Source organism: Tachysurus fulvidraco, chromosome 14, assembly GCF_022655615.1.
Source record: "Tachysurus fulvidraco isolate hzauxx_2018 chromosome 14, HZAU_PFXX_2.0, whole genome shotgun sequence".
Classification (NCBI taxonomy): Eukaryota; Metazoa; Chordata; class Actinopteri; order Siluriformes; family Bagridae; genus Tachysurus; species Tachysurus fulvidraco.
In genome coordinates, this window is record NC_062531.1 from 17,650,432 (window position 1) to 17,722,520 (window position 72,089).

At 37.0% G+C, this 72,089-nt stretch overlaps 4 protein-coding genes across 6 annotated transcripts; 1 reads left to right on the plus strand and 3 right to left on the minus strand.

The window, feature by feature from the left end:
* Nucleotides 1-703: 703 nt before the first annotated feature.
* Nucleotides 704-24,852, minus strand: kif5aa (kinesin family member 5A, a). Its single transcript, XM_027171093.2, has 29 exons — nucleotides 24,333-24,852; nucleotides 23,409-23,496; nucleotides 22,112-22,185; nucleotides 20,940-21,044; nucleotides 20,568-20,616; nucleotides 20,412-20,467; nucleotides 20,241-20,328; nucleotides 16,300-16,424; nucleotides 15,795-15,899; nucleotides 15,507-15,655; nucleotides 15,124-15,272; nucleotides 14,612-14,829; nucleotides 14,360-14,428; nucleotides 14,046-14,252; nucleotides 13,098-13,244; nucleotides 12,821-13,009; nucleotides 12,601-12,718; nucleotides 9,881-9,930; nucleotides 8,227-8,333; nucleotides 7,825-7,926; nucleotides 7,447-7,507; nucleotides 6,369-6,440; nucleotides 6,127-6,231; nucleotides 5,663-5,879; nucleotides 5,211-5,352; nucleotides 5,056-5,120; nucleotides 4,916-4,943; nucleotides 2,795-2,883; nucleotides 704-2,151 (listed from the first exon to the last, which is right to left on the minus strand). Exons 1-28 carry the CDS (start codon nucleotides 24,459-24,461, stop codon nucleotides 2,808-2,810), a joined length of 3,090 nt encoding a protein of 1,029 aa, XP_027026894.1. The 5' UTR covers nucleotides 24,462-24,852; the 3' UTR covers nucleotides 704-2,151; nucleotides 2,795-2,807.
* Nucleotides 24,853-29,321: 4,469 nt separating this feature from the next.
* On the plus strand, nucleotides 29,322-37,008 carry stac3 (SH3 and cysteine rich domain 3). 2 transcript variants are annotated; one of them, XM_047822941.1, is made up of 13 exons: nucleotides 29,322-29,512; nucleotides 30,001-30,069; nucleotides 30,550-30,628; nucleotides 31,193-31,349; nucleotides 32,749-32,846; nucleotides 32,968-33,028; nucleotides 33,783-33,880; nucleotides 34,254-34,320; nucleotides 34,886-34,932; nucleotides 35,024-35,115; nucleotides 35,336-35,387; nucleotides 35,495-35,632; nucleotides 36,657-37,008. In XM_047822941.1, exons 2-13 carry the CDS (start codon nucleotides 30,053-30,055, stop codon nucleotides 36,753-36,755), a joined length of 1,005 nt encoding a protein of 334 aa, XP_047678897.1. In that variant the 5' UTR covers nucleotides 29,322-29,512; nucleotides 30,001-30,052; the 3' UTR covers nucleotides 36,756-37,008. The 2 variants fall into 2 exon arrangements, with proteins under 2 accessions (XP_047678897.1, XP_027026886.1); XM_027171085.2 differs by having other exon boundaries at nucleotides 29,322-29,542; nucleotides 36,657-37,006.
* A 23,563-nt stretch (nucleotides 37,009-60,571) lies between these two features.
* Nucleotides 60,572-62,139, minus strand: ndufa4l2a (NDUFA4 mitochondrial complex associated like 2a). Its single transcript, XM_027171074.2, has 4 exons — nucleotides 61,925-62,139; nucleotides 61,570-61,655; nucleotides 61,235-61,295; nucleotides 60,572-60,903 (listed from the first exon to the last, which is right to left on the minus strand). Exons 1-4 carry the CDS (start codon nucleotides 61,964-61,966, stop codon nucleotides 60,847-60,849), a joined length of 246 nt encoding a protein of 81 aa, XP_027026875.1. The 5' UTR covers nucleotides 61,967-62,139; the 3' UTR covers nucleotides 60,572-60,846.
* Nucleotides 62,140-64,895: 2,756 nt separating this feature from the next.
* Nucleotides 64,896-71,095, minus strand: actr5 (actin related protein 5). 2 transcript variants are annotated; one of them, XM_047800372.1, is made up of 9 exons: nucleotides 70,879-71,095; nucleotides 69,653-69,885; nucleotides 69,012-69,181; nucleotides 68,646-68,863; nucleotides 68,397-68,534; nucleotides 67,582-67,683; nucleotides 67,246-67,385; nucleotides 66,599-66,731; nucleotides 64,896-65,777 (listed from the first exon to the last, which is right to left on the minus strand). In XM_047800372.1, exons 1-9 carry the CDS (start codon nucleotides 71,065-71,067, stop codon nucleotides 65,463-65,465), a joined length of 1,638 nt encoding a protein of 545 aa, XP_047656328.1. In that variant the 5' UTR covers nucleotides 71,068-71,095; the 3' UTR covers nucleotides 64,896-65,462. The 2 variants fall into 2 exon arrangements, with proteins under 2 accessions (XP_047656328.1, XP_027026807.1); XM_027171006.2 differs by lacking the exon at nucleotides 70,879-71,095 and adding an exon at nucleotides 70,060-70,503.
* Nucleotides 71,096-72,089: the final 994 nt, after the last annotated feature.

Consider the following 72,089-nt stretch of genomic DNA (forward strand, 5'->3'; position numbering starts at 1 on the left):
GGCGGCATGGTCCAATTTCTCAAATGGTGGACGTGATCGTGCCTTGTAGCTATCCCCTGTAAATGTCTTCTCGCATCGAGTGACAGAACACTCATTACTCATTATAAACTGGGCCAGCCAGGAAATGGACACATGAACATTACCCCACTGTACAACAGGGAGGAGAGTGAAGGAGAAAAAATAAGAGCCCAAAGATCTGCAGGACTGCACCATACAGAATTATTGAGGTTGTCAGGTTTCATATTCAAGTATTAAAGATGCCACCTGAATAATAACCTGCTGTTTGGAAGAGTTAAAAAGAAAAAGAGGAACATACAGAATGTTCAGCCTGAACTCCATAAAATGTCACTAGAACTACAACTGTGTGTTTATGTGAGACCAAAATGAACATTTTAGCCAATAATACAAACAGCTACTTAAAAAAATTATGTTTAAAAAAATGAAATTTTATGGAAGTAAAACTATTCTGTGTCCTCATAAACTCAGTGTTATTTTATAGAATCATTTTGCTTTTCATTAGCAGTGTCTTTCTGGAGGTGGGTGGATGTTAAAATCAATCTAAATGAAACTACACAAGTGTTCTTTGATAATTAGATTAGTTAAACAGATTAATTCCTTGTTTGTGCCTATGAATAATATGCAATATAATATTATAATATGCATAATTTATCCAAGACACAAAACAAACACAGATGAACACACGTTATGTTTTATTGTCTATAATGAACATTTATTTCTTGCAAGTGGTAACCAACAAACTACATAAACTGCATTACTGTACACTCTTTGAGCTGAACATAGGACATGAGTAATGTATAGATCTCAAGTTCAGTCGTTCACTAATAAGGAGTAGATCTGTAGTGTATGGTTACAGTAAGAATTTGGGTAAGAACAATTCCTGGATTAGTACTTAGGAAAAGATTGTGATTCATATTACTAATACTAATCTTTTTTATATTGTAAAATTTTGCTTCGCTATTTCCAATATCATTGAAGAACAGCAAGATGAACACTTCTCATTTACAAATATTCTTCTGGTAAATTATATGTATAAGTGAGATGCATTCTAAACTATGCACAGATCTAACTAATGTAGAGGATTAAGGGGAAATGGTGCAAAAGAGACGGAAAAGAGGGAGATGGTAATGGGCCAGAAAATGATAGGGATTAAAGATGGATATGAATCAGAACCTCAAGTTTCATTGAAGCAATTGTGAATTAGTGCACTCACACTCACACCTACACACACTGGGTTAGCACAAGCTTTATAAACACACAACGTTAAGCCCTTATGTATGATGTCCAAAAACTAGCTAAATACAGTTCATGCTTTCTCTTATCCTGACTGGCTGATCAGGTTGTCCAAAGAGAAAGAGAACCCCTCATAACTAGTTGGAGTACCAGGTGACTTCCCACAACACTGGAAGAACCAGTGGCTACCAAACTCAACCCAATCAATCTAGAAAAGCTGATAAAGTCTGTGGCTGATTCTATGCTTCATAGAAATATTTAAAGATTTTCCCATTAACCTCCTGACTTTGATATGATTAAACCCAACTGGTTTACAGCATTTACATGATGTTAGAATATCTGGAGGTAGTCAGTACATAGACATAGCATGTGTGTTAAAATGTACACACCAATACAATCACACCTGCATCGTTCTATCAATAATATAGAGATTTGCACTTGAGCACACATATGATTGGCCTGAAAAGTATGAGGTGTGGTAAGCTGTCTAGTTTAAGGCTCAACAAAAGTCTAGTAGATTCTCCAGAGGCTGCAATGTATATTTGTGACTATGGTCCAGATTTACCAAAGGCTTTCATATACTTTCTCTAAAAAGGCTTTAGGAAGGTAAAACATGTATCACATTTTCTTATTCTTTTGCATGTATTAATGCTTCAAGAAATTATTTGTGTGTCTCAAGATATAAATTATGCTCTGTTTTTAAACTATACAGGACAAACATGCAGCATTGCTATGAAATATACAAGGTAGGATTATACGAGTGCAGGATGGAAATAATGACTAACATAGTGAGGAACCACTCAATGATATACAGTAAAGACAGGACAGAACAAGAAAGTCTGAGAATTCTGCAAGTTCAGAATAGACAAAGAAAGCTGACAGCATGCAGGAAACTGGAATCTGAAAGAGAGAAGAAAAGACAAAGAGGGAAAAAAATTATGGAATAGTAAGTAGAAATAGAAAATAGGTAAAGAAAGTTGAATTACTGATAACATCATTGCATGTGCAATTTCTATTTAATGTTACCACAATGTTCGGCCAAATGTTGGATGTTCGGCCGAATGATTCAATCAATACTTGACCATTATTATTATGAACTAAGCTACACATTTTGCATTCAGGGGCTAGATTCTAAGTTAGTATAGATTGACAAAAATACTCTTTGCATTCCAACATGGATTTAATGCACAATAAACAAAAAGTTCCTAATACATCTAACAGTGTGTCAAAATTTAGGTTTCTGAGACTTGTAAACCACTATGGAAATGAAAAATAAAAAATTTCTGCTTCTCTAAAATTATGCTAAATTCTATTTATTGTGTTTGTGTCCTGATCACAAGACTGAGTCTTTGATTGGTCTTTTAAAATTATTTTAGAGAAAATTGTTTTTTAAATATACTTTGCTTACAAAGTATATGTTAATATTTTTGTAATTTAAACTATTCAATACATATGACTTATATGTGTAATTTATTTTCACATGGATGTTAGAGTAAGCTTGTAAGTATACACTATGTGTGTGTAAGTGTGTGTATGGTCTTACCTGTATAAGGTGATTAACTGGCTGCAGCCTCTGGCTGCATGATATAATGTCTGGATGGTTCCACGTTACTGCCACAGTGTGCATCACTCCTACAACACAGTGGGTATTCTGCATTAGCTAACCATAACACACATATGCGCCTATTTAAATGATCACAGTGCAAAATAAAAATAAATAAATAAATAAAAGAACACAATGATTACAACATTACAATCTATATTTTCTGTATTCTTATGACCTGAGGTAACAAGTGAAGTGCAGCACAACAGCAAAAAGGATTGGATAATTAATGGATAATACTTTTATTGTTACACACAAATCAGTTCAGCTCCAAGCAATTCCTTCAAAAAACATGTGTTTATTGGCAGATTAATGACAATTGAATTATAAGATTTGTAAATCATGAAATATTTTTGTATTTGTTTTTTCTTAATAAACCCACTTTTTACGTTTTCCCTGCATGTGGGTCTGATTCCGCACCGTGTAGTCACCCATTTACCTGACACTAAAGATATTTACAAATAGATTGAATGTCAATTCTTGCAAAACCGATGCACATGCATTTAAACTAATGATTCAGATGACACCGATGTATCAAACCATGTATCCCATCCATATATATCTATTCACACCTCTATTTTTGCATAATGTGCAAACAGAAAATTTAGTGAATAACATTAAAATTGTTTGTCTGCACTCTGTAAACAAAATTCAGTTGCCTATGGCAGCGCAGAATCCTCGCTGTTATTCGTCGTCCTTTGTCATGTTTAGTTTCGTCTGTGTTCCTGTTTTGTGTATTTAAGTTATTAAAACCTGTTTATTTGAGCTATCCTGCATTTGGGTCTCTCTTCATCCCTACATTGTGACACATTTCTGCCTTTTGGATTTAGAATTGAATGACATGAATTTTTCCATTCCATATTCTATTGACTGAAACCTTTTCATAGGGGAGCTAAATCAAACAGTGTTTGGGAAAACAAACAACATTTAAATCCCACTTAAATGTCTCAGACTTTTACATGAGAACAATGATGTAGTTATCTACAGAAATTAATTGCGGTTTTGCTTTCTAAATATTGAAAATGATTGGAATAGGAATATGACACGAGATGGATTTATCAAAAAACAAAAACAAAAAAAAAACAGCATACTTAAAGTTTTTTAACCCACAGCTCATCTTACATGAGAAAATGGAAAAAAGCAAAAAAGAAAAAAATTTAGAGAGTATATCTCTGAATTCATTTAAATGGAGCCTAAAATCTCAAGAAATCTATTTTATAACATCTCACCATTTACTGTTTCAAGATTGATTTATCTATTGTGTACCAGAGATATTATAGAGAGGTTTTTGTAGAGGAATGTTAGGCGGAATCTCCTGTGTGCCATGCTGGCACACCACTGTACTCTCTGAGGTTTTTGAAGGTGTATTTGAATAATTCTGGTACTAAAATAAAGCTAACACGTGAGATTGCTTCAGAAATGTTAAAATAAGTATATATGTTACCGGGTCAGAGTAAAAGAAAATGGAACATTTCCACTTTAAAAGATGTTACAACTTTAGAGAGTATACAGTATATCTTTAAATTCATGAAGTGAAAGCCTAAAAACGTAATATATCTGTTTTACAACATCTCACAATTAAGTAATTGGTACTCCATTTAAGTACTCCAAACTGGTCATCCATACACTTATTTTAACACTTCTGTGGTAATCTCATGTGTTACCTTCATTTTGGTACCAGAATTATTCAAATCCACCTAGTTTTTGAGATATATTAAATTGAGATTTTAAATTGAGGCTCAAAAATAGCCCAATGGCGGAAACATACTGTTTTTATTTGCTAATTCCTCATCTCTATCCTGGAAATAAATGTGGTCCCTTAGATATGTTGCTGAAACTATTCAGTTTATGATAATCAGTAAATAGTAGTGTGTCACATTTCATGCTGAGCTGCACTTGTTTCTTATAAATTACCTTTAAAATATAAGTAGAAAATGCAAGTTTAAGAATTTCTTTACTGTTAAGACCACACCACCAGAGTGTTTCTGTGTGTGTGTGTGTGTGTGTGTGTGTGTGTGTGTGTGTGTGTGTGTGTGCATATAATGGACTATAATAACCAACCTGTTGTCATTAATGTCTGGGCTGTTACCTGAAATAATAATAACAGATGTTAGCAGCTATAGACAAACAATGAAATAACAGCAGAAATATCTATGCACATTTACATGCATTCACTATGTTTTAGATAGATTCATACTAACCATTTTCCACATCTAGTGGGTAGGAGCTGAGTATGTCTATAGATCTCACAGTGCTGTAGCCAACTCTGCAAGATACAACAACATGTACAGTGCATGAAGTGAAATGAAGTGAAGAGAAAATGAGAAAGCAAGAGAAGCAGAAAAAGAGGACTCACACATTGGTTTTCTGGGGAACAGGCTTTTCCTCTCTCTGAAACAGGACATTACTGAATGATGTTGCAGGCTCACTGGCTCGCATGGAGAGAGAGGTGGTAGGTGACGTGACGGTGCCATAGTTCCCAGGCCTCACTGGCTTTGCTAAGAGAAAACAGTGCGAATATAGCTTATTAAAGCAAAACAAACTATTGAAAATCTAATATCCAGATAATTTTCAACCAATTACCTACAGTAGCTACAAAAGATGTTATCAATATACTTTTTTTTACTGACATTAATTAAAAGTGTTCTTTTACAGTAAATAAGGCCTAACCTCAATCAATTAATTCTAAAGTGTGGCAAACTATGATTTAAAATGTAGATTAATATACACATTGTGTAAAAACCTGTCCTTTATACTTATGCTAAGTGAAAATGGGAGAAACAACTAGTCACACTCAGGCTGTAGTACCAATCTGAGCAGTGTGTGGGCGGCGTAGAGCACTGCGCATTCGCATGGCATCCCTAATACGTTCCACCTCCTGTTGGTAGCGGCGCCGATCATTCATGGCACCCTGTTTGGCGTCCTTTAGTGCCGTCTCAAGTGCCCGAACGCGCTCAGCCGTAGAGCGAAGACGCTTCTCCAGTTTCGGAAGCTCACAGCGCAGGTCTGCATTATCACGTACCAGCTCGAAAAGACAGGGAAATGTGAAGGGGAATGTCAAGCATAGTTTGATTTTTAGAAATTTATAAGTATAAATAAAAGTAAGAATGAATTCTTTTATTGCATATTATTACACACAAACATTTTAGACTGTAATTGTGATTATATCCAAATCTAATAAAATGATTACATTATTCAATGTTTAATTCAGACTTTCAGTGTACTTTCTATTCAAAACCAAACATGGGTTCCATGGTTCATGCTTCTGTTACCTGTTTGTGAACCTTTGTAAGCTGGTCCAGGTTGTTTTCAAGAAAGGAAATCTTCTGCTTCTGGGTGTTAGACCCCCCACTATCATCAGGTCCAATTTCTGAACTCTGGCCAGAAATGAGATAAAGATAATAAAGCGAGGAGCAAAATGTTCATCTAGTCATAATATATTGTTTGTGTCTATAAAGTATCAGTTCAAAATGTTGACTGTCATGCATTTTTTGCAGCCTGATTTGGTGCTCACTTTTTTAACTCGAGTCGTGAGGTCTTGAACGAACAGCTTGCGCAGATTATGGAGGGTCTGGAGTTCACGGGCCTGTCATATAGAAGGACAAACAGAACAAGTGTGGTAGGGTGGGGTGATGAAAAAAACTAATATATTACTCACAGAAACTCCATAAGACATACAGAACAAACCTCATGACTATAAAGCAGAACAAATCAGTTTCTGAATTCAAGTCTCAATGAGAGTATAAGACAGCAGCAGTACCTTGACTCATTTTCTTCTTCATTAGTGTAGAGCATTAATAGTGTGTGATTCTCAATATTTATTAGTATTTTAAATATAGTAAAATCAGTATCTGCAATCGACTGGATCTCAGGAAGGACTATTTCTGAGAAAGAAACCACCCTGACACATTTTTTCATGTTATTGGGCATGGATGGCAATAAAATTAACCAATTCTAATGACATATCAAAAGTATTCAGGCCCATTCTGTTTTTGCACATTTTATAGTGTTATATGTGTTATCATTTATAGACATTTACACATAATAATCTACAACAAGAAAACACTTTATTAAAACTTTATTTACAATATCTGGGTAGTCTAAAATGTTTTATCCATTTAATGGGACTATATAGCACAATAAAATGTGCAAGAGGTCTGAACCTTTCAGAACCCATTTTGTTGTTCTTTTTCCATTTGTGTAACAAAGACCTTGTTTTTGCATGACTGAAAATAACTGCTGAAGAGCATTGCAAGATGGCTGCTAGTGTAGAAACTAGAATTACTTTAGTAAAACTGCAGACACGTGCAACAACTGTACATATTGTAGAATACACTAAATCTGTTTTGTTCTCTACGTTTATTTCTACACTGCCACTGTAATCTCTGAAACATATAGTTTTGGAGCTTTTCATTGAAGTTCATCAGAGATCAACTGCCATGTTGGGATTCAGAAAATAATACAAGACATATTTTCAATGTATAGTGTATGCTTTACATTCAGTAATGATATGTACAAAACAATAAACCTGCCATAAGTGTGAGAAAGACAAGAATGAATGTATGAATTAAAAAACAAACAAAATGACTTACAACGGTCTCCTCCAGGCCCTTGAGATCTTGTTTTGACTGCTCGTGCCTCTCTTGCTGAAATCTGAGGGAGAAACAGGATTTACTTTTATATACACTATGCAGGAAATATATACGTCAAAACATATGAAGCTATATACATAATATCAAAGACATTACATATGTTCTATATCACACACTGCATCTCTCATATACTCTCTCTGCACCACCTGATTTCCTGAAAGCTTTGCAAAATTTACAAAGAATTCATCACTAAACATTTCAATGGTTTATATATATATATAGGTATAAGATGAACTTCAAAGGAATATATATATCATCAAGATATATCATCTTATACCTATATAAGGTATACTGTTTCTGATTTCTGCTGAAACTTACGATAGCTGTTCCAAACGAGCATTTTTTGTGTCCTCCTGAATCTTTAGGTTACTGAAGTCAGACCTCACATGGGCCAGCTCTAACTCCAGAGCTTGGTTCTTACTACAGAGAGAAGTTATAAAAACTTATGTTAGTTGGCTACTGTTTTCAAAGGTGAGGAAAGACTTTGATATATTGGCAATTATATCAGCAATTTTGCTATGTAATGGCTGTATTTTCAACTTAATAAGATTTATGTCTTATTATAGCTATGTAGATTTAGATGATCTACAGTATAAAGATCTATATGATTAGATCCCCCTGAAGTGCTACCACATCTAAATGTTTTAACTGACTTAAAGAAGACAAGATGTAATTGATCATTAGTTGAACAAATTGATTATGTTTAAATGATTCACTGACTCAGTGAGCTCATCAATAAGGCGCTGTTTTTCGTTGATCTCATCCCGCAGTTGGCTGAGTTGAGAGTGGCGAGGTTCACGATGGCCTGAAGCTCTGTGAACTGCCTTCTGGAATGATACAAATAGAGGGGAATTAAGCTATTGATATACGGAAATATATACTGTCATGTTAACAATGACAATTCTATTGTTTTTGGTATACACCAGGGGTATTCAATTAACATTCAAAGAGGTCCAGTTACTAAAATTTCCTCCCAGCAAAGGTCAGAATCATATATTGTCACTTAAAATAGTGTACCCTCATGTTAATAAAATCAATAACGCACATACATTTCTATGTAATTTATTGTTAAATTTCAAGTGTTTTTAAATGTATGACACTTGAATGGAAAACAATACTGTAGTTGTCTTTACTACATGTCAAATAAAAGACAACAGACACTGAATTTCTTCTGAATAAAATAAATAAAAAGTGCAAACACAGCTTTGAGCAGCCTGAACTTAGGGCCTATATTTCAAGTAATGTAAAACATTCAGAATCTTCTGAATAAAATAAAAGTGCTTTTAATCTTTAAGAAAAAAATTCAACAAAAGATTTTTGAGCTGCCCCTTTTACATTAACTACATTAATAACACAGGAAACTTAGGCAAAAGAACATTTCAAGTAAAATAGAACAGGGCAGAATTGACAGAATAAAAGAAAAGTGCAGTGCTTTGAGCAGCTCCCTTTTTCCTCTCTCCTTTCCACCTCTCCTTACTCCCTTTCCATCTTCTGTTGCTAGTGAGAGAAATGGGCATGTAACTGTCCTGCCAGCAGTTTGAATCCTAATTGTCCTGCCAGCGTAATTAGGTGCATTACTGCCACCTTCTGCTCTGGAGTATGGAACAGAAACAATCTGTTTTTGGCTTGGCTTTTGATGACACTCCTGCTACTACATTAACTGCACATGAACGAAAGATTTATCTTTTTATTAATATCAAAGAGCTTATATAATCTTATAATATTAGATTATAATAAGGAGATGCTTAATATGATAATATTAGAATTTTAACGGGTCCAGGTATACCCGTCACTCGGTCCGTTAGCATCTAAATGAGTTAAAAGATAGAACATTTATGCTGTGCCATAGTATATATGTACATACATAAGTATAGGTACATACCTACAAATCAAGTAAATTAAAGTAAATAACTGCACCACGCAACCCACTAACATAACCAAACTATTGCATTCATCTGTTGTGATGCTTTTACTGGGCTTGTTTCACAGCTTCTTTGAATTGCTTTTTTTGTTAACACATACAAATGTGAATGAAAGGAAATAAAAACTGAAATTCTGATCTATCATATCATAACAATATTTTTCTGTCAAACCCATTACACTTTACTGGATTACTCTTTGTACTAGTGTGTTTGGAAAAAGAACTGTGTTTGGAAAATGTACATTTATTTCACCTTGATTGTTGATCACTGGTTGCGTTTACTCCCCTGGTTTATTTCAATGGTGTGATTTTACTCAAAATGCATTATAAAGTTTTTTTTCTGGCTATGAGGCATTAACAGTTTATTACTTTTGGTTGTAATTAACTGGGGAGGGTGGTTATGTTGATGCATTTTACAGGACAAATAAATACATCTAAATATAGATCACTTACCTTTTCATCCGATTCCCCTGTCTCTGGCCTTTCTGCTCCATCTTGAGATTCTGCAATGTAATTTAAAGCAGGTTAACTTGTGAGCCTTCATGTTTCCTTTGTCTGTCGTATTGCAGTTTTCTACCACCACTTCCAGCTATTTCAGGTGTAAACTACATATTTTAATAGAACTGTATATTGTACAATTAGCTGAATATGATGTTTCTTATTATGTTGGCTTTGTAGAAGCCAACATTCTGATTTCCGTTATAAGCTTATTATTATTATTATTATTATTCTTAGACAAAAATTTATTAAAAAAATGCAGCCCAGGGCGTTCGGGCCACATGCACCAAATTCGGATATGTCGTAGACCCTGGTCTGAAGTTTGTTGCTTCCATCTTTCTAAGCGATCGGAATTCCGGCATTCCCGGTACGGAAGCTCAAAGTGGCCTTTTTTCCCATAGACTTCCATTATAAACTTTTGAGGTTTGTAACTCGGCAAGTTTTCGAGCAATTTACACTGTACTCAGACAGGTTCTTTAGGACCTTACTCCGGACGAAGTTTTTATTTCAGAGTTCCGACGGAATTTTCGTTTTTCCCGTAGTCGACGATCGAACATCCCATAGACTTGAATAGGGAATTCCGAAAAGTCCTCTAAGCTCTCACACACACAATACATCCAACATTAAGAATTGCATGTACTGTTCTATGCAGTATAGTAAGTAGAATCCCATAATGACTGCAGTAGTGACATGAAATGTCCAAACCCTCAGTAGCCACTTTTTGCCAAAAGTAATGGCACCCCACCGGGTATTCTGGTGACGTCACTCGACACCACGTGACGTCACGTGTAGCCCCGCCCCCAAAACAAGCGAAATCAAAAATTTACACAACATGGACATGTGACATATCAAAACACTCAGCCCAATGAGGGGAACTGCCCCATGGGTATTCTGGTCACGTCACGTGACGTCATGTGTAGCCCCGCCCCCAAAACCAGCGAAATCAAAAATTTGCACAACATGGACATGTGACATATCAAAACACTCAGCACATTGAGGGGAACTGCCCCACGGGTATTCTGGTCACGTCACGTGACGTCAGGTGTAGCCCCGCCCCCAAAACAAGCGAAATCAAAAATTTGAACAATATGGACATGTGACATATCAAAACACTCAGCACATTGAGGGGAACTGCCCCACGGGTATTCTGGTCACGTCACGTGACCTCACGTGACGTCACATGTAGCCCCGCCCCAAAAACAAGCAAAATTAAAAATTTGCACAAAATGGACATGTGACATATCAAAACACTCAGCACAGTGAGGGTAACTGCACCATGGGTATTATGGTCACGTCACGTGACGTCACGTGATGTCACATGTAGCCCCGCCCCAAAAACAAGTAAAACTAAAAATTTGCACAAAATGTACATGTGATATATCAGAACACTCAGCACAATGAGGGGAACTGCCCCACCGTTATTATGGTCACATCACATGATGTCACGCGTAGCCCCGCCCCAAAACAAGCAAAATCAAACATTTGCATAACATGGACATGCGACATATCAAAACGCTCAGCACATTGAGGGGAACTGCCCCACAGGTATTTTGTACATGTCACATGCTCATGTCCACTCACCTCCAAAAGTATTGGCACCCTAGCAGTCCAGTAGCTTTCACAATCTTTCTGTCCACTCGCCTCCAAAATGCACCGGCCTTTGCGAATACTTGCACCGTCAAAGCCAACATCAAAGTTTGTCGCGACGAACTTTACAAATCTAGTTATTATTATTATTAGCCAAAAATGTATTTAAAAAAAAGCGGCCTAGGGCTTTCGAACCACATGCACCAAATTAGGCTGTCCAAATGTCCAAACCCTCAGTAGCCACTTTTTTGCCAAAAGTATTGGCACCCCACCGGATATTCTGGTGACGTCACTCGACACCATGTGATGTCACATGTAGCCCCACCCCCAAAACAAGCAAAATTAAAAAATTGAACAACATGGACATGTGACATATCAAAACACTCAGCACAATCTGGGGAACTGCCCCACAGGTATTCTGGTCACGTCACGTGACGTCACGTGAAAATTAAAAATTTGCACAACATGGACATGTGACATATCAAAACACTCAGCACAATGAGGGGAACTGCTCCACAGGTATTCTGGTCACGTCACGTAATGTCACGAGACGTCAAGTGAAAATTAAAAATTTGCACAACATGGACATATGACATATCAAAACAGTCAGCAGAATGAGGGGAACTGCCCCACGAGTATTCTGGTCACGTCATGTGGGGCAGTTCATGTGGGGTCACGTCATGTGAGGCAGTCACGTGACGTCACATGAAAATTAGAAATTTGCACAACATGGACATGTCATATATCACAACACTCAGCACAATGAACTCAGCACTGCCTCACGGGTATTCGGATCAGGTCACGTGCTCATGTCTGCTTGCCTCCAAAAGTATTGGCACCCTAGCGGTCCAGTAGCTTTCACAATCTTTCTGTCCACTCGCCTCCAAAAATCACCGGCCTTTGCGAATACTTGCACCGTCAAAGCCAACATCAAAGTTTGTCGCGACGAACTTTACAAATCTAGTTATTCCATATTGTACATGTGTTACTTTAAGAATAATGATCATTAATTATGATTTGTAAAAATGCCCTAATTAACCATGTTTTACAGATCGATAATATGCTTGCTGGTTATGTATGTGCTTTACCTGGATTCTGTAAGAGGGACAGTTCTTCACTTAGAGCATCATAGCTATCCTCTAGCTGTCTCTTCTTCTGCTCCACATTCTGCATGTACTCAGTGAGAGACCGGATCTTTGCCTCATGCTACACACATAGACAGACAAGGGGGTTATTTAAATTTCTCTACATTCAATTAACTATACCTGATCTTAACATAAAGACAATTATCTCTCTCAGAATTTAGACCTGTGAGATGAGGAGCTGACAGGAGGAAAGTTCACGGCCAGTCTCCTCCATTTTGCGGTGACACTCCAGTTGCATGCTCTCCAGTTGTCTGCAACGCTTCACCATCGATTTCACCTCTGATTTAATCTTGCTGATGTACAGCCTGGCCACGGTGAATTCCTCCTCTATAGCCCCGCTGATTTCTACTGGCTGAAAGTAGAAAGTGGAAAGTTTATGGAAAATAGTAAAGAGTTCAAGTAGCATTTGCTATGAATAAATACTTTATATACATATTTACCAGCTTGATTTCTCCATTTCCCACAATGGTGCTGAATTCACTAAGGTCACGCATTAAGCCATTCAACACATCAGCAATGCGCTTCCTCTGCTGTGAGCTCACCTCCTGCATCTGAGCCAGTTCTGTTTCCAGTTCCATTAGACTGGCCTAAAAGCAGTAATAATAAAGATAGATGATAATAATGATGATGAGCAGAGCAGGACATGATCCATTGACTCATGATCCATTATTTGTCATAAATATATTTACCTGTAATTACTAAATATGTACATTTATTGAATTTGGCAGATTTGGTATTATCTAATTTCTACAACAAAGGTGGCAGAAGTGGCAGCTTGGCAATGCAGGGAACCCACAACCTTCTACCAGCTAGCAAATATGGATGATGCAACAGTTTTTTATTGTATATTAACACTAATTCAGTGGAAGTAGAATTCACTGGATTCAGATCTCTTATAGATTTGGTTGTTAAGCAAGGATTAGTGCTTTCTGACCATGAGGAATTTTGAGTTATCACCTTGAACATCATTAAGCAGATGGCTTTTAAATGGTTTTTGCTTTGTTTTGTTTGAAAATGTGTTTGTTGTTTGTATTGTGTTGAGTGTTCCTGTTGAGATTTGAAACTGGGTTTGGACTACTTTAGAACCATGCTGAGATTTCCCTATATCTCATATTCTTTTAGCTCATCTTTGTTTTGTTACAATTTATATGGAAGTTCAACACCAATAAATTGGACACATTTGGTAGAGCCTTGACATGCAGATTGCTTACCTCCCACTAACACTTCACTTTCTTGCCCCAAAAGTTGTTTTGTTACTTACTGTATTTAATTCATTCTTTAGAATCAGTGTGTATGAATGTTCACAAATGTTCAAGTGTGTCTTACTTTGTGTATGTGTGTTTGGCTCTATACTGTATGTGTGTGTATGTATGTGTGTGCTGCTCTACCATTTTTTGGCTGAGCTGCTCAGCCAACTGTTTGTTGTGAAGGCTCTTCTCCTCCACCTCCTGGCTCTTCTGGTCATAATTAACAGCAAGCTCCTCAAGTGCTTGCAGCACTTCCCTCACTTCAGCCTTTGCACTCTCACTCTCCGAATGCAGCCGGCCAAGCTCAGTCTGCACTTTATCACTGTCCCCGCGTGTTGATGCCAGGAGCTATAAACAATGAAAGAAACACAAAGAATCAAACAAAGAAACAAACAATTGTTTTAAAAAACATACACATTTCCCAATTAAAATGTATGATAACTTTAGATAACCACCTCATCTTGAGCCAGCATTTGCTGTTTAAGCTTCTCAACCAACTGACATTGCAGATTGATCTCATCATCCTACACACATACAGAGAGAAAGAGAGAGAACCCAGTTTAAAAAGTGTCAAAATATTTTTTAAATGTTTTTTATTTTATTTTTCCCTAAAAAAAATTTAAAAATGTATACAGTAGCATGAAACTGAAAGCCTATACAAAGTGATATTAAAGTTTTAGTGTGCATGTTTGTATGTTAAAAAAAACCTTGTCATCCATTTGGCGGTAAAGCTTCCGGATCTCCTCCTCGTACTTCTGCCTCTCCTCCTCTGAGATACGCACCACAATGGAGGAAGTATCCAAGTTCCTCTCTTTCTCTTTCTCCTTTTGTCTTTCTACCTCATTCTCATTATCGAGACACTCATCTGTGTTCTCCAATTTTGTCATGTCTGCAGAAGTCTGTTCCGTCTCTGGCACTTCCTCTCCTATTAACGAATAAACAAGTAGAAAGCAATTACACAATATCATGCATAGGGTTTTTAATTGGAATTTTCAAAACAGAGACAAGTAAATAAGTCTCAATTCTCAATTTTTGTAACTCTGTGAATGCTGCACTCCTCTGCTGAACACGCTACTTGTGGGGATAAAATTACAGCAAGGCTACAAGCAATAATTAAGCGCTTTTAAAATAAAATGCAGTGATCATATCTCCCAGCTCCAGATTTTCTACTAATGTACAGTACATGCTGTGTAGTACTGTATGTGCAATTTTGTCTCACCATTGCGCCAGCGTTTCAGCTCAGCTTCCAGCCTCTGAATAGTGTCTCTCAGAGTCTTATTCTTCTCCTTTTCCTTCTCATACTTTCTCTTCCATTGCTCTGCTGTCAGCTCCAGATTTATCGAGGCTGCATTCTTGATTGTCTTAGCACTGACAGGGGTGACAAGTGAAAGATAAAATAAAAACAGAAAATTCAATTTACTGATGCACATCAGAAATATAAAAAGAAGTTAGGAAGGATGAAAATATGGAATATTCTAGATTCCTTATGGGATCTGACAATAATAAAACATTGCTAACTTATAAATCAGTGGCCTAACATTTTATTATGTTATATAGCATATCTGCTTTCTCTTTCTACTGTGTGTTGTGTAACTTTGATACCGTTGTCCAAACATGAGAGTTGATTTGGTCTCAGCTTCATTGAAACCTGAGGGAGAGCAGCAAATAAACATGGTGGTCCTACAGTTACCCCCCAGAGAGTCCTGAAGGATCCTTGTCATCTTGCTGTCACGGTATGGCACGTGAGTCTTCTGTTCAGACAAACATACACACACGTAATTAAGTAAATTTGTATCTGCACATTTGAGTTTGTATTCGGATGTACTGTATTTATGTGTGTGTGTGTGTGTGTGTGTGTGTGTGTGTGTGTGTGTGTGTGTGTGAACTTACTGTTCCCTCAGCAAGAGCAGATATGACATTGCCCAGGGCAGACAGAGACTTGTTGATGTTTTTTGCCTCATCTAAAACAGCTCCAGCTGCACCCGTCTTACTGACCTAATAAATAGGAAATAAAAAAAGCTCAACTAGTGAAACACTTTACTTCTTTTAGGTGATACATGCTGGACATATCAGTACAGAATATAACATAACTATGCTCTCTGTTAAAGAAATGTAAGATCTAGGCATTAAAATCTGTGCAACATATTAATCCTATGTAACGTTTTAGCAAGCAGCAGAAGTTAAACAACTTCAAATCAAATCAAATCACATGTAGAGAGGCACTTAAATCAGTCACCTCCCACCCCCAAACCCGCTGTTCTTTGGTTGTGTGTAGACATGATGTGTATAAGCTAAAATACTAAAACGTATATATCTGCTGGGTAAATCTAGCCACCACAGTATTTTTTTTTTATAAGTCACTTTATAATATGGTATTTATAATCATAAATCACACCTTTTCGCTGCCAGCCAGATCCACAAGATAGAGTTTTCCACAGAGTTTCTGCTCTGTTTCCACATGCTCCTGCTTGATGTTGATCAGGAATATGCTGTGGCTGCGAGAGCTATGTTCGTTCATGTCTAAGAAAAGATGAGAGAGGAAAAAAAAAAAGACACAAGATATGTTAAGACATGATATGTCATATATGTTAAATAGAAAGCATCTAAACTTTAAATTTCAGAATAATAAAGTGCCTAAAAGAAAACAAAAGGGTATTAGAATTCTCCACAATGAGCGTTAACTATAATTTGAATATCAACTCTAGCAGTCTATCCATACAAGAATTGTAGTCATTTTATTGATGGTTGGTTATTAATCAATTTAGTATGGATTTGGGTGTTAAAAAGGAAAGTGTTTTTCACCACATATTTTACAATATGTTCTTTTAAACACTTTGGAGTAGCATGTGTCAAATTGGCTTCTTGCATATTATTGAAATTAGGGGCTTCATCACAATTGGAAGATCACATGCTGGGTTCTAAAGCAAGTGGTACAAAACCACCATCAGATATGTTATGCTAAGCTAATGGTGCCCTGAATGGATTCCATGCTTGGCACTGTGGTACAGAAAGATGGTATTCCCATATACCTATAGCACAGAAGAAAAGTTTGTATTTTGGGAATCTGACACTGCATTAGATTTAGTCTGGTTAATCTGGTGAATGAGGTGCACATCATTTATGGAACAGAATCCACCTACATCGTTATACAAGAACCGTATATTAGGACGTCTTGCATTCATGAGGGTTTCCAACCAACTTGGGGTAATTCACAATGTGGGAAGAAACAGAGGCAGGTGGAGGAAAAATGTATAATAGATAATATGTTGCAGACTTTGTCAACGAGTCATTATACAGTATAGTGCAGTAAAGTAAGTCAGAAACCACCCGCCAATGGCTATTCACAGTACTTACTGATATTATTTGGTGGCAAACAACAATGATGAGTAAATGAGCTATATTATTTTTATTTATGTTGGGCAAGTTATTAACAATATCAATAATGAATAATAATAGTAATGTGAAAATATATTTACTAGAAAATTACTTGAACTGAAAATTTCCCATCCTTAATGGTTGGCACCAAATAATAACCAGTAAGCCAAAATGGCCATTTAATAGAAAAAAAGGTGGTCTATGACTTTTGTACAGTACTGTGTATATTACAGTACTTTTGATGTGTTACCATAGAGAAGCATGACCAAGGAGATTTTATCCAAAGTAGAGAGAACTGCTTATACTTGTGTTGGCCTGATGGTTGATATAGCTGCCCATCATGGCATTATCTGAGCAAACCAACAACAGAAACATCTAAGAACTGGTTAAAAATAGTTTGAGAGCCAGATGGACCATTCTCATTTCTAGGTTGACTGTTCTAATCTTACACACACCAGGGTCCACACAGCCCTGCCATCCCTGTGGCACCACAACAATCCCCAGTTTGTTAGGTAAACGTTTGTGATGACTAACTCTGTTGGGGCACTGTGATGAGATGTATCTCATATCTTCTCATAGCCTCTGTTTGAAGTGTTTGGTGTCTGGTCAAACGGCTGTAGCTGAAGCAAGCCTAGTTAGATTGTCTCATCATTAAACATAGTATCCTAAAAAAAAAAAATAGCTCAAAAACAATAACACATATAGCTCAGAGACAAGCATAATAATCTGCTGCACATTGGGGAGAATGTGTTGCTAGCATTCTCGATGAGGACATGAAAATGGGTGTCAACATGTTCACTGATGCAAACAAAAGCATGGTTGCATAGTGTAAATTATACATTACAAAATACAAAAATTTTGGGACTTGAATCTGTTTAGGGGACTGTTTAGTACCTGCACTAGATGCTTGGGAGCAATTAACTGGGTTTCACTGACCTTAAAGGTGCCATATGTATGCTTTCAAACCCATGGATTACTTGATGGCCAAAAATATGCGACAGATTTTACAGGGTTCCTTTTTTACACATTCAGCAGTGTGGATTGTGCTAGGTATATCACCACTACCTGCTCTCTCACAGCTGGACCACTTGCTCCAATGCTAACAGTACAATAGCTAAAATTTTGCCACACATGAGGTAAGATCTAAAATTCGCACTAGAATATAATCAATGTGTTTGCATTTAGTGCTTAATCAGCATGAATCTGGGTGTAGTGCTTTGTCTGAAGGGACTACAAGCGAATACAATACAGGCATCAGTGGCAGGCCTGTGGCCCAGACCTATCTGCTTATGAACTGAAATATGTACCAACGAACTCCATTGTGACTCATTTTTCTGTCTAAATCCTCCTGTAATGCTTTTTAAAAAATACACTTTTTTGTAGTGAATTCTGTAATGACCAGCACAGTATGAAGGATATTTTTTCACATTCATTCATGGTTGCAAACTGTTTAGAATTCTAAACTCTCTATAAAATAAGTCCACTCAGAGTCAAATTCAAGTCTGAATCATTAATTTCAGCTATGCCATGTCTGCCAACATTTCAGTATTTCACCTAGAATTGAACTTTCTGGACTTACAGTATGTGTATCGGTTGTTGGCTTTGTGAATAATGAGCTATCGATTGCAGCTATATGGCTCAGATGTGACATTTCAGCATTTCAGCATGGGAAGCCATTTGTGTGAGCATCATCATTTCTGTACAGTCAGAACTGGGGATGTCTTTGCCAGACACTCTATACTTAAGACAATCTATGCCGAGACGGTGAGCATGTCGTGGTTGGTCTTCTTTAGATTTCTGGGAATACTGTCTGCACAAGCATGATTCATGCAACATAGTTCCATTTAACCACTCACAAATGTTACACTATGGCAAATAATGTATTTATTATAATTTATGCTTTTAAATGATTTTTTTAAATTAAAAAAATGTTTTTTTTATTTTTTGTTTTTTCCAAATTATATATAATTATGCTTTTCAGGCATCACATCAATTATCTGTTTATATCATTGACTAAAAAAAATACATCAACACTTATTGTGTAATGGAAAAAACACAATTTAAAATTACAAATGTAATTAGAAAAAGAAGAAATCCACACATATATTACAGCAAATTGTAATATTTTTCTTCACATATCCCAGCTTTGGAGGTTTGTGTCAGAGAGTATGGGCAGCTATGATGTAGCACCCCTGAAGCAAGGAGGGTTAAGGGCCTTGCTCAATGACTTAACAGTGACAGATCAACAGTGCTGGTGCTTAAACCCCAATGCTCCAATAGACAACCCAGAGCCTTAGCCTGAGACCCCACTGCCCTGGTGCTATATTATATTTATTACTAAATATATATTTTTTTATATGTAATGATTAATTAAACATGTTATCCATACTAGTTACATATACAGTACATATACATATGTTTTCTAGTAGGATTCTCCATAACCTAAGGACGTGACCTAAAGGAGAAATTAAATTTCTATGTAAAGTTAAAGACATTTACCTATGGTCAAACATATTTGCATATATATGTTAAAAAATGATGATAGCTTACACAGTGCTTTATTTATACATTTATGGAAACTTTCAGCAATTTGTGTGTATTTCTTGTTACACTTATTTTTACCTTTTCCAGTCTTTCACACTGTTTATATGTTTTCACATTTCACATGTTTTCTTTTATCTGGATTGCATAATTATTTGGATTACTCCAAATGCATCTTTGGTTAGCTAGACTGAAATCTAATATAGTGGGTAGTGAGTTATGTTCTTTATCTTTAGTTCTATGTTCTTTATCTTTAGGGTTTTGTTTTTTTTTTTTACTTTTTTTAATAAAATGGCAACAGCAGAAAAAAATAAACTGTGATATTTACAAATAGTACATATTACAAAAAAAATACTCAATGGCAATTCAATCCAAAATCTCTGACTGACTAATTTCTAATTTATATGTTAATTGACTTACTGGTGACAGCAACATGGCGGTTAGACTTTCCTTCATCAATCACGTCCATCACTTCCTCAGGGCTCGAGACGAAACGCTCAGTGCAGCCCTGAAAGTGCATAACAGGCAATGGTCAGATATTAAATTTATTACACATATAAAATCTTAAGATGTAAGGATGAGTCTTTGTACCTTAACATAGGGGACACGGTTCTTGTCCTCATGTACAGAGAGGTTGGTCTTGGTGACTACATTCAAAAAGTGAAAGAGCAAGTAAATAATATGGAATGGCATGAAATATATTGTATGCATCATGGAAAACATATCAAAAAAAAAAAAAAAACAGACCATCAAGAAGATCCCGGATCTTTTCCATGTAGATCTCAAAGTAGGACACCTAATAAAGACATATATGTTTAAGAGACAAAAGAGCAACTGTGAAATGGAATCCTGATATGAGCTAGGATAATAATTTTTTTACTACAATCATAGGATAAATATCAGTGTTTACCATTGCTCAATACAAACATAATTTCATTTGCTGTTGAGACTATAATCATATTTCAGAATATATAATAAGGTTTTTTATACATTGGTGGGAAATATTGCTTTTACCTTTTAACAGTTTTGCTGTTTATTAAAAACAACAACAACAACAACAACAACAACAACAACAACAACAACAAACTAAAGTTCCCTCCCTTCTAACTGTGGGTTTACCTTAATGTGGAACTCCAGATTTTCATCCATGGAAAAAATATGGTTGAAAATATCCTCAGCGATACGAGGTATGATTCCCATCTGCTGAGGGTCATGCAGGTTGCCCTGGAGAGTCGAGACAGAATATGCTAATTTTTAGTCATCTTTAGCAATGATTAGAGTCATGTTCAGATCTGAAGCTGGCTTTAGATTCTGTCATTTGTATTAATAAACAAACATGTAAATGTGCATTGACAAGCATATATTTGTCAGGAATCTCCCCTTACTATTGTGCACGCTTCCATTTTAGTTATGTTTATGGTTTTTCTTTATTAAAGGGCTATATAATTATTTTGGTTCATGATCTGTCTTCTTCCTTGTAGTGTCATTGGTTGTCTCCTACAATTTTCCTTATAAATCTGTGTTGATATGTCCTGATTTTTTTGTTTTTTATCTTGTTCTGGTTTCTGGTTCTATGTGTTTTTTTAAATATCACTGATACTGTTGTTTGGTCAACTCTCTGAAATTTGCCTGTTCTGGTTCTGATTTGGAATTTTGCAATAAATGCAATAAATTATGTAGAATTATATCAAAGTACTACTAATTTCTTGATTGTAATTAGTCAGATGGAGCTAAGTAAAACCATACAACTGCAAAGGCTATGACAAGGCTATTCTTATGTTTTTCAGTAATAACCGCTCATTCACATGAAACTGTATTGAGGACACTTATACTTGTATAATTGTATTCTAACAATAATCAGCCCTAACAATTAACAATGCTTGACAAGGAAAACATAATATTTGTTTGTAAGGATAATTGACAAGTACCTCAATAAAGAAAATTTTATTCTATAGGACACCATCACAATCGGCGTTTTAAGGTAATGCTCCTGCTCTACAACAGCTATTTTTGCAGAATTTTTTTATTACAGGAAAAAAGAGTGCAAAAACAAAGACTTGTATCAGTAAAGGAATAACTGTAGCTCTCAGAATGAAAGTGATAATGAAAACTAATATCACATTACATGCAGTTATATCTAGATCAAAAATGACTCCTTGTTTAATAAATAGAAACATTTAAATTATTGGCAAAATGCTGTGCTATTGGATGAATAAAACATTTGCGGGAATAAACATTTAGGGAATAAAAGATCTGTGTTTAATTAAGAAGATGACTAAATGGTCTCTTACCTCCATGGTGTGGGTCTTTCCAGAAGACGTCTGTCCATAGGCAAAGATAGTGCCATTGTAGCCACCCAGTACATCTGCAATAGTGCGTTTACATAAAAACACACACAACCCAGAAAATTAAACTTTACTTTTTCATTTCCTTTTAATTATTACCTTTGAATTAAGGGATTATATTCAGTTTCAGTTTCATTAGGTCAGCACAATGCAATGATGTGGTCATTAATTTCTCCATATGCCTCCGCTGCATGGTTAAGTCATCATTACCATAGTGATGAGACCATGATGAGTCACAGATCTCATAGATTTAGATTTTTTGTAGGTGTGGACAAATAATAAATGGTCTATGTGGCTATATTACAGAGGAGTTGCTGTTCTGATAATCACTATACATATTTAACTGTCTATTGTATTGTGTTGTGTCTGGGTGACATGCCTTTTTCTCCTTTAGTATCATAAACACAAAAACAGACGGCAATTAAAAATGCCTGTTGTAAAAGGGAGAAAATAAACAAAACCAATAATGGGCAAAGTATTTGATTACATGACCTTTCCCACCTCTAGAACAAAAAATGATTTTCACAATCTTGAGTATGTCTAATTTGCAATAAATAATTTTTGTAATAATAGTTGATGCTTTCATCAACTAATATTTTATATTAATTGTTAAAAGCTATATCACTGTAAACTTTATGAAGTGTATGTTATATTGTAAAGAGTGTGGCATTGTGACTTCTAAACGTTCTGAGGACATCTCTAAATTTCTTTATATAGAACCCTGTAAAAAAGTGTTTCTATGTAGAACACTACAGCAGTGTGTTCCCTATCAAAGAGGGCTCCAAGTCAGTTCACTTCAGGAAACTAAAAAGTCTGAACTACTAAGGAACCCTGAGTATTTGTAATGGATCTTCAAAGGTTCTTTGTACTAATCCTAGCTTGTACCTAGCGTTTTTGTACACTTAACTAAAAGGGGTAAACTGGGAACTCTTTCTGAGAAAGACACACTCAAATAGGGTAGAGTGTCCTCCTAGAGGGTATTCAAATAAACTGTAAGGGTTCAAATTACTGAACATCACTTAAGATCACTTACTCAAATGTGATGAAAAATTATTAAAAACAAAAAACAACCAACAGATATTAAAACAAATGTAGAACCTTTTTAATGTGACGATTTCCATGCTATCATTTCACATTTGTTCACAATATGCATTAAAGAACTAATGTCACTGTGCCAAAACATTTTTAACATATTTTATCATTATAAATGCATATTTTAATATACAAACAATTGTGGCATTACCTTTAACGATTTGCTTAGCACAGGTGTTGTAGACTTGCTCTTGGGTGGTGTTGGTGGGAAACACACGATCAAATGCATAGGACTTCCCCTAAAGATATAAGAGCCAGAATGCACATGCATTAAGAACTACCAAACCATACATTCAACCAGGAAATCCATATTGTCCTAAATGTTTTAATAGTCACTTCCTGTGTCAGACAAGGCATTGCCTGAACCCAATAAACTTTGGCTAATTCAATGCAACAATTTACTCACAAACAAAGCAGAACCTACAACACTGGGCATCTGCACAGTGCTGTCTCATTGCTGCCCTCCCAACCTCAACCTCCACCCACCCTAAATCTCATTCCTTAATATGGTACAGAATTAAATTAAATGTACTTAGATTCAACAACATCTGAGCTTGATCTGGATTTCTGCATTTTTTAATTAAACCAAACATTTGAGGTCATCCTTCTTTACACATCTCTTCTGCACCACTGCATGTTATATTGTAAAGAGTGTGGCATTGTGACTTCTAAACGTTAAGAGAAATATATACACGAGTAAGTGGACTATATTTATATATGAAAGATATGATTTAGTTGACACTGGTTTGTGCAGAACAGAGAAGCATAATGCAAAACATACAAACGACGTATATCACAACCAAGGACAAGGCCTAGTGCAATGTAATGCTAAAATCAAGCCTTGCAGCAAGGTGAAAAATAGGTCCATATTATTTTGTATATTACAAACATATACACGAGATACACATATACAAACAATATTAATATAGCAAAAATGACTAAAATAATGATTACGTCATTTGGGCCAGGATTTTTTGAGTGATTTCCCGTACTAGAGTACGGCTTATTAAAAAAAGAAATCGAAATCAACATTCACACTTTATTAAATATGCTTTTGGAAGAAAAGCAATCATACCCCGATGGTGACCGTGTCGTCTCCTTGAAACGTAGGAAGAAATTTGTCTCCTCGAAGGATCTCGGCCTGATTCAGAGGACGAAAACGACATAGCACCTTGATGTTGCACTCTGCGACAGGCTCGGTCATCCTGAAACACCCCGCTGGAACCGAGGCGCAAAAACAAACAAGCGATTTTGTGATTTGCGGTAAAGTAGCGCGGTAGGGAAGCTCCTTAAATACCGCAAACACTTGCAGTCTTTAATTACAAGGATTAAACAGCGAGTAGGAGCTTGATATTTCCGAGCCGGTGGGATAAGCAGGCAAATTTCTCGGTTCAGACTTTAACTATAAACGCTTTTTCAAAATGGTCCTCCCAAAATATGTTCTGGGGTTTTTTTTTTGGTTGTTGTTGCTGCTGCTGTTGATTTGCGTTGACAGACTGCTCGTGATGGCGATCTATTAACAGATGATGCTGCGAAGGATGCTGCGTTCAGTTTATAGCGGATGCGGAGGCCAGGGTGCGGTCTTCTGAGCGTTCAGGTTGCCAGATAATCAGATTCTAGGTTACTACTATTCATGGTTTAAAATCCTTATAACAAAGCCTTAAACATCTCTTGCTTACTCAAACTTTTTTTTTTCTATTAATATGCAATGTCAGAAGAGCTATATCTATATTTAGATTTAGTCTTTCAATTCGACACATGAAATTTAATAATGCACACATATAGAATTATTTAGCATGATGTTTTTAATTTTTTTATAAAGCTCTCAAACTGTAACACAACTAAATGTTTGGCTTTAATCTCTTCAAAACAAGACAAGTATACAAGTCTTTACATTTAGGGGAATTTACCCCATCAACCTGGCAACCTGCTGCTCCAAGACAATGACAAAGCAAAGAGTTCAGTTGAGCGAAATGTTGAGTAGCTCAGTAACAATATATCCTCTGTTTATCGCCTTCAGTTTTCACACACACACACACACACACACACACACACACACACACACACACACACACACACACACACACACACACACACACACATATATTTACCGATTACATTATTATCCCTATAGTCTATATGTCTGTATGATGGAAACATTCAGATCAGTCTAAGGTGATGGTTAGGATGCAGGGGATGCAGGGACTAGAAGAGAAGGTCCTGTGGATCTCACCCCTGCGTTGTGCCGATGGATATATTTATACCAGATAGTGTGATTCTCTGAAAGATGAAACCCCTCTGAATCATGTTTTCTCGGAACTCAACACTGTTGAAGGAGGACGTTTAAGAGAATATTGATCTGAGCATAGGGACTAAGAACAGCATATTAATATTTTTCCCTCACCAATGAAAGCTACTAAAAATGGTTGCTGTTATTCATTTCTAAACAATTTTTTTTTCTTTTTTCTTTTTTTTCAGTATACCGATTTAGGGAGAACAAATAAAAAACACTCCACAATCACAAATGCTGGGTTAAATGTAACCATGATGTGTCATCGACCAATTTCTCTGTCATAATGAACCAATTTTTGGGTTCATAACCTAACAGAATGTGGTGTGTTATACTGTATGTACTATTCCAAGACTGAATCAGTATAAAAGACTCTATAAAGATGGGTGGGCATCGTAAAAGGCGTTGAAAGCTGAAGACAAAATGTTTCTGAGGACATCTAGTGGCTGGCAAATGGACGTAAAACAAGCCAAACAAGGTCTTTTTAAATGATCTGTAAAATGTAATGAAAGAAAATCTTATTTCTTGTGAGAAAAAAAGTAAGGACTTCTCAACATTTACTTGTACTTAAAAAAGATAACATTACTTACAGGTGTATCACACCAGGTATAATTTATTAGAACATTGTTACAGAGCATTTTGAAAAATGCTTGCCTTATTTAAACCTCAGATATTTAGTTTGTTTTGCTTTTAAGTGTTGAAGTTATTGTAGTGTAGAGGTATCACTGTGGTGAGATCCAAGGATGTTGATGTTTATGAGTCTGGTAAGGGATATAAAATGATCTTAAAATAACTTGTAATCAGCCATCCCATTGTTCAAAAATAATTTGCAAGTGGAGAACATTGAAAACAACTCCCAGCATGGCCTAGTCAGGCCTTTCCAAGCAAATTAACCTCAAGTGCAGACTGCAAGATGCTTAAAGAAGTCTCCAAAAACCCTAAAAAATCATCACAGGACCTACAGCAAGCGCTTGCTACAGTTGATGTCAAAGTGCATACAGTACATCTACAATCAGAAAGAGACTGTACAACTTTAATTATCATGAGAAGTGTGCAAGGACAAAACTTTTGCTGTCTAAGAAAAACATGTGGACAAGACTGAAGTTTACAAAAGAACACATAGACAAAGGCCAAGAATTCTGGAATAATTTGCTTTGGACAGATGTGTCTAAAATGTAATTGTTTGGAGACCATAACAGGGCATGTTTGGCATCATGTTTGCTGTAAAACAAATACAGCATTTAAGGCCATTGTCATGCTGGAAGGCTATGTACCTCTTCATCTTAAGTGTGTTAGCAGAAGCCTAAAAGTTTTGTGCCAAAATTGACTGGTATCTGGAGCTATTTATAATTCCCTCCACCCTTATTAAAGCCACTTCCAGCTCAAAAAGCAATCTTAATGCATGATGCTGCCATCTCCAGGCTTTAAAGTAACACATAATTTGACATGTTTTTGGGAGCTTTTGTATTGCCACTCTCCCCTTTAGCCCAAACATATAAAGAATTCAGAGATTGTTGTCATATGTTCAGAGCTACCAGTACTTGCCAGAAATTGCTGCACTTTTTTAATGTTGCTGTTGCAGCCTCCATGACCAGTTTTTTCCTGGTCTTCTCATCAATTTTATGGGGATGTCTTGTTCTTAGAAATGTCACTGTTGTGCCATATTTTCTCTGTGTGTTGATTATTGTCGTTTTGTAATCCTCTTTTAACAATGAGATCATGTACTGCATTGTACGTTTTTTTTGGCATTTCTAGTTGGAATGCTACCAAAAGGATATCAGAAAAATCCTATAGGTTCAGCTATACTTGTGTTTAATCAGTCACATTATTTCATGGAAAGTATATAATAATTAGTATTTAAAACGTGTTTGAATGTGATTGGTTGATTCTGAACACTTACACATTTGTAATTATAAAAGGGTGTGTATACTTATGCAACCAGGTTATTGTACATTTTTTATTTAAATATTTTCCCTTAAAATAATTATTGTTTTCTGCTTTAATATGTTGATTGCAATTTCACATTAAAGTTTTTAAAAGGCTCTGACATAATTTATCTTGGTTCCTTTCTTTTACTTTTATCTTCTTTGTCCCTGTCTAAAGACCGACAAAATAGACAAATTCACATACAACACAGACAAGTGCTTCTTGAAGACAAATAAGCTGGGGTTATTTAATACATTTAGGTGTATTTAAACTGTATATCCTGCACTTGATGCTATTGCACTCTGGTTAGACCTAAACTGCATTTCGGTGCCTTGTACTTGTACGTGTGTAATGACAATAAAGTTGAATCTAATCTAATCTAATCTAATGTAATCTAATCTAATCTAATCTAATGTAATCTAATCTAAACATAGCACCTTTTGTTTGAACCCACCCAAGTGATTAAAAATAATGCAGCATGTGACTGATCATTTCTTGTTAATCAAGTGTGCTTGATTAAGTGTGCTTATTTGTGCCTTATTTTGATTATGTGACCTATCCTTATGATATTGAAGATATTGATAATATAGCTAATGATATTGCTCCAGACACAGGTTCTATGAGGGGCGTTCCCATAGTGCCAAACCATAACGCAGTGTTGAGTTCCTTCGAATGGAAACTCTATACACAGATTTAAAAATGATCATTTTAAAAGAAGTTAACAGCATGTCTATATTTTTAAAGTATTAAAACAAGTTATTAATAATTTAAATATAAAAAGGTTGCACATTTATATTTTCTAAACCTCCACATAAACAATTGAATTAGCATGCAACAAAAAGGACTGAATATTAAAAACTGGACAACATCCTAGCTAAAAGATTTTTTTTTCTCAAAACAAATCTCTTTTGAAATTTTCATACTCCTCACAATTAAAAGGACAAACATTCTATTGTGTGAGCGGTCACGTGCATAATTTTGAATCTATCAGAACTAAATTTACATTTCATAAATATCTATGATGGAATGTTTGTAATGTCTGCTAAATTGACAAATGACCGTTGCCTCTATCTGGCTACCACAAATCCACTACATAAAGTCTGTACTACTGTATTTACACATAAACAGAGAGAAAGAGAGAGAGTGAAAGAGAGAAAGAGAGAGAGTGAGTCAGAGAGAGAGAGAAAGAGAAAGAGAGAGAGAGAGTGAGAAGGAGAGAGAGACAGAGAGAGAGAGAGAGAGAGAGAGAGAGAGAGAGAGAGAGAGAGAGAGAGAGAGAGAGAGAGAGAGAGATTGACAGAGCTAAATATTTCAATTACACTTCCTAACTGTAAGTACAATTATCAAAACCTTTTCAAAATGACATCACATCTACATTGCAGGTCGGCTTAATATAGTAACTCACCCAAAACCTTTGATTCATGCTTCAAAACCTTGTTATTGTGCCTTGAATTTGGCCAAAATTTATATAAATCTTGTGAGCGGTTCTAGATAAAATGTCTAGATGCTTTTTTTTTTTTTAACTGACTGCCAACCCTGAGCTTTTTATACAGATTCCAATAATACAAGTTCACTGAGAAAAGTCAATACCATATTACACATGAAAAATAATATGCACACTTATGTATTAAAATCTCACTGTGTGTTTATGTGTGTGTGTGTGTGTGTGTGTGTGTGTGTGTGTGTGTGTGTGTGAGAGAGAGAGAGAGAGAGAGAGAGAGAGAGAGAGAGAGAGAGAGAGAGAGAGAGAGAGAGAGAGAGAGAGAGAGTGGTAGCAAGTATCTTATTACCCGCCGTCATTCGCCATCTAAGGCATCCACCTGTCTTAACCACTCAAAATGACAGACAGACACACAGACATATGCCTATTTTAACAATCAGCACAACTGTGGTTTATAGTTCACATACAGTCAGAGGGGATATTTACCAATAAAGCCACCACCGGAAAAGGGACTTGAGTATCTTGTGGTACATTTGATTTAAATAACAAACAAAAAACAAAAAAGAAATCTGCCAGCTGGGTGTTAATTTCCCAGAAGGTATGTGACTTTGGCCTGTTTCTATTCAAGGTGTGTATCTGTTTTTTTATATGTATTTATGTGTGTGTCTTTGAGTGTTCATTAGGCTGGTAACGAAAATCATAAACTACAAACTACATTTTTTGCATTTATTTAGAGAATAGAGAAGACTGAAACTTCATTCATATTGACAGTGTTAACTCATTCTGGCAGGAGATTCAAATTTAGCCTTGCTGAAGTAGAGTTTTGTCTGCTGTGTGTGTGAGTGTGCATGTGTGTTTGTGTGTGTGTGTGTGTGTGTGTGTGTGTGTGTGTGTGTGTGTGTGTGTGTGTGTGTGTGTGTGTGTGTGTGTGTGATTTGCATGCAGTTGAATGAAATAAAAAGCAAAAAAGTATATAACTTATAATGCAATAGCATATTTCTTGTATTTTTTTCTATTTTGTGTTTTTGTTATTATAAATTAGATTAGATTATATATTATTATTGTTGTTGTTATATTATGCCACAGCATCTCATTACTTCCAAGATTAAATACTCCACACAAGATTAAATACTGCACCATGGCTCAGTATGATCAGTAAGTGTTCTTTTTACTTTCTCTTTTTTAACACTTGGCTGACAGGCATGCAACCCAATGTGGCCCATTCACCTCAATGATTGATATTTTGTGCATGCTAACACAATTTTCTGTTCACCACAGTTGTAAATAGTGCTATATGAGTTATTGTATCTTCTCAGGAATCTGGCTATTTTCCCCTAAACACCCTTTTCATCAAGGTGTTTCAACCTGCAGACCTGTTGCTCACTCACTCGTGTGTTTTTTGTTTTACGCACCATTTCAATGAACTACTATTTTGATGCTTGGTATATAAAGAATTTAAATGTAATTCTGGAAGTTACTGTCTATACCTTATGCAAATAATTAATTTATTAAAAGTGCAGCAGAGTACACAAAGAATAGGTGATCATGTTTCTGACCAGGAAACAGACAGTGACCACCGCAAATGTTAATAGAAAAACAACAATAGTAATAAATATGTGTGTGTGATTATTTCAGACTTGAGGATAAGGACTCTCTGGATATCCATGATAATCCACCAGTACCTGAAAACGTGGTCAAAGAGGATGAAAATACTGTATGTATTATAGTTTGTTCCTGATGGCTATAAATAATTCAGTTCAATTTTATCTATATAGTGCTTTTTAAAATGCATATTGTCACAAAGCAGATAAATCTAGAGTTAAATAAAAGAATATAGCAATTTATCCCTAATGAGCAAGCCAGAGGTGATGGTGGCACGGAAAACTCCCTGAGATAACATAATGAAGAAACCTTGAGAGGAAACTCATCCTTATCTAGATAACACCAGATTATAAATTGCGATTGTAAAGTAGAGTTCTGTATACTATAGAGTCAAAAAGTACTAATTGTGATCATAGGAATTTGAGTATGAGCATAATTTATAAATTCATTCTACTGTTATTTTAAGTCTATTGTACCAAACCGGAGTTATTTCAGTGATGGAGATTTTCAAGCAAAGCATCCACAGCCATCTTTATGGTTTCTAAAGTATGGTACCAAAGTAATCTCATGGTGATCTTTAAGCTATGCAACATCTTGGTTACAAAATAGCAATTATTTGTCTCAGAATATATAGATAAACCATTTCCCCTTTCTCTCACCACTATCCCTATCTCAGGTATATTTTGTGTATGATGAAGAGGTAGAAGAAGAAGAGGCTCCCCCGCCCCCGACTCCTGAGCCTGTGGTCCAAGTGAATGACAAACCACATAAGTTTAAAGATCACTACTGCAAGAAACCCAAGTTCTGCGATGTTTGTGCTCGAATGATTGTCCGTGAGTCTTTGGCACACATTTCATAGTTACATAAGGAGGTACTGGATGACCTCAGATTGTTTTGTTTAGCTCCCTAGTGATGCTGACATTTCGGGTGTGACTAGTATGTAGAAAAAGATATCATACAACATCTGGCAGACACCATTAATTCACATTTATCTAATTTATATAGCTAAGAATGGGAATCCTGTTCAAGGGACCAGGAGTAGTGGTTTGGCATTTCTGGGATTTGAACTTTGAAGGAGTAGCCCAACCTTTGAAGGAGTAGCCCAACATCTTAACCACTGAGTTACCACTTCTACATCATGTATAGAAAATAGTGACAATATTGACAAAAGCTGCTTTGAATATTCTTTCTTTCAACATAATTATTTATGTGCATATGAAATTTGAGCTTTCTTTGTTGTGCAGCACCCTAAAACTGAACAAGCATGTTTCCCTGGACTTGTTCACAGCCTTGCATATAACACAATAATGATGGGTATATCAGCAGCTATGAAGTTAATTTAGTTTATTTGTTTATGTGAAACTTTTTAAAACCATGATCTAGTTTGGTTAATGTCTATTCCTTCCTTTAAGTGAATAGTCATTGGTGGACAGCACTTAAATGAAGTCCCCAATGGTTATGTACATAAGTTAAATCACCTATTTTGTATAGCTGTATAAACATCTCTCATGACTGTTGTGTCATGTTATGAGAAAGATTCCTATGTCATTCTGCATTTTGTATATTTCCAGTGTTCTGTGCATTAACGGACTACAGAGATATGGTTCTGGTGCAAATATATATATATAACTGCGTGTCTGACCAGTGACTCTGATATTACTTCCAAAATTTTATTATGATTTTATGAAATGGTATTAGGAATGTGTTTCAAATTAGAATACGTTTTTAACATTTTAGCACATAATAATTCAGTTCTAATGAGTTATGACCTCATTTCTGCTTCACTACAATTTTAAATGTAGGCAAATTTCCTTTTTTTTCCCTTTTATATTTTACCTTAAAAAGAGTTAAAAAGAGGATTCATTTCTACATTTAATTGGCCCTTCAGCATTCTGCCATGAGTAGCTCAGCATGAGTTTGATTGAGCTTATACACACGCGCGCGCACACACACACACACACACACACACACACACACACACACACACACACACACACACACACACACACACACACACACACACACACACACACACACACACACACACACACACACACACACACACACACACACACACACACACACACACACAAATGTGTCTGCCAATAAGTCATCTTTAAGGTTTAATATGTGTCCAAATACAGTTCACTGTACTGTATATTTGTCTTTGAATGTTGAATATGGTTGCAATTTTTTTTACCACTCTAATTCCTCTATCTCCCTTCATCTCAGTCAATAACAAATTTGCACTGCGCTGCAAGAACTGCAAGACCAATATTCATCATGCATGCCAATCCTATGTGGAGTTCCAGAGATGCTTCGGCAAAATAGTGAGATGTTGTTTATTAATATACCAAATTCATTCAAACCTCTGTGCCTGCAACCGTAGCATAATGGTCTTACTACTTACTATTACTGTATTGTAAGCTCATTTGAATGATCTTTTCTTAGCCCCCAGGGTTCAGGCGAGCATACAGCTCCCCTTTGTATGATCAGGAGATAAATAACCCTGGTAGGTATTAAAACTATGTACAGGGTCCTTCATATGTATAAGAGCAATGATGTCTAAGTAGTAGTTGATTTACTTTAATTTATTTATTTTTATTTTTACTATATGACCACAGGTATGTGGACACCTAACCATAACACCCATATGTGGGTCTTCCCCAGACTGTTGACACAAAGTTAAAAGAACATAATGTCTATAATGTCTTTGTATGCTTTAGCTTTAAGATTTTCCTTCACTGGAACTAAGAGGCCAAAGTCTGTTCCACAATGGCAATGCTTCTCTGCAGATCCATTCAAACATGGTTTACCAAAGTTTGAGTGGTAGAACTCGAGTAGTCTGCACTGAGCCCTGATTTCATCCCCACTTTTGGCACAACTTTGGGGTCAATTGGAACAACAACACCTGGCCTTGTAGCTGGAACTTCTTGTGCTTTTGTGATTCACTGAGCACATATCGCAAAATTCATGCTCCAAATCTAGTGGAAAGCCTTCTAAAAATAAAATTCCCCTACATATTAATGGTCATTGTTTTGGAATGAGATCTTCAGAACTGAAGCTTACTCATACTTTTGGCCAAATAATGTGTTCTGGTCTTGTCATTGAAGGATTCTGTATAAAACACAAATGAATAAAAAGGAATCCCAAAACATGTTATAACAAAAAATAAAACAACAACAACAAAAACAAAAAAACACACATTTACAGCAACACTAAAAAACAAAAACTGTGTTTGTGCTTATGTATATGTTTGTATGTAGGACAACAAAATCGCAATGACCCAGTCTTTGACACTCTTCGAACTGGAGTTATCATGGCAAATAAGGAGAGAAAGAAAAGTTCAGAAGATAAAAAGAATGTAAGTGAAGTTTTGACATCCTGTTATAACACATTAGCATTACCATTATCATTAAATTGTCAAATACATTTTTATAACTGATGCAGAAATTGGAGCAGTGCACTGGCATTACAGGGTGCTCCAAATGCGTGGAAACAAGGTTTAATTATATGTAGCCCTTATGTGCAATTTATTTCAAGAATAAGTTACTGTGTAGTGACATTAATAAAATGAAAAAAAGATGATAATAATTTCTGTGTTAACTTGCTAATTTTTTTTATATATACATATCAAATCAAAATTGTATTTGTGCAGTGGTTTTAACAATGGACATTCTTTATACATAAATGTACTTTTTTTTTTAACAATATATCATTTAACATATTATTTCAAGATGATGATGATGATGATGGAGGAAGAAGAGGCTCAGCAGCCCAAAGAGGGTGAAGAGGGAGGTGAAGGTATAAGCACTAGTATTACCTTTATTAAAATCCAAATTGGGGCAGGTACTACAGGAAATTATTTATTTTATAATATTAACAATAATAATCGTAACAACAACAATAAAATTATTAATAGTATTTATTACCTTTGAGAATTTGGAAATGAGAATCATTAAATAATCAAGAAATAATTTGCAAGATGTGTCAGAAATGGCAGGTTTGGACACAAATGCAAGATACTCTCAAGACAAATTACAGTAACTGTCTTTAATGAAGATACAGGGTGTTCAGATACAGGGTGTGCAGATTTCAAAGCTTCAAACAGTCCAGTAATTCCAGATACAGTACAACAGGGTAATGCAATAAACATGGTAATAATAATGCTGCCATAAACTGACACATTTTCAGTAACAAGTAATATCTAGTTCAGTTAATGGCTTTATGTGTCGGAAACAAGCAGTCGAGCTGAAATTATTTTACCATTGTGCACTGGTCTCTTTCCATAAACTTTTTTTTATAATATTATAAATTGTTATTTTAATGCAAAAGAGTTATTAATTCTCATAAACTCTTATTGTTAAAGGAAAGCAAGATGCAGATAAAAAAGACAAGACAGCTGCAGATGACAAGGTGAAAAATGATGGTGTTGATCAATAATCAATTTATTTTGTTGTTAAAATATCAGTTACTAACAATGTTTTTATACTGTTAAATGTTCAAGAATAAAAAGCAGCAACAGACTTTTAGTCAGACTCACTACTACCTGGCTCTGTACCGTTTCAAAGCAATTGAGAAAGATGACCTAGACTTCCAGTAAGTGTATCATTTTTTTGTTTTAGTTTCAGAGCTTTATTGTATGTGACTTTTGTATGAATTACACATATTCAGTATATTCTCCATAATCTATACAATCATATTTGTATTATTGTTCTTGGTGATGCTTGCTCAAAATTACACACATTTAACCACTGATCCGGTGTTGAAATTTTCTATTTTTTCTGGAAATCTGCTATTTCTGTCTTTTTATGTTTAGCCCTGGTGATCGAATTACAGTGATTGATGATTCTAATGAAGAGTGGTGGAGAGTGAGTTTTATTAACAACTACATCATTTTGAAAAACTTTCTGCATCATATTGTACTTCCGTGTTAAGAAAGTTTGTGTGCCTTTTTGTGCATGTGATTATGTTTTAGGGTAAGATTGGGGAGAAAACAGGTTACCTTCCCATGACTTACATCATCAGGGTCCGTGCAGGAGAGAGAGTGTATAAGGTGACACGCTCCTTTGTGGGGAACCGAGAGATGGGTCAGATCACACTGAAGAAAGATCAGGTATGAGTGTGTGCTCCAAATAACAGTGACCTATTATTGGTTTTGATTTGTTTAAAAAATTTTTTTTGGATTTTACATTGAATTACTTTTGATATTGAAATGTTACTGTCTTTTTAATGATATAACTACACTGCGGTTAACTTGTAATTTCGAAGTGTATTTAATGGCACTTTTTACCCAAAGTTTAACCCACATTCTGGTGTCAAACATGTACAGTGTGAAATTATGCGGTGTTAGAATGTTATGACTTAGCAACTGACATGGAATCAGAATTTAAACAGTGGGTGCTTCACATCATGTGCTTTATACAATCACAGAAAACCTGTGTGTTGTGCAAACAGCAGCTGCAGCCTAGTTAACGTCAAATGGAGACAAAAAACACATTAATTGGAGAAAAGAGCGGACAGTTTTATTTCCACTGTTATGGTCAGAAAGGTCTGTTCAGGATAAACTGGATGGCATAGTCAGAAATAACTGAGCATTTAAGGAACGGACTGAAAAATTAGTGGAAGTTGGAACTACACAACAAAATACTTTAAGCTATAAAGGATAACAATAACTGTTCAGGTGCAGAATGACAGAGCTGGGTTATTTTTTGTATATATTTACATTTAAGCAGACACCCTTATCCAGAGTGACTTACAACTGAGAGTTAAGGGCCTTGCTCAGGGGCCCAGCAGTGGCAGCTTGGTGGACATGGGGTTTGAACTCATGACCTTCCGTTCAGTAGCCCAACACCTTAACCACTGAGCTACCACATCCCATATATATATATATATATATATATATCCTAATTCTTAAAGGCAGACCAAGCCTGGTTCTATCACTGAAGCGCACCCCAAACCTATTTCTGAGAATAAAGAAGCAGTGTAAACTATTATTTAATAAGAAAAGGAAAAGTTGATTACCCACTAGATAACACAACTTAAGTAACACAACCATTTACAATTGGAGCTCACAGTGACATGTCTTTTTAAATGTTTTTTCTTCTTCTTTTTTGTCTGTGTATCTGTGTATCTTGCAGATAGTGGTGAAGAAAGGAGAGGAGGTGAATGGCTATCTGAAAGTCAGCACAGGCCGTAAACTTGGCTTCTTCCCTGCTGATCTACTTCAGGAAATCTAAATGACAACATTGCACTGATACAAAGCCAGTGTGCCTTAATAAAAAAAAAAACAACTTGAACTCAAAGTTTGAGTTTTCCAAAAATATAAAAATATGCTATAAATGAAATCTGAGTATCTCAAATTTATGTTTGCTGCAGACACATGGACATGATCCAAGTAACCCTTGTTCCTTGGAACACACACATGCGCACATGCGCACACACAAACACACAGACACACAGACACACACACACACCATCTTAATATAAATAAATAAATAAAATAAAATAAAATAAAACAAAAACAATAAAAAAATAATTTAGGAAAAACATATAGGTATGTAATTGACATAAAAACACCATTAAAAGCAGTTATCAGTATAAAATGATCAAAGGTTTGCTTGTAGGATGTAGGAACATCCTTGTATTTACTCTCGCTCTAACCTGATTCTGTCTCTGCAGGGTAAATCTTCTGTAAGATTTATTTAATAAATAAATGTTTGTATTCATTTAGATATAAGTCCTGCACAGTGGCCAGAGAGATTTTGAGCCATTCCTCGTGTAGAACAGTGGCCAGATGTTGGTGGAGGAAAATGTTACCTGACTCGCTCCACCAAAACACCTTAAAGTGGCTCAGTATTATTTAGCTCTGGTGACTGTGCACTGTGATTGGTCTGCGTTTCAGTTTCATTGGCCAATCCCAGTATAAAAGTTTAAAAGATAAACATTTCTATACCTGTATACACAGTACTATGCAGTAGCTCATTTTAATATTGTTTTAATAGAAATGTAAAAATGTAGAAATGTAAATGTATGTATCTTGATGATACATTTTACACAGTATATTTAATGATCACAATTGAGAGGAAAAACTAAAGATTTGTGGAGAAACTGGAAAGAATTATAACTGATTCTTAAATCCATAATTTATATAATATTTAAAAGAAATTAATTGCATAACATCACTATTTGTGTGAAAATATCCTATCTTCATAGATATTGTGTTTGGATGGTCAGTTGTGGCTAGGTTTTGTAAGTATGTGCAACACTCTATTGACACTCTATTGGAGTATTGGAGGCCTGCAAATGTTTGGAGAGAAATGTCATAAAAATGAATAATTCATGGCAGCTTATCTGCTTAGTTTCATATGTTATTCAGAAACAATTTCAATTTCTAAATAAAGCAGCTATTTTTCTATCACATTTCTGCTTGTGTGTGTGTGTGTGTGTGTGTGTGTGTGTGTGTGAGAGAGAGAGAGAGAGAGAGAGAGAGAGAGAGAGAGAGAGAGAGAGAGAGAGAGAAAGAAAGAATATCCATTTTATATGCATATATGATCAGCTCTTTACTTCTACCTGCTGATTTTAAATTAGGCCTCATGGTGCAAACTGATCTTGATTTTGTAGCAATATTCGAATACAATTTCAAAAAACTGTAAAATTTTACAATCTGTAACATTAACATATCTTGTATAGGGATGTTAATGTTACAGATTGTAAAATGTTACAGTATTTTGAGTGCATTTTGTTTATAAAGAGTATATATTTTTTATATTTTTTTCTTTCTCATAATTGTAAATCAGAACATAATTATAGGGCATAATAAATCCAGGCTAAATGTGATTTGACATACCTGACCTCATTATGTAAGCTCTATTTGACCCAAAACTTGAATATTATGATGCATTTTACAAGCACAGACTCTGGTAACACTAGTGAGTATTTTCGGAAAATGTTATGACAGTGCTGACTCCAGTAACATACTGTATGACTTGTATCTATAGCAGGTATACTTGATGACCTGGAACATGATGTGTGCCAAAATAAAACAGCATGTCTGCAGTCAACTTAGAGACTATAAGGTACAATTCAATCAGGTAGAAACTAAAACACCTGCAACCTACAAGTACCTGTGTAACACTCCTTTCCACTCCTGCCTGATAAGAGCGCTCTGGGTTCACTATGTCTATGATTAAACTGACTAACGGAAGAAAAAGTATTATTTGAATTCATTACAAGTTATTTTGTAAACAAAATAATATATGACATGAATAACTATTAGAATATGAATGTAATCAAGTCAAAGAGAAGGAGTGTAAACAGCTTGTATGAACAACGGAAGGAAATAAATCAAACACGCCAAGAGAACTTAACGCAAATGAAATTAGCATTTTAAATTTTACAATACTAAACAAATTGGATTTTAGTTGACCATGTGCCAAGGAAAAAACAAAAAACAAATATTAATCACTTGATGCTATAGCAAGTTATTTCAAATACCCAACAGTATCATTTCACAAGCATGAACACTTATGAATACAAAAATAAAACACTAAAACAATGCTATTAGCATAAAGAAACAAAAAAAAAAAAGAGAAAAAACTTGGCAGGCCTGAATGATCGTGATTATTGTAGCACAAATCTACTTTGCCCCTTAAAAACAATGAAACTTTATACTCACAGTCTCATGTCCACTACCTGTAGACACTCTCAGAAGTTACTATTTGTCCAAAGCACTTGCTAGAAACAGTGTCCTGCCAAAACTGACAAGAGTAAAAGTGGAAAAACGTCTGCAGAAGTTTTTTCTAACAAGCAACACCTCAGTGTGTCACTCCAGCACAAAATATCAGACAACTTCTTTCCTCGTCTTCAATTCCCCCATCCTATATACACTATATACACATACAACTATAACACACAAAAAAGAATGTTGAACATTTAAGTGGACTACATCCTCCCGCTCATGTCCCTTGAGAACTCTCTCTCTCACTCTCTTTGTCAAGCTATACCTGCTACTCTCAATCTCCCAGTGTTCTGAGATTCTAGTCTGATTGCCTCTTCTTCCAAACCTACGTCATCAATCCTGATGTTCTAGACCTGTTTGGAGTCTTGTTGCCTGGTGTGCACTCTGCCTAAGATTGATCTGGATGGTCAGCCATTGACTCGTGGGAATGCCGTGGATGGGGCCGCCTGGAGACTGTCATGCCTTCTTTGAACCAATGTTACATAAGTCAGCTGTATGGTTAGGTCTATATCAGCAATCATTTGAAGAATTTGGCAGGAAGGAATTAGTGTTGGGTCTATGGTAAACTCAGAATTTTTGCTGACCCATTAGTTGCACAATTATAAACTATTGTAGAAAGGAATGTATTTACATTTACGTTCTACTGTATACTGTCCAGTGTCACCCAAATGAGGATGGGTTCCCTTCTGAGCCTGGTTCTTCTCAAGGCTATGTCTATGTGAACACTGGTGCTTCAACCTCTACCTGAACCACTCTGTAATCCCTACATGCTTTACACAGTCAACTTTCATTGCTGTCACAAAGAAACCCTATCTCAGTAGCCCTGAGCTCAGTTGTGATGAAGTGCTTCATCATATCTTTTATACCCAAAAACCTGGACTTACTACAATTTGCATATCATTCCCACCACTCTACAAAGGAGATCATACTGAGTCACCTGTACGGTAGAAAGGGGAATTATGTCAAAATACAGTTGTCAACTACAGTTCAGCATTTAATATCATAATTCCTTTAAACTCCCCACCAAATTGGAGGTTACAGGTTACAAAATAAGAGACTAAGAAAACTAGAATGCAAGACAAAACCCAAAACCTGTTACATTGCAAACTCAAACAACATGGCAAACACTTAGGGTTAAATACACACAGGAAACCCATGACAACAAGAACTGAAGAACTCATGACTACAACAACCAATCACAATATGACACATACACAAGGCAAGACTTGGGCCACGAGTCATCTGCAGACCTTTGCAATTAAGCAGAAGGCCCTGGTGCAGTGGTGGGCCTAGATTGTGGAGCACTGGCTGAATTGGTGCCCAAGGCAAAGCAAAAAGTTCATGAACAACCTCCGTGGTCACAGTATGGCATACATGAGACTCTGGAACGACCTCCGTGGTTGCATCATGGCAGACGAGAAACTCAGAAATGACCTCTGTGGTCGTATCAATGCAGATAGGAAACTCGTGTTGAAGTGGCCTTCGAATCAGACTATTAAGCTGATGAACAATATGTGGCCCAAACGTACCAAATGGCCGTAGCAGCAATGTGGAATGTAGTGGTCAGAAACCCTTGGCTTGCAGGGACTACAGTGATACCTGCAGTATGTACTGACACAAGCAGGGCATCCTTCAGACTGGAAATTAATCTCTTGCGCCTATGGGAAACCTTGACGTCTTCATACATAACACTCATGACGACTCTGGGCACTGATATGGTGTCTAGGGTGGCTGAAAACTCTGAGATAACCACATTAAAGGCTGGAGAACCTGGAACAATGTCCATGACTGCTGAAGGCTCTGCTGAGTCAGCCATTTTGGCAGAGGGCTCTAGCGCAGCAGCCATTTTGCGGGGAGGCTCAGGAGTTGTGGCCATGTTGTGAACAGGCACTGATCCGGCAGACATACAGTAACATGAACTGACTTTGGTTTGGCAGGCATAACATGAAGAGGCTTTGGCATATCAAGCATGACAAGGGCAGGCTTTAGATGATCTTTGTGTTTGTCCTGCATGACACCCACTGTGAAAGCAGATCCACTCAACCTCAAAGCAAATTCTGTGTATTGCTCTACAGTCAAGTGTGGGGAACATCATGGCATTAAACCTGAAATTTCTCTTGATAAACCAAACCAAAAATGTCCTTGAGAGCTGAGTCATTACATTTTAAATGATAGCTAATTTCACAGGATTCATCCACAAAGTCTTCTGTAGGCGGAGTCCTTTAACAAAGGTGTGAAATCATCACTGTTGGACACATAGCATTGGTGGTTGTCCTGTCACTTGCATTGAAATATGAGGCACAGGATCCAAATACAGGATTTTAATGAAACAAAAGCACAAAGTAATCCAGGCAAGGTCAATAGAATGAGAATCCTGAGCACATGAAACAGCCATTACAGGTTACAAAACAAAATACATGAAAACCAGAATGCAAGACAAAACCCCAAACCAAGGTTACATTGGTATGTTTACTTTTAAAATATATTTTTAAATATTCCTGTACATTCTGCATTGTAGATCAGTTTGATTGTCTAATTGGAGATAGACCTGATGACCAGAGCCACTGCCTGGACCCCAGGATTGGCAAGAGAGAAATTAGCTTTGAGATTCTTAAGTTATGCTTCATTTGTTTGACTGTTAAGTATAGACAGAACTGAGGTATATGACATGTCACACACTATATCTGTTAAATCAGTAATTGTGTACACATCCCACCTTCTGGCAGGTGCAGGACAAAAGAAACTGCTAAAGTAAAATTAATTAGTTAAAAAGCAACGTTTTGACCCTGTTGGGTCTTCTACAGGCGAATGAAACACATTTGTTAAAAAGGTGTGTGTGTGGGGGGGGGGGGGGGGGATATATAGGCCTTGCAATCAACTGACCCACCCTGTGATATCAATTAACTTAATTGGGTCTAAACAAGCTTAGTAACCCCACCCTTTACTCAATTAAAAGAACACGTTCATAGAAGAACAATACAATGAAAAAACACTGCAATGGAAGAAACAGCTCCATGCCTGCATACATGCTCAAAAACAACATGAAACACACGTCACACACTATATCCAAAATTATGAAGGAGAGCATCACCATTTGGTTCATCCTGCCACGATAGACCAATAGAGAGCTGTGCAAATGCTCAATAATTCAAATGTTTATATGGTTTGCATATGGGGTTGTGTGGTTTAAAGGTTTAATGGAAGTCTGTTACTTTATATCACATGGATTATACAGGAATGGATTATAGGAACTATATATTTTTTTTAATTCAATTCAATTCAATTTATTTGTATAGCACTTTTAACAATTCACATTGTCTCAAAGTATAGAAACATAATATTTTATTTTTAAGTTTAAAGTTAGGTTACCTTATATCTCTAATATCTAATATCCCTAATAAGCAAGCCAGAGGCGATGGTGGCAAGGAAAGACTCCCTCAAATAGAAACCTTGAGAACCAGGCTCAGAAGGGAACCATCCTATTTTAAGTGACACCAAAGTCAACTTGGGTTTCAAAGTAAAATGTGCTGTTCAAGCTATTTTCAAGAAGCACAAGGGAATGTGCAATGTCTCTCTCTCTCTCTTTGAATACTTTGGCAGGAAGGAATTACCCTGAACTATTATTTCCTTAGGAACTCTTGGTTGCACAATTTCACTTGATTATGAAGTGTTACACATAAACTGAAGAGGATAAATGAAAAAAAAAACCTGTTGAAAAAACACTATAAAACAAACTCCACTGGCTTCCGGTAGCTGTACGCATCAGATTCAAAAGACTGATGCTTGCATACAAAGCCAAAAATGGACCATCGACCTCTTTAATCAAAGCCTTCATCACTCCTCGCACTGCACTTCACACCCTCAGAGCTACCAGCACTGCTCGACTGGTCCCACCATCTCTCAGGGTAAGAATACAACGACACTCTTTTCTGTTCTGACACCAATGTGGTGGAATCAACTTTCCCTAGACGGTTGAAGACCTACTTCTTCATGAAATACTTGAATTAGCACTTTCTCCACTGTTTGTTGTATGTGTGTATTTAAAAAAAACAAAAAAAAAAAAACCAAAACATATATATATATATTGCTGTAAATGTGAATGTAAATGTTGTGTAATTGGAGAAATGAAATGTACCCTATTAGGTGCTGCTTGGACTTGCCATCCTGATGGTAAGAAAAAAAATCGAAAAAAAGAATACATTGTAAATCTTGTAATATGTAAAACCTTAAAAATCTATATCCAGTACTGCTTATTACTAGTACTGCTAACCAGGTCCTGGACACATTGCCAACCCACTGGATTAATGAGATCATAATTTGACGGATTCGTTAGACTCATTAAAACAAATAACTCTTGATTTGTTAGTATTCATGAGTGATTTATTAATAAAAGTTTATGAGTTATTTGTTTGAAATTCTGACTTCACCTGTTGTGCTGAAAATGCTTGGAAGATAGCAAAGACAGCAAACTAGCAAAAACAAAATGCTTTTGTGATCAAGAAAAAGAATGATTACCACTAAATAAAGCATTAATTTCAGGCTAAACACCAAAATATAGTTTCTTTCACTGTTTTGCTGTAGATTCAGCTGAGGTGCTCAATAGAGGTGCAGGGCACACCAGGCCTATTCAGCTAATATGCACTATTCACTGATGCATTCTGTAGCGCACTCTGCACAATGGGACACAGAAGAATAAGCACAGAGACTGAAGTAAAACAGTGAGGTGGCTCTATTGTACTTTAAGGTAAAGGTGGAATTTCAGTGCAGCCGGAACCCCTGATAAGGTGAAAGCAAACTTGTCCCTCCTTTTCCAGGGTGATAGGGGCTCTTGTGCAGGGATCCAGGGTCCCAGCCTAGGCAGAATGAGGGTGGACGGCAGTACCAATTTCTTACCCCCTTACCGCTCTCTAGCCGCTGAGCCTGGCTCTCCACTGTGTTGAAATACAGCTACAGTATTAGCCGTTTCACAGAAAATGTTCAGCATCCATCCACCTGACACATCCCAGAGTCCAATATTGGGTTATATTATAATGATTTGCAGCAATATGGAAAATTTGTCTCTTTAAGCTCTATTTTTTATATATTTATGAGGTAAGTGCGTCAAAGATGGAAACATGTCCTGCTTTTCCAGGCAGATTACCATGTTTCTAGGGTCATAAGAGATAAGGACCCTTCCAAGAATTTTGTGATGGCAGCATGCCCCAAGACAGGGACCCAAGTTTGGAACCAGGATCTGCCACAAATGAAGAGTACAAAGCCTGCAGCATGTAAGCCTACACCTATGGTGGGTGGATCAGATGGTGAGAACCATTATAACCAAGCCTTTCAAAGCCTGGGGAAGGGCTGCATAAGGCATTTAGAGGCCTGACACTAGGTTGGAAAGGCACAACTGGTGAGGTAGGCAATGGTGCCCCAAAACAGCGTTAAAGAAGGGAAGTGGACCGCTCTCAGAGGCTCTCAGAAGCATTCGTCCTCTGTTTTATTGAAATGGCAGAGATATCTGATCTTAAGTCTCCTCTCCCCATGTGAAGACACTATAGCACAGAGTCTGATGCAGACAACATTAGGTTCTCATCTGGCTCAGAAGAAATTTGTTAGCTGGATCTGTGCATGATTTCTTAGCTGGATCTTTGCATGATTGTAATGTAGTGCTGGCTGAATAGAAAAACCCCATTCGATCACACGCTTGTTAATCTCTTCAAATATGCTGATTACTGAAGATATAGCCTATGTACAAACCCAATTCCAGCTTAGTGGTTAGCACATTCGCCTCACACCTCCAGGGTCGGGGGTTCGATTCCCGCCTAGGGTTAAAAATAACCCTAATTAATAATAATTTTATTGTAAATTTTAAAATTTTATTATAAAATAATTATTATATGATGATACATCTAATATTCAGTTTTGACCGCCAAAAACACAAAAGTGACCACTACGTATACCAGAGATTTAAATGAATTATGTGTCCTTTGTGTTTTAATTAGAACTAATCTAATAATGACAATACGTTTTAATGCCCTAGCCAGTTATATAGTTCTGTACGAAGAGTCCATAAACAAGATCACAAGAAAAAAGTGATTTAATTTTAGGCAATGTGACATTAAGTATCTGGGGTGCTGAGAGAGTGGAAATGTAATAAAATCCAGTTCATAAAGTCAGCAATTGTTCTTAATTCTATTAAAAAGTGAAAATGTTTACTGATGCTCAGGATGACAACACGAAAGGACCAGGTGATGTAACTTTTTAAACTGGATGATGATGTGTAAATATTTTCATAATTCATATCAAGAGCATATTTGTCATTTAGTTCTGACCTTTATATGCTACAGACAGTACTTTACCAGAATTCATTAAGTACTATGTTCTCTGAACATCCGATTATAAAAGTTTACACTCTCTGGCTTTAAGTGCATCAAGATGCTTTCTTGAGCATCACTGAATGTTTTCAATTTCTGTGAAATGTGTGAAAAGCTCATCAACCTTAATATGCTGTAGGTGAAGAGTCAGCATTATTACAAAAGGAGGTTACACAAAGCATAAACTGTGCCCAATAGTGGAATATGTGCTATTTTTTCAGTGATTTTATTTTATTTACAGTTTTTTTAAAGACCAAATGGATAAAGACTGACAATAGTTGAAAAGGGAAATGTGCACTGCTCAAACTTAATTGTTTCTCTCTGCTTTTTTCCAGAAATGCAACAATGAACAAGAGCAAAAATGTACAAAAATACAGTGTAAAGAAATAATAATGCCCCAGAAGGAGAGCAGGTAAGTGGTTCTGTCTGAATACTCAGAACTGAAATGGAAGTTGTGCATTAAAATCTAGCTCTTTGCATAAAACATTGAGTTTTTTCTGTATGTTAAATCTCCTGTTTCTGTTATTTTACATTAATTACATCAAAATTGAAGCATGAGTGAGATTTAAGAGAAGTCAGTTATGAGCACTATGTTACCAAGTTAGCATTTGCTTGTGACTTTTGGGTGAGAAACTCTTGCCACCCACTTTTTGAAAGGGAGAAAAGCACCAAATGCAGAGACCAGCAAGTGAGCTGGCTCACAACATCTCCTTTTTAGTAGGTGACTTCTAATGTACTTTCTAAAGTACAGGAGTTCAGGTGTATCAGTTCATATTGTGTGGTGTTACAATATCTGTCAATGTAACCACTTCTGCAGCAAAATAATTTATACAAGACTCCATTTCATATATGTGAGAGTTTAGACAAAAAAAAATCCTTAATGAAAAACATTTTTGTGAAACATTCTATACTAGAACATTCTTCTTGTAGCTGTCTCTCAAATTTTGGGTTCCTTACAACTAGCTAATGAGTAATAGCTATGGCTCTTTTGAGACATAAATACAAGTTCTCTAATTTCAGAGTAAATGCTATGTAGGTAGGCTGTGCTGTATATGGACAAGCAGGCCTTTATTTTCCCTTTATTTCAGATCCTCGTCTGATCCATTATGTGCATGTATAAAATTATGTGTATGATCCTGCCATATCTGTAGGGCACATGGGTGTGATTTTATAACATGGGTTTACATTTTGTGGTGCACTGTAGTGTGACACAAACATTGTAATTGTACATGGGAGAATATGTTAGGAAGATGTCTTTAAACTTGTAAAATGTTGCAAAAATATTATCTGGAGCAGAGCCGATCGGCCCTATACGCACACTACGCAAGTTGCATAGGGCCCCGCAAATTACGCAAGGCCCCGTCTCCCCTACCTCATTTTACAGCGCTTGTTAATGTTTACTGTGTAGCATAGGCGAGGCTAAAAAGGAGCTCAGCACCCCTACAATTTTTATTAATAGTTCAGTCCAGCGGGTCACCGCCGCTGTTGAATAGCACAGGACCTGAGTGACTCGTCCATAGTAATAAATGGAGAGAAGTAACGCCTGTTACAATGTTCTTCCGCAAGACGCATGCAGTTCTGTTTATTAACTGCTAGAGCGTGAAACAAAAACAGCAGCGCAACAAAAAAACCGTGTGCCTGTGTAGTGCGTACGTGTGTCTCTATTGGTAAAGTTTAGCGTTAATTTTATACTCATTTTAACAATCGGGAGTCATGTAAACATGACGTCATGTGCGTCTTTTCTGGTCAGTCGTCATGGAAACACAAAGCCCTGGCGTTTGGACCAGAATAAAAATAAATGACATATCACTGTATACCACCAGTATGTGTGAAAACACTCACTCACTTTGCTGTATTTATTCATTCCTCACACAGAGGATTTAACCTGAACTAGGCTTAACTCCTGAACTTCTAGCATTTCTCTCTCTCTCTCTCTCTGTGTCTCTGTGTCTCTGTGTCTGTGGCCTGCCAGTGAGTGATGGACATACGACAATTCTTTAAAAGAAAAAAGACAGAATCAGGTGAGAGACTAGGGACAGTCCATAATGATCTTGTGAAAGAGACATTTAAAATGACACGCCTCTGTGTGCCTTTTGATCATATCCTTAGCTTTAGCAACCCTGAAAAGGAGCTCAGCACCCCTAAAGCTTTCACCCTAGAATCGCCCCTGCTGTGTAGATGACAATATGAAGTGGAGTTATCCATCTGGCCATGGAAAGTGAAAAAAAAGTGGGGACCAGTACAAAAAGTAGCGTGATAGCACTCCTAAATGACAATGTTTATAGTCTCTCAAGTTTACAACAAAGTTAATGCAATATGGAAACCAATGGATTTACATTGGAATGGGCATAATGCCAGGTCAATATGAATGCACATCCTTCAGTAATAATTTAACCATCAGGGATCAAGTATTGCTCTCATGCTGTTATGAGAGCCATGAGGGCTCCCTCTGCTGGCCTGCAGAGGATTTGCTGCACTTTAGCATCAGGACTCTATTTCCCACAACCAGGGTAATAGGGAACCAGGGGAATCATCGGAATCCTCTGACTCAACCAGACCCACTGACCCAACCGAATCACCTGATCCAACTGCATCATCTGCCTCAACTGAGTCTGCTGAATCTACTGAATCAGCTAGTATGGTCACTCCTAAGCTCCAAGGACTCTCTACCCCTGCCACAGAGCTGTGAACAACCCCCAGAGACTATCTGTCCCGTCTAAGATGGCCAACTATGAACTCTCTGCCTGGCCCAAGATGGTCGTTTCTGGGTTCCCTGAACTCTCTGCCTGGCCTGAACCAACCAATTCTCCTGTGTTATCTGTCTTGTGGCTTATTTCACTGGCTTTGCCAGCCCCTCTACCTCCTGTCCCTGTTTACAGGCCCAGAATACCTCCAGCACCGCCTTGGATTGCGATACTGACCAGTTTACAGAGTTGCTCTGCGGCACCACCATGGTCTCCAGTCCTGCTCTGGTCTCTGGCTTTGCCTGCGGCACCACCCTGGTCTTCAGTCCTGCTCTGGTCTCTGGCTCTGCCTGTGGCACCACCCTGGTCTCCAGTCCTGCTCTGGTCTCTGGCTCTGCCTGCGGCACCACCCTGGTCTCCAGTCCTGCTCTGGCCACCGGCTCTTCCAGCGCCGCCCTGGCTACCGGCTCTTCCGGCGCCGCCCTGGCCACCGGCTCCGCCCCGGCCTTCTGCTCTGCCCTGGGCTTCTGCTCCACCCCGGCCTTCAGCTCCGCCGGCTCTGCCCTGCCCTCTACCGCCACATGGACCTGGCCCACCGTCCCATCCCCTGTTCCGCCTCCGCTCCACCACCCTCCGGCACATGCATACTATAGAACAGTGATATGGTATGGCAAGCATTTTAGCTTTAATGCATTCACATGATATGGATTTTTGATATCAAGAATTCAGTTTTCAATACTTAAAATGTAAATATTGAGTGTGATTTCTAGTAGTAACCATATTTTTGATATCAGGAAGTACATTTTACACTAGTAAAATAATTTCTGATATCTGCTATTGCATATTCACTAGTTGAATATTGCAAGAGCCAAGTCATATTATAAATAGTATTTCATATTTGAAAATGGATAAAAAGGAATCTGAGGGAGGCAGTTTAAGTTGGGCCTAATGCAGCTTATAAAATGAATAATAGTAGTTATCTATAACTTACAGGTGCTATGCTGAAATTTGTTAGTAGAGGAGATTCTGTCAAGTGTGAATGTGTGGCAAATGGTTTACATGGCTCACGGGTCAGGTAAGAGGGCCCCTTAGCAGAATTTTGCTTAGGGCCCCAAGGAGGTCAGGATCGGCTCTGATCTGGAGGGAGAGTTTCTCCTCAAATACTTAAGGAGGGGCAGTGGAGACTCAGTATTAGTCAATGGATGGTCAGAAGTTCAAATTCCAGTGCTGGCTTAAGCAATGCCCTTAACCATATATACATATACATACACAGAGACTTTCATCAGGTGATGCACTGACTTGGCTGGATACTGCACCATGGTTATGACAAAGGAACTTCTAATGTACCTGCATAATAAAAGGTAGTTGAACTTTTTAAAGCAGGAAAAGTATATAAAAAGATATCTAAATACTTGAAAATGTCAATCAGTCCTATTCAAACTCTGAAAAGTTTCTGTTGATAGTAAGCTATAGTCAGGTAGACCAAGAAAGATTTCATCCACTACTGCCTGTCAGAAAACGGGGGTGTCTTAACAGATAAAGTACAGACCCAAGTGCAAGGATAATGTAAAAGGGGGGTTATTTAGGGAAAAAATAACAAAGGGCTTGAAACACTAGGAAACCGGAAACATAAAACACAGGAACACAAACAGGAAAACAGGAACACAAATACAAGGACTGAGCAAAAAAAAAAAAAGAAGCAAGACAACTGGTATAAATAGGGGTGAATCATTAAAACACAAGGAACAGGTGCGCAGAGGCAGGAACAGATAAGGAAAGGGCAGGGCTAACCACAAAGCCGCAAACGGGGTACACAGCGAGGCAGGTGGGGGGAACGAGAGGCACGGCGAGGCAGGTGGGGGGAGCGAGAGGCATGGCGAGGCAGGTGGGAAAAAGAAAATCAGACCAGAAATGGCTAAGCGACGACCCCAGGCAAGCCCCGGGCTGACCCATGACCCAAAAGGATGGGAAGTGGCATCCCCACACGAACAGGTGTGGAGCAAAGATCACTGGGATCCAGAAAAAATTCCCAAAGGCAAGAAAATTAATCCACAGTAAAATCTCCATGATAGAAAAAATGCTAGGCTTGTGGTTATCCCATGGGGGTCAAAGAACACCGGTCTAACAGGAAACAGAAACACATACAACGACTAGCAACAGGGAAGTGAACAAACAGAGAATATATATCAGACAGGAACCAATGACAAAGCAGAGACAATGAGTAATGATGACAACAAACGAGAGGGAATGAATGAGTTCAATGGTAACAAACGAGTGGTTGGAGCAAACAATTAACAGCAGGGAAAGTCAGAAACAGGGCAAAACACAGACTCATTACAGAACCCCCCCTACGAGCGGCTTCCAGATGCTCCCAAGGCCGCAGAAAACTAGTCCAGGAGGGTTAAGCGAAGGCGCTATGAGGGTGGGAGGGCGGGTTGAGTTCGTGTTGTGGTGGAGCCGGCCGAGCAGATAGCCAGGGCGGAGCCGGCAGAGCAGGTTGCCAGGGCGGAGCCGGCAGAGCCGGTGGCCAGGGCAGAGCCAGCAGAGCAGGTAGACAGGGCGGAGCTTTAGGCGAAACCAGGGACCAGAGCAGAGTTTGCGGCCAGGGTGGTGCTGCAGGTGGAGACAGAGACCAGAGCAGAGCTGGGAGCCAGGGTGGTGCCACAGGTCGAGCCAGAGACCAAAGCAGAGTTGGTGGCCAGGGCGGTGCTGCAAGTCGAGCCAGAGACCATAGCGGAGTTGGCGGCCAGGGTGGTGCTGGAGGTGCTCTGGTCCTGTAACTAAGGACAGGAGAGAGAGAGGCTGACAAAGCCAAGGAAACAATACTTGAGACAGACGGGGCAGATAGGCTGGTTAGTTCAGATATAGTCATTTTGGGCCAGGCAGAGAGTTCATGGCTATCCATCTTGGACAGGGCAGAGAGTCTATGGAGCTTGGGCGTAACCATATTAGCTGGACTACCTGACCCAGGAAATTCCGGAAGTTCAAAGACAGGCTCAAGATTCAGGACAACAGATTCAGAAGGTTCAGGTTCGGCTAACTTGGTCGAAATAAAGAGCTCCAAAGACCCCATCGGCCCGGCTGGTTACGTCAACCCGACCGGCCCGGCTGGTTCCGTCGACCCCGTCGGCCCGGCTGGTTCCGTCGACCCCGTCGGCCCGGCTGGTTCCGTCGACCCCGTCGGCCCGGCTGGTTCCGTCAACAAGACCGGCCCGGCTAAAAAAAATAATATTTAAGGCCGGCGTTCCTCTCTACCCTGCTCACGGTTAGAGAGGATCCGCCCAAGAGCAACGCTAGATTGACAAAGTCTGTAAAAGACACCATCTCTCGGCCAACAGGCATCAAATAGCGCAACTTGTCCATGCCTAATGATGTCTTTCAGTACCTTCTCCCCGAAGTTCACCTGGTTACACAGGTCCACAAACACGTCCACATATTCCTCGACTGGGGAATCCTCTTGACGTAAATAAAACAAGATTTCTGCTGGATCCATGGTTGGCTAGTCTTTCTGTCATGATGAGGCAAAGGCGAGTGAAGATCCAAATGCAGGCAAACATTTATTAAACAGAAACAAGAAACAGGAAAACAGACAGGCAGGCAAGACTAGGCAGAACACTAGGCAGAACAACAGGAAACAGAAACACATACAACGACTAGCAACAGGGAAGTGAACAAACAGAGAATATATATCAGACAGGATCCAATGACAAAGCAGAGACAATGAGTAACTATGACAACAAACGAGAGGGAATGAATGAGTTCAATGAGTGTCCATGGTAACAAACGAGTGGGCGGAGCAAACAATTAACAGCAGGGCAAGACAGCAGACAGAAACAGGGCAAAACACAGACAGACTCATTACACTGGTTGAGTCCTTCTATCAGAAAACGGGGTGTCTTAACAGATAAAGTACAGACCCAAGTGCAGGGATAACGTAAAAGGGTGGTTATTTAGGGAAAAAATAACAAAGGGCTAGAAACACTAGGAAACCAGAAACACAAAACACGGGAACACAGAAACAGGAACACAAACACAAGGACTCAGCAAAAACCAGACACAAGACAACCGGTACAAATAGGGGTTACAATCACTGAAACACAAGGAACTAGTGATTACGTCCTGACGTAATGACGTCATTCACAATGACGTAATGACGCAATTTCCATCATCCCACTGCCGGCAGATATTAATACAATCAATTTAACACATTAAAAAAGTTCTTTGTAATCATAACTTGAATACGTTTCTTACATTTAAGTTTTGCAACTAAAGCACCCAGTACAGTCATTGATGTGCAAACGTGGATGTTTTACGTGTCTTAAAGATATAAAGTTAATAAACTAATCTTCATCAACTTACAAAAAGCGGCATATAAAAAGACAGACTAACCTGCACAACAGTCAATAGTAAAATTAACTGACATATATTGAATGAACAGTTGTATGATTTATTTATTTATTTTTTATAAATGTTTAATAGCCTATGACTAGTTACTATGCATAACCCAATATGTATAATTTGCTCTGAAGGTTCCGGCATGCGCAGTATCAACAGCTAATCAGTTCTCAGTATGTCGGATGCGTCCGAAAGAAACAGTTCCCAGGTCAATCTACTGATGATTCGCTGTATCAGTTCAGTGATTCAAGCATGCGAAGTATCAACAGCTCATTGGTTCTCGGACGCGTCCGAAAGAAACAGTTCTCAGTTCAGTGTACTGATGATTCGCTGTATCACTTCATCGGTTCCCAGACGCGTCCGAAAGAAACAGCTCTCAGTTCAGTGTACTGATGATTCGCTGTTCATCAGTTCTCGGACGCGTCCGAAAGAAACAGTTCTCGGTTCTATGTACTGATGATTCGCTGTATCAGTTCAGTTATTCAAGCATGCGCAGTATCAACAGCTTATCGGTTCTCGGACACGTCTGAAACAAGCAGTTCTCAGTTCTGTGCTGATGATTCGCTGTATCGGTTCAGCAATTCACGCATGCGCAGTATCAACAGCTCGAGCTCACAGTTCTCTCAACACAACATGTCTCAGTTCAGTGTACAGGAGTTACATATACTCCGGGATATTAGTTTATTTAGAGTCGGAGGGGCTGTCAGGCATGACCGAAAGTGAGTAACTTTAGTAACTTGTGGATCAGCACTGACTCAAGACGCGAATTGTTTAGAACGAATCAGTCCGATTTGGTGAACCGGTTCATCCAGTTCACTAAAAAGAACTGGTTCAAAAGAACGATTCGTAGTTCTATAGTTATATTTATATTTATATATATTTTATATATTATATATTTAATAGATTTAAATAGTCCCAGCTATACCTGACACTGCCAGAAGAATTGTTTGGAAGACAAAGAAAACCCCATAAACAACTTTGAGAGAAATACAGTGTAGCATCTGGTACAGGTCATTTAGATTTCATGTCCAAGGCACCCTAAACTTCGGCATCTATTCTTCAATCAACCGATGAGCAAACCCAGTTTTACACACACAACTGGCTCCAGAATGACTGGAGCCTACACAAAGACCAGATAACCCCATGCCGCTTCTCTAATTGAACTCATAGGGGCTCTCAACCAGAACACACACACACAACACAATGAGACATTCCTTTTACTAATAAAACAAGTAGATAAGATATAAGATTCTTATTCTCATAACCCTGTAATGTGTTTCTTCTGTTAAGGCTTGCCTGTCTTAAAATTATTTGCTCCTTACTTTCCTGACAGGGGCATATTTTATTCATGTGTCAGAACACAACACTGTATTAACATCAGATACACTTTGATTACTGATCTGTGTATGTAATGTAATGCTGCCTTTATACTGTCATTCCCTTTCATGTTTAGTATCCAAATGACCACAAAATTATCGGTTACTCATTTCTCAATGGTGTATTTTATTTGAGCACGAAAGGCGCCATACCGTCTTAATACACCTTGGATAAGACTTTAAAGTCGTCTAAAGGTTTGATAGCTAAACCACGCCCACAGACACCTGAAACAAAGGGAGTTTTTCCCTCTGAAATCTCAGGCCGTAGTATTGGCTATCTCCCCGAAGATGGGTGGAGTTTGCGACCTTTGAATTGTCACAAACACCACTAATCCGTGGTCAGACTTTCGGAACAGCTTGGAGACGACTCCATCTTCCTTCAAAGAAGTTCCAGCAAGCTTCACTTCCAAGAACGACAACTGCTCTGATCTTCAGGAGAACTCGGAAGAACGTCTGACCCCACCCTAACTGACTCTTCAGAGTTTTCTCTGTTGCATCCAGACTCTTGTGCAGTAAGCCAATGCAAGTAACCGTTTCCTTTACCAACCAATTTAGATGCGTATTTTAAGTATGAACCTTGTATTGTGTCTTGAGGTGAATTTAAGTTTCCGGTGATGATTTCCCAGCCTGTTCAGCGGTCTAACAGACAAAATAAGTGTAACGCTAATTCCATTACCGTTAATTTCAACTTAGGTTAAAATATTTAGGAGTCACTATAACACATTATAATTACTTATAAATATTTACCTTGCTTCGCGAGCCAAAATCACTACAACAGGCTGGAGCACTTTAAGAAGGTACTTAAACACAAATGGCCTCCAAGCCGTTACTGCACTCATGCCACAAAAAGGCCCACCTTTAGTACACCAGATAGCCAGATAGCACCTAGACAAGTCTCACAGCTTATGGAGCAGAGTAATATAGAGTGATGAGACCAAAATGTATTTTATTGTCACAACCATAAACACTATGCTTGGAGAGGAGTCAACAAGGCCTATTTTTTTTCTTGTCATTACTATATGTGCCACTCTCTGACTTACTCAACTGACTTACTCAAATAACATCTGGCAAGTTCAATGAGTTATAGAAGTAATGTTAATGGGTCGGTCGAGGAAACAGTGTGGCTTAATGGTTAGAACATTTGCCTCATGCCTTCAGGGTTGGGAATTTTATTCCTGCCTCTACCCTGTGTGCAGCATGCTCTCCCTGTACCTCAGAGTTTTTTCTCTCCAGTCCAAAGATAAACATTCTTGGCTGATTGTCATCTCTAAGTAGGGTGTGAGTGTGTAATTGTGTGCTATGATGGGGTAGCACACCATCCAGGGTGTTCCACACTTTGTGCACCAATTCCCCGGTATAGATTAAAGGATCCCCACTGCCCTGTCTATTATAATCAGTACAGAAAATGAAAAAAAGTTTGAATGCTTACAATCCCTCCCTCTGTTGATTAATCTGATGGGTAAATGTGGCACTTACACTGTTACAACACTGTAATAGTAGACAGACCTTTGTATCTATAGTTATAGTTAGTGTCATGGTCATGCTTGGACATTCCCAGCTGGAACATTAGGTGGTGTTCTGGCAGTTTTTGCTTAGTGCAATGTGTCATTGTTTATGTTCTGTATTCATGTGTGTTTGCCCCTCTTTACCCTTAATTTCTTCTTGCCTCTGAACACCTTTCCCATATGTATCTGTAATTACCCTGTCTATTTAATCCTGCGGCATTGCATCATTGGAGTCCTTGCCTTTGAGTTGGTGTCTTGAGTTTCTGTGGTTTTGTTTCTTTGTTCCAGGTTCTGTATTTATTTTCTGTCACGTACCAGCCTAGTTTCCCCTAGTTTGTGTTTTTTTGCTTTTTGTTAATAAATCGTGACGTTTTGTTAACCCTTCATTTGAGTTTGGATTTTTACACAGAAAAAAACATTCCACTGAACATTCCACTGACAATTAGAAGATATTTGAGTAAGAAAACTCACAACAAATCTGATCTTTGAATTGAAAACATTTTTGAATGTTACTTATTTGTGTTGAGTAAAAGGTTTCTGTATCATTGATTAGACATTAAATTACACAGAGTAATGTAGTATATGTACAATCGAGTACTAATGTTGCTAACCCAAAAATCAATGTCTTGTTACATTTTTGTTTAATTTTTTATTTTAAAGGAAACCTGCATGTATTAGTTCTAAGTTACAGTTCAAATCAATATGATTTAATCAGACAGAAATATTTCAAAAAGCCTTTGACACAAAGAATTTTAACAGAAATCTTAGTCCAGACATATAATGCCTGCATCTGTCCTCAGAGTGGGAATTTAATGTCACACTGTTCCCACTGAAAGACACTGTTTCATTCCCCTGAGAGAAGAGCTCATCCACACATGATCTTATCTGAACATTCTATTCTATTCCAATATGTTAAAATTTATAGACCAATGCTGACATCACTACTCACTATTAATATATAAATACATATTTAGCTCAAAAAGTTGAAATTTATTTGAGTATTTTGGACTACCTCTCAAATAATGTATTAATAAAAGTACAAAAAGAAAGTAAAATACACTCTTTAAAAAAATAAAAAATAAATTCTCATTTTTAAATTCTAATTCTCATAAAATATATTTTAAGATGCATAAAGAGGGGGTATACATTTATATAAATTATAAAATAAAACCTACAAAAGTTAATATTTAATAACTTGCTAAAATCTAGCCAAAAGAAAATAATCAATGAAGTCACAACCAAAATATCTCTAAAAATATTAGAACAGCAAGGCTTTTTTTGTTTGTTTGTTTTTGCTATAACCTGAAAACATTTTGGCTTGTTATTAAAAGATGAAAATGCAATGATAAATGACTCAATTCCTTATATATAAACACCTAGATATGTTAAACAACTTTGGGTGTTAAAGTACATAAATGATTAGCATCTAATATTTGGTTGCATAGCCTTTGTGAGTTATTGGCTTCTATATTTCTACTCTTGAAGTCACAGTTAAACAGATTGTAGACTTTGAACCCTGCCCATTGAAGTTTGTTGGTGATATTTCTGACTGTTATTTTGTGTTTTTTTCTTCACAGCTCTCAAGTTGTTTCTGCCATCAACTGCTTTTGATTATTTGGCTGATCTGTTTGGTGGTTTGTTTTTACAACTGCAGTTTCTTACTTTTTGAGTACATTCCAAATTCTTGAATTAGCAATGCTTGTGCAATGCCTCTGGTTGATTGTCTTATTTTCAAAATGGCTTGCTTTCTATAGACAGATCTCTGAACTTCATGATGGATTATTCTTTTTAACAACAAATGCAGTTTTCACACACACACACACACACACACACACACACACACACACACACACACACACACACACACACACACACACACACACACAAAACAGATGTCAATCAAGAATAGATTTAACAGAGCATTTCTGTGCGATAAGAAACATATCAGTTCAAAACTATCAGTTCAGAAACATACAAGTTCAAATATTTTGTTCACGTAAAAAAATGGATGGGTTCAAACAAAAGATGCTATGTTATAAGTTGTATAATACATCTTGAGATACAAATAAAGAAATGAATCCTGAACTTATTTTATATCATTTCATATTCATATTTTGATTTCAAGCCCAATTTTATTAGTATAGCGTAAAAAGGTAAGAAGTGGCCTTGCTGTTCCAGTAACTTTGAAGAAAGACTGTATATCTCAGTTACTGTAGATAATTGTTATGGTTTACCCTTGCTGTCTTCACCTCAATGCAGAGCAGCTATGCATCTGTTGTCTTTTATATATTTATATTTTCAAATGAATCCTACTCCAGTTTTTATCATTATATGTCAGATGGCATTTGTAAATTATACAGTTGTAGTTTGCTTTAATTTCTGTTGGATCTCTCTCTCTCTCTCTCTCTCTCTCTCTCTCTCTCTCTCTCTCTCTCTCTCTCTCTCTCTCTCTCACACACACACACACACACACACACACACACACACACACACACACACACACACACACACACACACACACACTCATTCTTCAGCCTGTCTTTATAACGCTGTCTTTGTTTCTTTCTTACCTATCTACCCCACCCTCTCTCTCTCTCTCTCTCTCTCTCTCTCTCTCTCTCTCTCTCTCTCTCTCTCTCTCTCTCTCTCTCTCTCTCTCTCCCTCCCTTTCTCTTGCTCTGTGTGTGACAAATAGTAACTAAACCCTCTGTCCTATTTGGGCCCTTGCTGTCCCTTTGGAAGTGGCATGCTTGTGACACATTGCAAACACTGTAGTGTCTTTGATGCTAGACAGTAGAGCATTCAGCTTTTCCATATTTAAAATTGTCTTCCTTTATTCTTTCTATCTAAAAAGGCACATGTCTTTTTTGATAACACAATTAAGTTCACAAAGTGCACAATCTCTTACAGTTACTGTGATTACTACAGCATCAGAGACAGTTGTGGAGGTCTGTTTTACTTCTAGCTACAAATTACCCTGGATTTATTTTGCCCTAATCTTTTACCAAAGCCAGACACTTCTTGAAGCTTTTGATCTCTTTTTCCAGGGCTCTAGCATCTTGCAAATATGGCACAATGTGCAAGACCATTTCAAAGACAAAATTATATTCAGCCACTATTTACACACAAATAAATTTACAGTAAGACAATATCAGGAAACAAACTTGATTAGTTTATTAATTTTGGCGATTGTGAAATATTAGTTGCACCAAATTAAGAAAACATTTAGTTTGTTTTCAGAAACACAGGATCGGACCAAGGGAGGATTCTGTAAACAGCAGAAACTACACACTTCCTATGTGTCTTGAGGCTATTCCGGTTGTGGAGAGCAGAGAGATTTGAAGATGTAAATGATAAATTGTAATAGGAGATTATAGAAATTCATAAAGTAGGCTTAACAGAGCCTACCTACAACATTTTAATGTGGATATGTTATAACAGAGCCTACCTACAACATTTTAATGTGGATATGTTATATCCACATTAAAATGTTGTAGGTAGGCTCTGTTAAGCCTACATACAACATTAAAATGTTGTATGTAGGCTTAACAGAGCCTACATACAACATTTTAATGTGGATATGTTATATCTGCAAAATCCTTTAATGGAAAGCATTTTTTTGCACATGGCCAAGCTGTAGTCAAAAGCTCAACTCAAATCAATGAAGAAATAAACATCTGTTTCTTGCTGCCCTCCTCCCTCTCTCACTTTCTCATGACCTGTGTGTTTATAGTGCAAACCCAGGGAGGCCACTTTCTAAATAATGGTGTATGCTGATCTCTCAGTTCTGTTTACTTTGCATTCTACAAATAGGATTGCTTTACACAGGAAGTTTACAGAATTTCATGTTTTTCTGACAATGTTCCTTCTGTGTAGGAACATGTGCAACTGCCAGTGCACCAAAACAAAGACATACCATGAATAGCTAAAGTACATTATCCCCAAGAAGTACATGTGTAGTGTGCACCAGAAACATTCAGAGAAAGCCACCAAATTTGCTCTTTCTTTGTGTCATTACAGTGTTTTTTTTTTTTGCAATTGTTTACACATATGGTGAATCTGTGGTCCCTTGTCCAAAAACACACACAAAAACAAAAAATTCTATCCAAAATGACACACACATGTGTAGTATGAATAGTGCTGTCTACAGTCCAACAACACACTGATGTGCTCAACAAAAAATAACACTCTTAGTAAGTTTATTAATTAGTAAGTTTATTAAGGATGGTTTACCTACTCAAACATATGCAAACACACACATATCCAATACAGTAACAAATACTGTCATTACAATATTTCCAATATTCCAATATTATATATAATATTTCCATAACATGCTACTTTTGAACATGTGTTTTGTATGTAACACTTTTTTATACTTATTTATTAAGCTGCTTTAAGACAATATGAAAAGCACAAATATATTGTTAAAAGAAAATTACAAATAAGTAATTCAGAAATGAACTGAAATTTATCTTTCCATGAATAACCTCCAATGCTGGGATATGTGAAGAAAGGATTTCACTGTGGTGTAATGAATATGTGACAAAATAAAGGCTTCTATTCTAATAGACTTACCCAACATTAACAGAGTTTTTCATTTTTTAAGTTCTAATTCAATAGCCATTATTTCCAACAAAAGCTGCAGCAATCTAAATTTCTAATTGAATGTTTGAATATAAGCCAGCACCACTTAATGTCAATGATACAATGCTGCTTTACATGGATAATGGTGGTAGCATGAATGGTGGGCTTTTGAAATAAGCACTTATTCATGTCTACACCATAACATCAGTATATCCAGGTGCCCCTTTGTCATGGTCCTTATCTAATCACTGCTAACAAGCAGAAAATTCCACACATCCATCATCAAAGTTGTGTGTCATTCAAACATAAAAGATACACAGACTGTAGTCTGGTGGCTGGTCCTTCCTTTCGACCAAGTACATTGTTCAACCCCCTTACGGACACTCAATAAAGACACCATGTTAAAGACATATGTATTAGGTTTCATTTTTTATTAATAATCTGGATCTTATAACAGTTAAAATCCAAACAACAAAGACATCTTACTGTAGATATGTGCAAAAAGAAAACAAAATATAGGCTTGTCTATCTCATTATGTTACCTTTGTGGAAGTATATTACAGTACAAAACCACATTGCATTACCTTAGTTAATCATTTTCTTAGTCAATCAACAATAATCTATATTTAAAATCCATGAAATACCCATTCTTTTGAGACAAAGTTGATTGTTAACATCTTCTGAGTTTTAGAAGTCAGGTCCTTCCTTTTTCAGGTTCTTGTAGTCTGTGTTTATAGCTAAAAACTAAATAAATATACAATACAGAGAGTAAACTTTAAACGCTACCACAAATAACTTGTTATATTCAAAATACAATTTTTTAGCAAATAATTTACCTTTATTATTATTATTATTATTATTATTATTATTATTATTATTATTATTATTATTATTATTGTTGTTGTTGTTGTTGTTAATAACAATAACAACAACAACAACAATAATAATAATAATAATAATAATAATAATAATAATAATAATAATAACACAGAAAAAAACTCAAATTTACATCATGATCATTCTTCCTCTGTACAAAAGTAATTGTTAAAAGGAAGATATTACATGTCACACACACCTTATACTGATAGGTAGGGCTGAGCTGATTCCATGGCTCCGGGTTGCTGGATTTGTTCCATCTATTGACATGGGGTAAAAATCAGCCATTTCACACCAAGAGGTGGGAAATGACACAATACAAATTAGACATTACCAAAGTTTTAAATAACATTAGGCATTTTTCTGATATCTGATACCTAGGGTTTATGGACAAAAGCTCCTCATACCCATGGGATATTTCCTATTTCTCTATTCTGCCTATGCATATAATTATATTTACTTGACTGAAACTAAATACCTGGCATCAGAATTACATAGGAAATATATAAATAAATTACAGTGAGAGGGCCTTACGTAACATGGGGTCCCTTGGCTAGCCGAACCAGATAAAGTGCAGCGCCTCCGATACCCAGGCAGATGAAAAAAAACTGTGGAATAAGCTGAAACAGCAAAAGTGAAAATGGGTTAGTAATAACATTTTTAGGATACAATTATATAAATAGTCTAACCAAACTTAAATCTGTGAATTTTAAAAAAAGAAATAAATAAATTATATAAACAGATTGCCTTATGTTCTATCATGCAATTTATTTCATTATGTATGCACAATGTATTAAAAAAAGACGTATTGCAGTCAGTATATCACATTCCTTTAAAAAGAATGAAAAAAAAATAGTGAATATTGTATTAATAAAATGCACACACTTACTCCAGGGTGTTTCCTGGCATGATCACACATAGTTCGAAGCATAGCTGCAGTGTTCAACAAACAGAGACAATAAGTAAATCCGTGGCAGGAGGGAGAAAAGAGGAAAATGTATGAAGTGGGGAGAAAGAGAGAGTGAGAGAGAGTGGGGTAGATAGGTAAGAGAGAAACAAAGACAGTGTTATAAAGACAGGTTTAAGAATGACAGAGAGAGAGAGGGAGAGAGAGAGAGAGAGAGGGGGGGGGAGGAGGAGGAGAATGGCAGAAGAGAAACAGAGACAGCCCACCAATGAAAGCTTTTATATTTATTTTTGCAGATAATTCTAGTAAAACATACTTCAGAAATTGTATTTATTACTACTGTATACATCAGGAATTGGAAATTGATAACATGTATGTTATTGCTAACTTGATAACTTTTATGTGATTAAGTTTCCAAGAAATATAAAGGTCTTACATTTTTATTTAAGTATACTTCTTTAAATCTCAAAACTTTCTTCTTCAATACATCCAATGACTGCATGCTAACCTTCAGTCAAATGGGCTTAATTTAGTGTGTAATCATTTAAATCAAATACATCATTGTAGAGAATACAATCAAGAGTTGTGCCAAATTTGTCATTGTACAAATTCTCCTCCTACCCAATGCACATGCTGCACTTTGAATCATCTTGCCTGACCTCAAGAAATGTTTCAATATGCTTCTGTAAGATTTGTGAGACCTGAGGTATCTCCTCTGTCTCTCTGGAATGCATGGACTCTATCTCACATGAAAAAGAATGTCTAGGTTAATTGGCATTATGTTTTGCTAATTTACTAATGTTAACTGGCTATATTTAACGAAGCTAGTGTGATTCCTTTGCTAATACCAGATTAAACATCTATTATAAATCTATCATTTCTATCATTTAACATAAATGGCAAGTTTATGAAAAACGGAAGATGCAGAGAGAATGATATATTTCTGAAATATAGAGAAAAAATAAAGGATATCAAAGCAAATTACATCATTTATGATGTTGATTTTTCTTCTTACGGTGAATATACTTTAGTACAGTCAGTAAAGTGAGAAGGTGTTATTCTATAATGAAATGCTGATTTATATGAAAAAAGAAATTTAAAGTTCATCATTTTGTTAATGTGATTTTTATGTCAGTGTGTTACGAGTAACAATGCATGCTTTTTGAGTGATTTTGAACAAGCTCAATTTATTTAGAATAAAATGTGAAAATAACTTTATCTTGTGTTAACCACAGACCTTACTTTAAGCTTATAACCAAACTTAAAAAAAAAATGCAGAAGCATAAATTAATTTCTGCAGCACTCTATAACATGTAGCAAATATAAAGTAAAGTACCCCTGAGATTGTTAAAAGTATTTTACTGCTACTAAACACCAAATACCATACACATAAATACATCCTTGCCTTTGGGAAAGAGGCACCAGCTCCAAATGTCTGGAGGCTTGAGGCTCCAGGCTTCGTAAGAAAAAGCACCTTGAACTTTGTCACAGTTGAATGAAGAGGTATAGTACTTTTTGCCAGGCTTTCTGCACCCAGTATGAGCCTCTTAAGTCCTCTTCATACATGCCTATGTATTCATATAGGATTCTGAAATTTGCATCATTGTCAGTAGCCCTTTTTTATTCATGTGATCACCTGGGAGTGGTGGGAACTTTCCCTATGGATATTCAATTCCTATATTAAATATTATGTATATTAAATATATATGTATATAAAAATTATATATATAATTATATATGTGTGTGTTAATTTCAAAAATAGATAGATAGATAGATAGATAGATAGATAGATAGATAGATAGATAGATAGATAGATAGATAGATAGATAGATAGACAGACAGACAATGCTCTTGTACATAAAATGACCCCATGTAGATTTGGTTTGCCAAGATTTTTGTAGAAGTACTCCAGTGGCCTGCAGGGAGAGCCCTGACCTGAACCCCACTGAACATCTTTGGATGAATGAGAATGCTGACTGTACACCAGGTCGCTTCACACTAACATCAGTGCCTGACCTCAATAATACATTTGCGGCTGAATAAGCACGAAGAGTGGAAGTTATTATTACAGCAAGGGAAGGGAACAGGGTGTTGAAATCTGGAACAGGGTGTTTAACATGCACATATTAGATTGATTGTCAGGTGTCAGCAAACTTTTGGCCGTACAGTATATTTGAATTCACCTTTTGCTTAAATATAGTATATTCTGTTCCTGCTTTTTTTTTTTTTATGAAAACAAACCCAAATATACGAAACCCAAATATACAAATCACGGTGGCTTAGTGGTTAGCACGTTTGCCTCACACCTCCAGGGTTGGGGTTCGATTCCTGCCTCCGCCTTGTGTGTGATGACGCCTGAGATGATACAGCACAGGCTCCCCGTGACCCGAGGTAGTTCGGATAAAGCGGTAGAAAATGAATGAATGAATGAATGAGTGAGAGTGATTTTCTCTTTTTCACAGATCTATTCTCATTCTGACACCTTAAGGCTACAAATCTGCTGTATATAATTACTGTGGTTAAGAGACTTTCTTTTCATATCGTATTTAAACTGTGGTGTACTAAATTCTACCTCAAAAAACACCCCCCCCCCCCAACAGGTCATATATTTCCACTAATAACCATGTAAGAAACAAACAAATAAAAAACCCAGCAAGTCTATTCTGAGAAGTAGTTTCGTCTTTTCAAAGATACAGATAAAGCCAACATCTGGCTTATGAGGCCATCTTATTAATGATGATCAATGACTCAGTCAGTGGTAAAGAAAGAGATTCTAAATTTGCAGCAGGGTCACTAGACTATTCATCTACCAAGCAGTGACCACAGTTCATAGTTTTGCTTAGACAACATCACCAAGTGTCTTCATGAATCAGCCAATGTGTCAGAAAGGTTAGAATAAATAACTGAAAAAGCCTCCGAATAATAATAATAATAAATAATTTCCACAAACTGGTTTCAGCTCAAAACCTGCTTTACTGAAAACTGAATGCACTTTCAAAAAAACTATTCTCTTAAAAAGTTACTACATATTAAATAATTTTTTTTTACAAAACTACAAAATTCTATATCATATAATGAAATTATCTAAAAATGATCTATTTTCAACATGTAGTTATGTGAGCAATAATTTTTGTTTTTTCATGGAAATCTAAGAATTTGATAATTTGAATGATTAGATTATATGCCCAGGGGGCCAGCATTAAAAAAATAAAGGTTTTGTATATTGTTATAAAACTCAGTACCCAGTGCTTCAGAAGACGTAGTCCAGCGTAATAGACGCTGTCATTGTGGCCCTATTTGAGAGAGGTTTCTGAATATACAGACAATGAAGAAGAAGAACAACGAAGAAGAAGAATAGAATGGATCTGTTCAAAGAAATCCCAATTACTATTATTCTTATCTAAAGCTTGTATTGTCTGAATTGTGTTGACAGTTGCTGAAATACAACTGTAAACAACATTAATTCATCATCAAATCATGGAACACTGGAGAACATGAGAGCACAGGGCATGCAAGGAATCTATTGGGACACTGTAATCCCTGACGTTCCGCTGTTTGGTTCACAGGCCACATCAGTGTTCAAGCTTATTGTTGAAGTGCAAACATCCTGAGCATATTCTGTTGTTGAAAATGACAGTTCATTGCTGCGTGCTGCTGGTTTGCTGATGCACATGGGGATGAAAATGTTAGATGTGCAGTGCTCACTCAGGTACTCTCCTCCTTTCTCTTCATAGTCCTGGCGTGTTATCCAGCCATGAGATTCAGACTCATTTTTTAAAGCCCATTCACGTGCCCCAAACCAGGCATCCAGAGATGGCTGAGATGCCAATGAGACCTGCAAAAGAAAAAAAAGTTGTTTTTCATGCTTTAACCAAAACATAATTCTCCAAAATGTTTCGAAATTTGTGTAAATTGTCTGATGCCAATATTAAGAATTAATAAGATAAATTAAGATTGATTAAGATTTTTAAATTTATATAAACAATCAATCATGGTAATTTATGCTTGTAGATACTGACACAGTTTAGAACAGGGGACAATAAGGGAGACATTTTTGTACCATTCTGTAGAAATTGTTATGTGTGAAAGTCTCAGCCATTCTGGTATAATCAATCAAATAATTGGCTTATTACATAATTGAATGAATGTGTATATTTACATGAGTTCCTAATAAAGGAACTGTGAGTATGTATGTATATACACACATTAACACACATGTATGTGTGTATGAACATACACTCCCTTGTTCTGCACTAAGTAACCTTTCTGTTGATCTGGAAAATACAGTGAAAGAAAATACCACCATATTCATTTATTTTATTATTATTATTATTATTATTATTTTTTTTACAGATTTTCTAATGTTGATGTCACCAATCCAATCCAGGTAGACCATCTTGTTCTAACTGAGCTGAATTGAACTCATGATACCATCCAATCACATTCATGTTTATAGGTGTCTTCCATATAACTACACCCAATGATCAAATTATCAACAATGCTATGGCTAGCCCTTCAATATTGCCCTCCACAGGAAAGGAAATGTGCAGAGGGGGGGAAAAAGTTTAACAATAAATAATCAAATAATTATATCCTCCAAATTGCAAAGAGAAAATCACTACTACAAAACAGTGTGTAAATGTATCCCTCTGTTACCTTAAAGTGTGACTGGAAAGGTCTCATAGCAAGCAGTTCTCTCTCAACTCTCTCTTTAACTCCGGGATAAAGGAGGTTTCCTCCAGTCAGATAAACATTTTCAACTAATGTTGCCTGCAGTTCTGGAGTGTACCTGCACAACACAAATGCAGTGCACTTCTGAGTATCAAAACCCACTACATACATACACTTAAGCTATCATTATTTATCATATCCAAGCTAATTTGACCACATTCAGTAAACAAACATAAAAACAAACAAGAGGTAATAACATATTGTATATTGACAGAACTAAAAATAAAAGTAGTACATCCAGTGTTTAATCCCTAATAAATATTTATAGAAAACCAAAATGTAATCAGAATGGATTCCTAATGAAAAACACTGCCATCTGGTGGTCAAATAATTTATAAAATAAACCATTTATTCTCAATGTAAATCATACTTATATTAATAATGCAGCTAATAAGGTTAAACAGTCAACCCATAATTTGTCTCTAGTGATCTTTTTAGTGATTTATCAGTTTAGTGAACTGTCAACCCTTCAGTAGTGAATGATATGATCATCTTTCTAGACTAATTTTGTTTAAATCTTTAAAGTTGATCAACCTGATCTGCTTGGTCAGAAATGTAAGAAATGCACTCACTGTTCTAGTACAAACTGTAGTGCCTCAGTAAGGCCCATCTGCTCTTCACCAATCAGATAAGGACGAAACAGAACCTCTGGTACCCGCAGTCTCTCAGTTCCCACAAACAGCTGGTGGTACTCTGCCATGTTAAACACTGGCTACAGACAAAAAATGTAAAGGAAGTAAAAATAATGGCAATTAGGTCTAATGGCAAGCATATCTAATTATAACTACAAAGAAGTTTGAACTTCAGGCATTCAAAAAAGGGTCTCAGGGACCCTAGATTCTATCCTGGAGCAAACATGCAAACTACTAAGCCACCTAACATAATTTAAAATAGTAATATGACATTACCTGGAAATTATCAGCTTTTTCTGGTTCAGTACTCTCTTTATTTATATCAACATCAATGTCACCTTCATCCACAGGCTGCTCCAACTGCTCCAACTCTGTAATCTAAGAACGCAGTACAAAAGCAACCACACACAGGCACAGACACACCTATTAACATATCAACTATATCATTAACTATATCATTACACATCACAGATGTTCTCGATTCAAAACAGGAAGTACAATATTTAGGATTAAATGTACTCTTACTTTTTTTCTAAACTGCTACATCCATAATCTATTACACAAGGAATTATCCATTTGACATTTTTCTCTCATTTCTATTAATAGGGGAAAATATCACAAGGGTTTATTTTTATGTACCGGTTTGTCAGTAAAATTAACCCCAACCTTGTATTCTTAATAGTGTGTTTTTTTTCCCACATGATCAGCAATGTGTCCTGTTTGTCCTAAGCAGTTAAAACTGCCCACAGTTCCTCAGAAAAATCCTCCAGGTCCTGCACATCCTTTGCTTTTACAGCATCTTATACATATTTGAGCCCTTTTCCAACAGAGGCTATATACTGTATACATCATATACACACCAAGGACAATGGAGGGACTCATACACAACTATAACAAAAGATGCAAACAATCAAAGATGCTCAAAAAGCCAACACAACACATTACGAGCTAGGGAGTGTAAACATTTGCAGTGTAAATTGTTAGTATTTTGTTTAAAGATATTTTTTTCATTTAGTACTGCCCTTTGAAAGCTACATAAGATATTTACAACAACACTTTACACTGGCTTCCTTCAGCATCCTAACACACACCTCTGCTCGAGCTAGTCTGTGCTGCTCCACACTCAGACTGAGTTTGTTAATGTATGATTGTAATTCCTCAGCTGAGTCCATGTTCAACTCCATCAGTCGTCTGTGAAATTGCTCCACTGCGCCCTCCTCTAGAAGCTCCTGCACAAAGAGAATGAGTGAGAGAAAGAGACAGAGAGAACGAGCAGAATGTGTGGCCCCATTAGAATACAATAGAACCTTACTGGCTATTTCTCTGCATGTTGTAGATACCTGCACAGTAAGCAATGTATGCAGTCTTTTCTGATCTTGCTGCAGTCTCTCTTCTCTGTGCCGATTACTTAGCTCCTCAAGCCGGCGAAGCTGCTGCACTCGTTTCTCCTGCCTCTCCTCCACACTAGCATACATTCCTGCTACCTTCCCCGAGAACGGCAGCTGCATGCGGTGAACCTCAGCCTCGTAAAACTCAGCACTACGCCACTTCTCCAACTCTGTACAGAGAAATTTCCAAAACAGTGAAACTTTTCAAATGTGGACTTTTACACTACAGCAATTATGATTTCTATGACATCTATCATCAGGATAATGCTGCTGCAGTGTTGTCAATGTGTAATGCACTGGATGATGGTAAGTTTTTACCCTGCTCGTAATCCACAGCAACATAGCAGTGATGATGCATCAGCTCCTCCATACGGCTGGGTGTGATGGCAGCCTGATGAGCAGGATATTTCAGCTGAAGAAGTCTCTGCATATACGCTGCAGCATGGCTTCCTCCAACATTTATTCTCTTACAGTTAACAGCATCCAATCTGTATAAAAATCAAGAAGCTTTTATTGTCATTTGAACTATATGTAGCTGGTGCAGATGCACATGCACACCAATGAACAATCTGGAAAATGCATAAATATTCATCAGTAGCAATTTTTACAGGCAGGGTTTCGGTAGGTAGGTATGTTTGTAAAGTGTATATAAAACTATAAAACTCTGTGGGGGGGGGGGGCATGTATCTTTTTTGAAGCACGTTTTGAATTTTTTTTTCGTTTACTGTAAAAAAAAAAATGCTGTAAAAAAATTGCTAAGGTCTTGACCTATAAATCATTATATAAGAATCATCATTATAGGAACATAATTTAAATCCAACAGATACAGAAATAAAATGTCAGGTTTCTGTAACATAAAAGCTACGCCCTTGCATAATAAATATAAAAAAAAAGCCTTCTTTACATTAAGCAGTATAAAGTACTGACAGGGAAACAGAAAACAAGCCAAAGCTCTGCACCTGCCATTGATGATAGGCAATATGTGAGAACAGTGATATCCTGAAGACAACACCAATCCAGTGTGCGGTTTATCATATTGTGTGCTGCTGTAGTACAAACTGAAGAGGCTGTCAACACCATAAGCCACTCGAGGTACTCCATAACACTCAAACAGCAGTTCAGACATCATCTGCCTGCAGTGAAGTGGGTTGCAAGGAGCCTCAGTAAAGACCAGGGGATGGTCCACATGACCCTGATAAGAAAGAACAGATAGTTAGAACAGTACAGTCTTAAAGTGTTTTCAGCCACCCAGATAATGTTGCAGTAGTGGGTCAGGACAAGTGAACGTGTGCCTTAAGATTCAGAAGGCATTCTGATGTCCTTGGTGTCCAGGAACACAACAGGTATAAACAAGTTCGTGTCCTACCTCCGTTCCAATCCCGAGGTGTAGAAAGATGTAGTCCAACATAAGCTCTTGGATCTCAAAATTAACAACAACATTGCGGTCGAACTGACTCTTAAGCAGCCACCGGAGCGGCTCCAGATTCGGGATGTCGTTGCCGACCTGCGTTTCACTGCGTGCGGCTCCTCTGCTTCTCGCCGCTACCGATTTAAACAGCAGCACCGGAAGAGAAAACTCTTCTCCTTTACAAGCCCAACCGGCTCGCGTTTGGAAAGATCCATTATCCACTACTATCGGAACGGGAGAAGGGTGTAAACATTCGGGTTTGACTTCGAACACGGGGTCAGGGGAACACTTAGCGTCGTGAAACGTAAATATTTTGCACGGAGGACCGGTGGCGGACGTCATTTTCAAATGGGTGTCACTTCAAAATAGGTCCGGATCGTTTTGTGTCAGCGTTCAATGTTCCATTAAAAAATTTTTCTCATGTTGCGAGAGAGAGAGAGAGAGAGAGAGAGAGAGAGAGAGAGAGAGAGAGAGAGAGAGAGAGAGAGAGCAAACCCTGGATCTGTGAGGAGGCAAAGCTATCATATGCAATACATATAAAGCGTCTACACACCTCAATTCCACACACAAACATTCCAGATTCCTGGAAATTCCAGATTTTTGTAATTTAAAAAAGTCATAAAGCAACCAACAAACTTAGTGATAAATAAATAAAAAAGTGATCTTGTTTTCATCTAATTGCTGAAGCCCAAAATGGAGAAAATGGGCCGCCACTGTGACATCACAGAGAACATGATGTCCCTCAACAATACATGAAAAATCAGGAAGAAAACTTACCATGGAGGCTGCAAAGAGACATACAGCATAGAACATTAAAGGATCTGCAGGATCTGGCAAGTACTGGTCAATCCCTGCAGGTGGCAACAATCTCCTGTATTTTTCAGTCTGGAACAATCTCCTGTATTTTTCAGTCTGGAACAATCTCCTGTATTTTTCAAGTATACATGTCCTGTATTTTTCAAGCATACAGTTTCCTGTATTTTTCAAGCATACAGTTTCCTGAAATAGTGTAGCAACGTGTTATGGCCTGATGAGACCCAGCACACTCTTTGGATATAATTTTAAAGATATATTTGGTAAAAAAAAAAAAAAATTAAAATACCTTATCCCGAAAGTACACCATACATGAACTAAAATAAAATGGTGGCAACATCATGCTCTGACGTTACATTTCTTTAGCTGACGGGCTCCTCTCAAGATTGAATCATGGATAGCTCCAAATACCAATTTCTGGGAAAATATTGTCCTATAATTACATTTATTTACATTACAACAGTAATTAAAAAAGACAAACTGCAAAACAAACAAACAAACAAAAAAAAAGCTAAATGACTGTCATTTAGTGGCATTTAGTGAAAGAGGCAATGCAGTTCTTTATTTAGTGTCTGTTTATTCACGGTTCACTGCTCAAACACAAAGATTTAGCTCTAGTGATATTCATGAGCAGAACTAGGTCATTGCTGAGACAAGAGCGCAGAAAGGCATACATAGGCATGCATACTCTTTAGGTGGAGAAAATGAGAGAAAGCAAGAGGGAGAGAGAGAGAGAGAGAGAGAGAGAGAGAGAGAGAGAGAGAGAGAGAGAGAGAGAGAGAGAGAGAGAGAGAGAGAGAGAGAGAGAGAGAGAGAGAGAGAGAGAGAGAGATAAAGACTTAAACATCTCTTTAAAAAAGAAAGTAAGAAAGAAAGAAAAATAAAAAAATTGAGGTCATACAGTAGTAATTCAAATGATAGATGGAAAAACTAAAAAGAGTGCTGTTTCACTGCATAGTCACTGCACAGATGTATTCAGAAAACTATCATAGTCAGCTTTACAATGCAATTATTTTTAACCCACATATACTAAGTGTCAGTGTCAATATTCAGCCACAATGTAGTTTATCATTTCACTAAGCATTTGGAATGGATTTTGTGCTCAGAACAGTTCTCAGATCACAGGTCTCCAGTTCCTTGAAGGCTGTTAAAATCCCTTCTCTGGGAGCAACGTT

Bases quoted from the DNA above. Each gene is read 5' to 3' on its own strand.
- kif5aa (XM_027171093.2), bottom strand. From the start codon at position 24,461: ATGACCGAGCCTGTCGCAGAGTGCAACATCAAGGTGCTATGTCGTTTT. The intron at 14,253-14,359 runs GTGGTTATCTAA...CATTGTTTATAG, and splicing joins AAATGCTGGCTCAAGATGAG to CTCCTGGCATCAACACGCGG. The intron at 6,232-6,368 runs GTGAGCACCAAA...ATTTCTGGCCAG, and splicing joins TCACGACTCGAGTTAAAAAA to AGTTCAGAAATTGGACCTGA.
- stac3 (XM_047822941.1), top strand. The intron at 30,629-31,192 runs GTATGTATTATA...TCCCTATCTCAG, and splicing joins TCAAAGAGGATGAAAATACT to GTATATTTTGTGTATGATGA. The intron at 35,388-35,494 runs GTGAGTTTTATT...ATTATGTTTTAG, and splicing joins CTAATGAAGAGTGGTGGAGA to GGTAAGATTGGGGAGAAAAC.
- actr5 (XM_027171006.2), bottom strand. From the start codon at position 70,443: ATGACGTCCGCCACCGGTCCTCCGTGCAAAATATTTACGTTTCACGAC. The intron at 69,886-70,059 runs GTAGGACACGAA...CTTTCTTATCAG, and splicing joins ACCTCGGGATTGGAACGGAG to GGTCATGTGGACCATCCCCT. The intron at 68,864-69,011 runs GTAAAAACTTAC...TTCTCTGTACAG, and splicing joins TGCTGTGGATTACGAGCAGG to AGTTGGAGAAGTGGCGTAGT.
- ndufa4l2a (XM_027171074.2), bottom strand. From the start codon at position 61,966: ATGCTTCGAACTATGTGTGATCATGCCAGGAAACACCCTGGA. The intron at 61,656-61,924 runs GTAAGTGTGTGC...TTGCTGTTTCAG, and splicing joins ATGCCAGGAAACACCCTGGA to CTTATTCCACAGTTTTTTTT. The intron at 60,904-61,234 runs GTGTGTGTGACA...ATATTTATTTAG, and splicing joins GCCCTACCTATCAGTATAAG to TTTTTAGCTATAAACACAGA.